General features: G+C 40.9%; 1 protein-coding gene across 7 annotated transcripts; it reads left to right on the forward strand.

The window, feature by feature from the left end:
• Nucleotides 1-3,582: 3,582 nt before the first annotated feature.
• On the forward strand, nt 3,583-33,614 carry LOC100660545 (zinc finger protein 234-like). 7 transcript variants are annotated; one of them, XM_023543121.2, is made up of 5 exons: nt 3,584-3,787; nt 4,667-4,803; nt 15,075-15,153; nt 18,428-18,554; nt 28,119-33,614. In XM_023543121.2, exons 3-5 carry the CDS (start codon nt 15,139-15,141, stop codon nt 30,260-30,262), a joined length of 2,286 nt encoding a protein of 761 aa, XP_023398889.1. In that variant the 5' UTR covers nt 3,584-3,787; nt 4,667-4,803; nt 15,075-15,138; the 3' UTR covers nt 30,263-33,614. The 7 variants fall into 7 exon arrangements, with proteins under 7 accessions (XP_064149842.1, XP_010584732.1, XP_023398889.1 ...); XM_023543120.2 differs by having other exon boundaries at nt 4,693-4,803; XM_064293772.1 differs by lacking the exon at nt 18,428-18,554 and having other exon boundaries at nt 3,583-3,787.
• Nucleotides 33,615-54,294: the final 20,680 nt, after the last annotated feature.

The raw sequence follows: 54,294 nt of genomic DNA on the forward strand, positions 1-54,294 counted from the left end.
ATAATAATAAGACTTAGCTGTGAGTGTCAAGCCCGGGTGAGTGTCAAGCCAGCTTTTGAATGTCAGAGGCTACTTGTTTTTTTTTTTTTTTAATTTTCTCTCTTTTCAATGAAGCAGTATGCAGCCACTGATTGGGAGAAATTAGACTTTCAGTGATTGACATTGGAAAATATCTAGATTATATTGAGTTTAGAAAAAGAGACACACAACATGAGGTTTTTATATGAGTTCATTTTAGAAAAAGAAATCTGTAGATGGAAGATGTGTATGTCTGGAGAGAAAAAGCATCTGGTTAACTTCAAGCAGTATTTAAGTGTGTTGTAGGGGAAAAAATCATCTCTAAGTTTAGTAAAGCAAAAAGAAAGTTTTATTCGGCATATATTCAAAAGGACAAAAGTTGAGAAGCGGACAAAGCATGTTGCCAGAGTTACGTCTGCCTGAGTCTAAGGAAATATTACAGAGTAAGAAAGAATGGGAAAACAGACAAGCATCCTGCCACAGCCATGTCTGCCCAAGTCCAAGGAAGGTTACAGAGTCATCAGTATATATTAACATTACAAATGGGCAAAACCATTGAAAGCTTCACGTTTTCACAGATTGGCTAGAAACTGACACCCTACATTTTGAATTGCCTTTCTTAACAATCATTGGTACAGGTTTCAGTAACAACAGTCAGGAGGGTCTTCATTGGTCCAACAAATTTCTATTCACTAATTTTTTTGTTTTTTTTAAATGTTAATAGAAAAAGATAAGAGTGGAAAGTCTTTTGTGTTCTGGCTTCTGTGAAAGGTTCCCTAAAAGATATTTCTAAGATTATTCTATCTATTGTCTTTATACTTCAGGGCCCAGCTGATGTGTCCTTGTGAGCCCAGCTCCAGCTGGGCCACATTAATTCATTTTAATTTACACATATTATAATTACTAAATAGAATGCAGATATTTTAGCTAAAAAAGTATGAAGGTAAAAAAAAGTTAACACTACAACATCATTCCTCACCTGCAGAATCCTCTCGAGTGTTCTTGCATTAAATCATAGGTTTTTTGGGGGTTCAAGAATGACGCTAACCCCAACGTCTTTAGCAGTTATGTTTGCTTGGAGATGTTAGATAATGTATTAATTTCTCTGAAATTCGGTGTTTTCTCCTCCAACATGGGGGAAGATGGCTTTTCTATGAGGCCTTCAGGTCCTCTCAAATAGTGGTTGTTTTTCCTGGCAAACTTGTAGTATCAAAGGGCATTGGTACCTTCTTCGGTGCTCAGTGCCCCTCCCAAACCACCCTACCTCGCCCATTCTTTAAAGTGTAGCCTCACACTGTCAAAATTTTGCTAACCATTGTTGTGTGGCGTCCAGTTGATTTTCCACTCCTAGCGAACCCATGTGACAGAGTAGAACTGCCTCATAGTGTTTCCTAGGCTGTGACCTTTTTGAGAGCAGATCACAGGTTCTTCTCTGCAGAGCAGAAGGTCAGGGTGGGTTTGAAATGACCATTGCACCCCCAGGACACCTTATACTAATCATTACCTTCCTCTCAGTCTTCTACTGAACCCCTGTTGTTGTTTTTAGGTGTGGAGTAGGTTCTGACTCATAGTGAACCCATGTACAACAGAACGAAACACTGCCTGGTCCTGTGCCATCTTCACAATTGTTGCTAAGCTTGGGCCCATTGTTGCAGCCACTGTGTCAATACATCTTGCTGAGAGTCTTCCTCTTTTTTGCTGACTGTCTACTTTACCAAGCACAATACCCTTCTCCAGAGACTGATTCCTCCTGATAACATGTCCAAAGTATGTGAGACATAGTCTTGCCATCCTTGCTTATAAGGAGCATTCTGGTTGTACTTCTGCCAAGTCAGATTTCTTCATTCTATTGGCAGTCCATGGTATATTCAATAAATTCTTCTCCAACACAATTCAAAGGCATCAGTTCTTCTTTGGTCTTCCTTATTCATTGTCCAGCTTTCGCATGCATATGAGGCGATTGAAAATACCATGGCTTGGGTCAGGCCCACCTTAGTCCTCAAGGTGACATCCTTGCTTTTCAGCACTTTAAAGAGACCTTTTGCAGCCAATACGCCCAGTGCAATGCGTCTTTTCTTTTTTTTTTTTTTGTACAGTCTTAGGAGTTTCATTAAATTCATAATGTTATGTGTCCACCATTCCAGTATCATACAGAATAGTTCCACTGCCCTAAAAATTGCTTATGCTCCATATATTCATTCCTCTCTCTTCCTCCTGAATCCCTGGAAACCACTGATTATTTCACTGTCTCTATAGTTTTGCCTTTTTCAGAATGTCATATAGTTGGAATCATACAGTATGTAGCCTTTTCACACTGGCTTCTTTCACTCAGTAATATGCATCTAAGCTTCCTCTATTTTTCATTTATTCATTTTGTGTGGCTTGAAAGCTCATCTCATTGTACGCCATTGTATGGATGTACCACAGTTTGTTTTTTCATTCTTTTATTGAAGAACATCTTGGTTGCTTCCAATTTTTGGCAACTATAAAGAAAGCTGCTATAAACATTCATGTGCAGATTTTTTTGTGAACATAAGTTTTCATCTGATTTAGGTAAATACCCAGGAGTACGATTTCTGGAACCTAAGTCTATATTTTGCTTTGCAAGAAACTGTCAGACTGTCTTCCAAAGTAGCTGTACCATTTTGCATTCCGACTAGTAAGAATGAAGAGTTTCTGTTACTCCACATGCCCATCAGCATTTGGTGTTGTCAGCATTTTAAATGTTACCATTCTGATAGGCGTGTAGTATCTCAGTGTTCTTTTAATTTGCAATTCCCTAATGGCTACAGGGTCGCTATGAGTCGGAATCGACTCAATGGCAGTGTGTTTAGGTTAAATGGCTTATGATATTGAGCATTTTTTTTTTACATTTTTATATCTTTGGTAAGGTTTCTGTTCAGATATTTTGTCCATTTTATACTGGGTTTTGTGTTTTTTTTTTTTTTTTTTTTTTACTGTTTTAAGAGATCTTTGTATATTTTGGAGGTATTTTAAATAGACAAAGGACAATTTGAAAAGTATGATAAGGTGCTACTTGAGAACCATCTGCTAGCCCAGTGCTTTATATACCCACCCATTCCCGCTGAGTCTATTCCAACTCATAAAAAAAAATAATGACCCTATAATACAGAGTAGAACTGCCTCATAAGGTTTCCAAGGCTGCAATCTTATTGGAAGTAGACTGCTATGCATTTTCCCCACCAAACGGCTGGTGTCTTCTGATTTCTTGACTGCTGCTTCCATGGGTGTTGATTGTAAATCCAAGTAAAATGAAATCTTCACAGCATTCATCTCCTCTTGGTTTATCATGATGTTGCTTACTGGCTCAGTTGTGAGGATTTTTGCTTTCTTTATGTTGAGGTGTAATCCATACTGAAAGCTGTGGCCTTTGATCTTCATCAGCAGGTGTCTCAAGTCCTCTTTGCTTTCAGCAAGCAAGGTTGTCTCATCTGCATAAGGCACGTAGTTACTGATTCTTCTTCCAACCCAGATCCACTACAGCTGGCATTCCCGCGTGATTCCCGGGCACTTCCGCTCGGGCATGCAATTCTGCGGAATTCTGGGAAATGTAGTCCAGAAGCTGTGAGCAATTACGGGCACTTCCGCTCCAGCAGTGTGAGGTTCTTGTTATGTTTTTTTCTGTAGTGGGTATTTCGTCGTCTGTTCCCGGACCATTCCAAACTCTCTGGACCCACGTTTGAGACCAGCAACGAGGAGCACATCGATTTACAGGAGAGAAATCACCATTAAAACGGAGGTTTGAAAGGTGAGGGCGGCGGTTCACTATTCTCACGCGACTTTTCCATTTGGGGCGATTCCGGTTGGTGACCGGCTGGGGTCGTGCCTCGCCTTATTTGAGGGTCTCCTGGGCTCTCAGCTCCGCAGTCCGCTTTCCTCCGTTTGCACACGCGCTGCCAGTTCCTCTCCGTACAGCATTGGGCGTGTTACTTCGTTTCTGTGTGTCTCCGTCGCAGTTACGTAAAAAGGGGATATTAGTAGTTTCTTGAAGGGGCGTGGAGACGCAGTGTTAAACGCTAGGCTGCTAACTGAAAAGAAGGCAGTTCAAACCCACCAGCTGCTCCGCGGGAGAAAAGACCTGGTGCAAATCTATCTGCTGTCGTCAAGATTACAGCCTAGAAAACCCTGTGGGCAGCTCTACTCTGTGTTGTAGACGCTGTGAGTCTGGATCGACTTAAAGGCAAACAACAAGTACTTTCATAACAGAATTGTTTTGAGAATTAAAAAGACGTAGTGTAAATTAAAATCTTAAAACAATTCCTGCACGTGATGAATGGTGATATCTCATTGTTACCCATAAAAACCCCGTTGCAAAGGACGTGCTGATTCCGACTCATGGCGACCTTCTGTTTGTTGGTACTAGTTATTTCATTTCCTGAGAAGCGCTCCTCTAGGGTCCCGGTTAATAATTGGGGAACAGAGGCCCCGATGGACAGAGTGATTAAGTCTGGACAGAGTGATTAAGTCTTCCTTCGCAAACCCCTGTGTAATAAGACATACATAGGTTAACCAAAACCTCGTTGAAAGTTTGTGCAAAGAATTTAAATTCACCAAAAAGTAAATTAGCCTTTGCCCTTGTTTCCTGAGAGGACAATCCTAGGCCTTGAAAATTTCTTGTGCATTTCAGGTGCTTTATTGTTTTAAATCCTCCAGACTGTGCTTGAGGAACTGTGCAAAGGAATGGGGGTTGGCCAGGCCAGAGACCTCTTGGTAAGCTGATACCATCTGTTCTCAGAAAAGGCGTGTGGTTCAAACCAGTTTAAGGTAAACAAAAATATTTTATATTGTATTAACCTGTCGTCTTCTTAAAAACCTATAATCAGTGATAAAACCAAAACCAAACTCTTTGCTATGTAGTTGATTCCGACTTATAGTGACTCTATAGGACAGAGTAGAACTGCCCCATAGGGTTTCCAAAGAGCAGCTGGTGGATTCGAACTGCCGACCTTTTGGTTAGCAGCCCTAGCTCTTAACCACTTGGACACCAGGGCTCCGTAATCAATGATAAATAAAAAAATCAATGATAGTGAGTTGTAAATGTGGAGGTTGGTGTATTGTCGAATGTTTTTATGTGTATATTTTAACCACAATTTAAAAAAAAGAACGTAATTTTAACTGTCCCACTTTGGGCCCTCCTTTTTTTCTTAAACAGAGGAGTCTTCTGTGTGCATAGGGATTAAGTGCTGGAATGAACCCTGTATGTCTTCATTTCTTTGTTCTTTATTTTTTTTAACACGTTGACTCAGAGATGAAGTCAGAGCTCTGACCGCAGTGGCCCTGGCCTTTGTCTTTGAGTCCTGCAGGAAGTGGGATCTTCCTGGATCCCCTCTGACCTCTTTCCTTAGGAAGGAGGGAGTTGCTTCCAGCTGGTCAGAGTGAGGAGAATGAACTGTGGTGTGTAGGGGACAGTGAGCAATCATTGTAATTCACAGCTTCCTTTCTTTCTCCAGCCCCCACTTTTCCAAAAGGACTGCTCAGAGGTGGAGGCAGTGATGCCTTCGCTACTCTGGTGGAGAGCCCTACTTGAGAAGGGCTTAGGGTTCTTCTTCCACAAAGATTTTCACATGTAGAGCGTGTAACATGCACTCTGGCATGGGTTAAAATTTAGTTGTTAAGTTCCATTCTAAGGGTTTTGTATAAATTAGCACTGTCAAAGAGAAATATTGATAACAGACATCCTACTGTGATTTTAATTTTTTTATCCACCAAACCAAACATTCACTGTAAAGATATTCCAAACCAAATTTCATTCTCCCAGTGGCTTTTCTTTTACCCAGAGCTGCTATTATTTTCTTTCCTGTTCTCAACCAGGCTTACTAAGTTTGAATTTCAAAAGGCATGACTGAAGTTGGATGGAACGCCTTGTGACCTGATATCCCTTACTCTCAGTAAAAGGCGAGGCCACGGTTCAGTCAATTATGTTGAGACTGGCCAGTATTTGATGTTCTAGTCTTTTGTCTCCTCTTCTCTTCATAAGCCTCACTATAACTGACTGACTTGGAGGCATCTGCTTTCTCTGGAATCAAACTGGTCTCTGTGCATATAGAAAAACTGCTTTGAGTAAACCTTATATTTCAGTTTCTTTGAGTTTTGATTATTTTTAACACTACATAATTTCACACCATGGCTGTATGAAGTGGTACTGCTTTTTGCTATTTTAAAGGTGAGTCATTTACCCATAGTCATCCAACTAATAGGAAGTGGAGCTGAGATTGGAACCTCAACAGCCTGAGACCAGACCCTGAGCTCATTATCCCTGGGATGTAGTCTCCATGAGCCACAGAGAACTGGCTGGAATCAAGTTGGTTGTACCTTCAAGGCAAGGCTCATGGGCTTGAACTTCTCTGTGAACATTTAAAAATCATTCTCAACTATTTTATTTGATTCCAAAGAATTTTTGTTTTTTTAAGAGGCTTTCCTGCTGTTTTATTAAAGGTCCCTGACAGGTTTACTTTTTCTCCTTCACATCCTACTCTGCGGCCCTGCTTGACCCTCTTTGTGTGAATCCCGAAGAACTGAGCATTGGCATGGGCCATGCGGAGACGGTCAGACATCGTGGAGTCTTTATCTTGCCGCATGATGACTCAGAATGTGTCCTTGTAGACGTTCTGTGTGGGCATTTGCGGCCCCGTCAGCTGAGTGGGAATTTGAGTTCCTGTGTAGAACAGTTTCCCTACTTGGGGAGAGGGGAGGGACTGACAGCTTCCGGGGGAAGAGGATGAGCTTAGAGAGATACTCTTTGAGTTGCTGCATGTTGGGCTGCAGGAACTCCGTGGGCTTGGGATTGTTCCGCCCTCGCGGATCCACAAAGATCCCAGTGTTCTGGGCCACCATCTTGTGGGTGCTGGCCACCCATAGCTCTTCCAAGCTGAAGCCCCGGGCAGCTCAGACTTTGGTGTAATCCCGCATTGTGTGTCACCACACTATGGGTGGGTCGATCGGGATGCAGGGAGCGGAACCGGTGCTGGGGCCTTTTGCTTGTCGGGTTCTTCCGCACTGCAGGTCTTCCGCCCTGGCTGGTTGACCCGTGTGGCAGGTGGTGTGCCGCTGCCCATCCTTCTGGAAGTGGTGCTTCAGGATCACGCTGTTTGGACGGGGCGCCATGGCTGTCTAATATACATCGTGAAGTGGAACAGACTAGTGGAAAAGCTGTTTTGTGTTCTTATGGAACCATATGATTGTGGAGAATTCAGAAAATACAGAAATAAGCAGAGAAAACAATATTTATAGTTACCTATTTTTTTTAGTATGACTGCAGAATATAGAGATAGCAGCTGTAAAACTTGCGATGCATTTCTTTATAGTGGATCTTTGTGAATCTTTGTATATTCATTTATATATAAACATTTCAAAAAATTGATATCATTCTTTACATCATGTCCCCCCCCTTTTTTTTTGTAAAGATGTACCACTTTATATAGACTTCAAAATATAAAAAATTACCCAGGAAGTTCTGAGTCTTCTGCAGCCTGGGGGCCTGTTGCAGGGAGAATGTGCCTAGGAAATAGCAATAACATTATCCCAATTTTTCTGGTGAGATAAGTGATGCCAACCAACATTTGACAATCTGTTGGTCAGAGTGCAGGCAGTACTGAAGTGTGGTATCAAACTTACTGAGAATGTGGGTGTTTCAAGGCAGGGTTCCTCCCAGACCATCCACCACAGGCTAACTCTGGCTTTCTGCCAGGCTGCTCCATCCAGTGTTCTGATTATTTCTTAGGCAGTTGTGGCTGTGCCGCATTATTAGAAGAAGGGCCCCACAGTGGCCTTAATCTCTGTTTCCTGTGAGGGCTTGTTGATTTTTTATTGTTGTTGATTTGTGACTTAGGGGACCCCATGTGTTACCGAGAACTGTTCCAAAGGATTTCTTGGCTGCAATCTTTTTTTTTTTTTCCATCCTCTTATGTTTTATAACTATGGATATTTCCAAATACCCCCAAGAAAAACTACTGCTATTTTTTTAGATATTATCATCATCATCATCATCATCATTATCATTACTATTGTAATTTCTAAGAGTACTTCCTGATTTTTTAATCTCATTTATTTTTTAATAGCAATTTTTTAAATTTGTACTTCAGACGAAGGTTTACAGAACAAACTAGCTTCTCATTGAATGATCACTATGCGTATTGTTTTGTGACACTGGTCGCCAACCCCATGCCACATCAACACTCTCGCCTTCGCCACCTTGGGTTCCCTGTTAGCAGCTTTCCTGTCCACTGCTGCCTCCTTGTCTTGCCCCTGGGCTGGTGCGCCCAGTTAGTCTTGTTTTGTTTTATGGGCTTGTCTTATCTTTGGCTGAACGGTGAGCCCCAGGAGTGACTTCATAACTGAGTTAAAAGGATGTTCGGGGTCCATACTCTTGGCGTTTCTCCAGTCTCCGTCAGACAAGTAAGTCTGTTTTTTTTTTTTTTTTTTTGGTGAGTTTGAATTTTGTCCTACATTGTTCTCTAGCTCTGTCCAGGACCCTCTGCTTTGATCCCTGTCAGAGCGGTCAGTGGTGGTAGCCGAGCACCATCTGGTTGTGCTGGACCCAGTCTGGTGGAGGCTGTGGCAGTTGTGGTCCATTAGTACTTTGCACTAATCTTTCCCTTGTGTCTTTGGTTTTCTTCATTGTCCCTTGCTTCAGACAGGTTGAAACCAGTGGAGAATCTTGGATGGCCGCTCACAAGCTTTTAAGACCCCAGATGCTACTCACCAAAGTAGAATGTAGAACATTTTCTTTATAAACTATGTTATGCTAACTGAGCTATATGTTCCCCAAGACCATGGTCCCCGCAGCCCTCGGCCCAGTAATTCAGCCCCTCGGAGTTTGGATGTGTCTACGCAGCTTCCTTGACCTTGCTTTGGACAAGTTGTGCTGGCTTCCCCAGTATTGTATAGTGTCTTACCCTTCACCAAAGATACCACTAATCTATTGTCTATTTACTGTTTTCCCCCTCTTCATCCCTCCTCTTCCTCGTAACCATCAAAGATTGTTTCTTTTTGTGTGTAAACGTCTTCATGAGTTTCTATAGTAGTGGTCTCATGTAATATATGTCCTTTTGTCATTGACCTATTTCACTCAGCATAATGCCCTCCAGATACATCCATGTTGTGAGATGCTTTGCAGGTTCATCATTCATCTTTATCGCTGAGTAGTACTCATTAACAACCTGCATTATGCAGATGACACAACCTTGCTTGCTGAAAGTGAAAAAGACTTGAAGCACTTACTAAGGAAGATCATTAGTCTTCAGTATGGATTGTACCTCAACATAAAGAAAACAAATCCTCATAACTGGACCAACGAGCAACATCATGATAAACGGAGAAAAGATTGAAGTTGTCAAGGATTTCATTTTACTTGGATCCACAATTAACAGCCACGGAAGCAGCAGTCAAGAAATCAAAAGACGAACTGCATTGGGTAAATCTGCTGCAAAGGAGCTCTTTAAAGTGTTGAAGAGCAAAGATGCACCTGACCCAAGCCATGGCATTTTCAATCGCATCATATGCATGTGAAAGCTGGACAATGAATAAGGAAGACCGAAGAAGAATTGACGCCTTTGAATTGTGTTGCTGAAGAATATTGAATGTACCATGGACTGCCAAAAGAACAAACAAATCTGTCTTAGAAGAAGTACAACCAGAATGCTCCTTAGAAGCAAGGATGGTGAGACTGCACCGTACATACTTTGGACGTGTTGTCAGGAGGGATCAGTCCCTGGAGAAGGACATCATGCTTGGCAGAATACAGGGTCAGCGGAAAAGAGGAAGACCGTCAGCAAGGTGCATTGACACAGTGGCTGCAACAATGAGCTCGAGCATAACGATTGTAAGGATGGTGCAGGACCGAGCAGTGTTTTGTTCTGTTGTACTATGAGTCAGAATCAACTTGACAGCATCTAACGACAACAACAGTACTCCGTTCTGTGTAGGTACCATAGTTTGTTGACCCATTCATCTGTTGATGGGCATCTGGGTTGTTTCCATCTTTTTGCCCTTGTGAACAATGCTGCAGTAAACATGGGTGTGCATGTCTATTCGTGTCATGGCTTTTATTTCTCTAGGTTGTATTCCTAGGAGTGGGATTGCTGAATCATATGGTATTTCTATTTCTAGCTCTCTAAGGAAGTGCCATATCGTTTTCCAAAATGGTTGTACCATTTTGCAGTCCCACCAGCAGGGCGTAAGAGTTCCAATCTCCTGCGGCCTCTCCAATGTTTGTTATTTGCTGTTTTTTTGATTCCTGCTAGTAATGTCAGGTCAAGATGGTATCTCATTGTGGTTTTGATTTGCATTTCTCTAATGACTAGTGATTGCCAGCATTTCCTCATGTGTCTGTTAGCTGCTTGAATGTCTTTGGTAAAGTGTCTGTTCATATCCTTTGCTCATTTTTTAAGTGGATTATTTGTCTGTTGTAGAGGTGTTGGGTTTTCTTGTAGATTTTAGAATTGGATCTTTGTCGGATTTTTCATAGCCAGTTTTTTTTCCCCAGTCTGTAGGTTCTCTTTTTACTCTTTTGGTGAAGTCTTTTGATGAGCATACGTGTTTAATTTTTAGAAGATCCCAGTTATCTAGCTTATCTTCCAGAGTTTGTGTGTTGTTAGTCATGGTTTATATCCTGTTAATGCCGTGTATTAGGGCCGCTAGCATTTTTATGGTCTTTATAGTTTTTCGTTTTATATTTAGGTCTTTGATTCATTTTGAATTAGTTTCTGTGTATGGTGTGAGGTATAGGTCCTGGTTTTTTTTTGCAGGTAGACATCTAGTTTTGCCTGCACTGCACTGTTTGTTAAAACGACTGTCTTTTCCTTATTTGATGTTCTTTGGTCCCTTCTTGAAGATGAGGTGACCGTCGGTGGATGGATTTACATCTGGGTCCTCAATTCTGTTCCATTGTTGTACCAGTGCCAGGCAGTTTTGACTACCGTAGCTGTATGGTAGGTTTTGAGGTCAGATAATGTGAATCCTCCTACTTGATTCTTCTTTTCAGTAATGCTTTACTTATCCGGGGCCTCTTCCCTTTCCCTAAAGTTAATGATTAGTTTTTTATCTCTTTAAATAATGCTGTTGGTATTTGAATTGGGATTGCATTGTATTTGTAGATTGCTTTGTGTAGAATTGACATTTTCACAATGTTAAGTCTACCTATCCATGAGCATGGTATGTTTTTCCATTTTATGTAGTTCTGTTTTCTTACAGTAGTATTTTTTTTTTAATTAGTTTTTATTAAGCTTCAAGTGAACATTTACCATTCCAATCAGTCTGTCACATGTAGGTTTACATACATCTTGCTCCCTTCTCCCACTTGCTCTCCCCCTATTGAGTCAGCCCTTTCAGTCTCTCGTTTCGTGCCAATTTTGCCGTCTTCCCTCTCTATCTTCCCATCCCCCCTCCAGTCAAGAGTTGCCAACACTCTCTCCAGTGTCCACCTAATTTAATTAGCTCACTCTTCATCAGCATCTCCCCCCCCCCCCCCCGCTGACCAGTCCTTTTCATGCCTGATGATTTGTCTTCGGGGATGGTTCCTGTCCTGTGCCATCAGAAGTTCTGGGGAGCATTGTCTCTGGGATTCCTCTAGTCACATTCATATCATTAGGTATGGTCTTTTTATGAGAATTTGGGGTCTGTATCCCATTGGCCTCCTGCTCCCTCAGGAGTTGACAGCAGTATTTTGTAGTTTCCTTTGTATAGGTCTTTTGCATCCCTCGTTAGATTTATTCCTAAGTATTTTATTTTTTTTAGGGGCTATTATAAATGGTATTGTTTTCCTGATTTTATGGTTCTCTTTATCGGTGTATAGGAATCCAGCTGATTTTTGTATGTTTATCTTGTATCCTGCTACTCTGCTGAATCTTTCTGTTAGTTCCAGTGGTTTTTTTGTGGAGTTTTTTGGGTTTTTTATGTATACTATCATATCATCCTCAAATAGGGACAGTGTTACTTCTTCCTTACCAACTCAAATGCCCTTTATTTCTTTTTCTTGCCTTATTGTTCTAGCTAGGACTTCTAGCTCAGTGTTAAATAGGAGTGGTGATAAAGGGCATCCTTGTCATGTTCCTGTTCTCAAGGAGAATGTTTTCAGCCTCTCTCCATTAAGAATGATGTTGGCTGTTGGTTTAGTATAGGTGCCTTTTATTATGTAGAGGAATTTCCCTTCTTTACCCATTTTATTGAGAGTTTCTATCAGGATTGGGTGTTAGACCTCCTGATTTTTTTAATGTTTTATTTTTATATAATTTCAAACCATTGGGAAAGTTGCAAAAAGAGTATAAGGACCTCTCATATACTCTATGCCCAGATTCACCAGTTGTTTACACTTCTTTGCTTTGTTGATAACCATCAGCCAAGTGCCATCAGGAGTATTCCTGGAATCAAAGACAGGTTGTTTATCTTAACTGCAGCAAGGAAGCCCACACATAGCAGGGAATGGTGGGATGCTATTGTAAGAGACAACTAAGGGGGCTGGTTGTAAGGTTTTAGCAGGATATATTTTTGGTAGCTGCACAACGAAATGACATACTACACAGTCGTGTGCCATTCCCCTGATTTGTTGTGGATCTGACAGTGTTTTCATTGGCGGATTTTCAGAAGCAAATCACCAGGCCTTTACATTTAGTCAGTCTTAGTCTAGAAGGTCTGCTGAAACCAGTTCAGCGTCATAGGTTGGTAGTTGTATGTGAGGCGTATTTCGTGGAAATCAAACCCAGGTCTTCTGCATGGAAAGCAAGTGTTCGACTGTTAAACGACCAGTTTGTCACAGCATAATATACTAGATGCTTTAAAATGTTATAATAGATAAAAGTAGTTAATAGTGTTATTGCTTAGATATTAGTCATACTGTTACCTAATCCACAATCCATATTTAAATTTGTTCTTTTATCCCCAAATAAGTCTTTTATAAAGGTTTTTCTCCCTGTTTAGGGCGTAATTTATGCATTACCTTTAGTTGTCATGTTTCTGTAAGCTTTCATCTAGAACGATTTTTTTTTTTTCTTGTTGTTTTTTAAAAAGTATGGGCAAGTATTTTAGAGAAAGGCCTTCTTTTGGGAATTATATGGCATTTATCATGTTTCAGTTCAGATGATGCCTTATTGGCAGTGATACAAAAGAAGTGGTGCAGTGTCTTTTCAGTGAAACACGTCAAGAGGCAAGGGATGTGAGTTTGTCCTGATATTGGTGATCTCGGTTTTGTTCACTTGGCTTAAGGTGATGTCGGTCAGAATTCTGTACTGAAAAGTTACTATTTTATCTTTCGTAGATAATTAATTTTGGGGAGATACATTTATTATTGGGAATGCTACTGTAAAAACCAGCTTCCTCAACCCTATTTATAATTAATTCAAATGTACATTTTATATCAGTGTGGACTCAGAACCCACTCTTATTTTCAGTTTTGGGCTTTTATGATTAATGGTGCTATTAATATACACATGCAAGTCCTTTATATGGACAAGTCTTTAAATAGACATGTGTTTTCAGGCTCGCTGGGTAGATACCTAGGCAGGGAATTGCTAGGTTGAGTGGTAGTTTCAAGTTTAACTTCTTGAGAAACTGCCTGTCTTAGTCATCTAGTGCCACTCTAACAGAAATACCACACGTGGATGGCTTTAACAAAGAGAAATTTTCTCACACTCTAGTAGGCTGGAAGTCCAAGTTCAGGGTATCAGCACCAGGGGAAGACTTTCTGTCTCTGTCGGCTCTGGAGGAAGGTCTTTGTCATTAATCTTCCCCTGGACTAGGAGCTTCTCTGCACAGCAACCCTGGGTCCAAAGGATGCGCACTGCTCCCGGCACTGCTTTCTTGATGATATGAGGTCCCCAACTCTCTGCTTGCTTCTCTGTCTTTTTATCTCTTGTAAGATAAAAGGTGGTGCGGGCCACATCCCAGGGAAACTCCCTTTACATTGGATCCACAATGTGACCTGAGCAAGGGTGTTATGTCCCACCCTAATCCTCTTTAACCACAGGCAGAGATTATGATTTATAACTCATAGGAAAAATCACAAAATGGAGGACAACTACACAATACTGGGAATCATGGCCTAACCAAATTGACACATATTTGGGGGGACACGATTCAGTCCATGACACTGCCAAACTGTTTTCCAGACTGGCTTCATCAAACTGTTTCTTTCCAGAATCTTGTGTTTTTAATAAAAACTAATGTGTTTTATTTTTCTCCACACATGTTGATGTATTTTATTCCTTCATGTTTTAATTAGTTTTATCAAAGAAATGCATAATCTTAGTTGAGAACTTTCAGGGATACTATAAGATTTGCCAGCATTAGTGTTGCGGGTTTTTAGGTGTTTTAAAGGGTCTTTTTTAGGACCTTTTTGCATAATGCAAAAAATTCAAACCTTTTAGAAAGTAATTGTCTATGCCAGTTTATGTGTTATTATTAAGAACAGTGTTACAGAACACAGGCCTGTTTAACAGAGTTTTCAGAGGACAAATGGGACCTTCAGTTAGCAGCAGTCACATCAGAAGCCCATGTATCTGACCACGTTCCTTTGGTAGAAGTTAAATCTCTAAGGATAGCTGCCTACTATAGAATATCATGTGATTTTTTTTTATACCTGCGAAGAAGTAAGAACCCAGACTTCTAAGAGTTTTTCCCCTTGCAGCAATCCTGTCAGTGGGGACTCTTTTACTTCCTGTTTTACAAATGACAGAATTGAGGCAAGGAGTTGGTACTAATTTGCTCAAGATGACACAGCTAGGGCGGAGTCCTATCAGGATTTCAACTCACATATATGTATTGACCCCAGAGCTGACTCTTATTCAGTGTATTGTCTCAAATGCTACCTTGAGGGCCACAAGGCAGCTGCTGAGGGGGCCACTGTGTAGCTGTGCAGTGTTTACTGAACCCAGACTGAAAGAGGTCTAGGGCGTTTCATGTCCACATCGTGGTTTGTACATCAGGCCGTGTGCAGCTGCAGTCACCCAGATGAGAGGGCCGCTTGGCTAATTCACAGTGAGAATCCATGAAGGTGAGTGACATCCCTGACCACCTTTTTTTATGTCTTCCTTCTCCTTCCCTAGTTCGGCATTCCCAGGACTCTGTGTATTTCAGGACTCTGTATGTCACCAGAAGTAGGAAGAAAAAATGAGCACGTTCATGGTGAGTGCTGCTTACCTTTTTGCTGTTAAAATTCTTCTCATTATGCAGATTGCACTCTTTGCTTTCTTATTCTTGTAAAACTTCATAGAGAACAATAGACATTTGCATACCTTTTGTTTGCCAGGTGCTTGCTTTATATCTTTGGCTTACCTTCTATTTGTTTTTCCATTATCTTATTTTTTTTTTTTTTCTCAAAAATGAGAATAAAAAAAGGATCAGGAATGAGCAGTTCTCACACTTTAGTACTCCCTTACTCACTAATTAGCTGTTTTTATTTTCTCATACTTCTACATGTACTTTTATGTGTTTATATTCACTATATGCATTTAATTTTAACTTGTCCATTTTTCATTTACTTTTTAAAACAATCATTGTTTTTGAGATTAGTTACATTATTTTCCAATTAAATTGTACTTTTGTATTTCTTTCTTTCTTTTTTTACATCCCAAAACTAGAAGGGGCTTACAGACCATTTTCCTTCAAACCCCTCCTACTTTTTTTTTATTATTATACTTAAATGAAGGTTTACAGAGCAAATTAGTTTCTCATTAAACAGTTAATATACATACTGTTTTGTGACATTGATTGCCAATCCCATGACATGTCAACACTTTCCCCTTCTCCAATTTGGGTTCTCCATTACCAGCTTTCTTGTTGCCTCTTGCCTCCTCCTCCTTGCTCCTGGGCTGGTGTGCCCATTTAGTCTTGTTTTTTTGTAAGGGCTTGTCTAAGGGCGGTCTTTTTGTTCTGCAAGTTAGAATTTTGTTCTGCATTTTCCCCCAGCTCTGTCCAGGACCCTCTATTGAGAATCTCTGTCAGAGCAGTTGGTGGTGGTAGCCAGGCACCATCTAGTTGTGCTGGACTCAGTCTGGTGGAGGCTTGTGGTACTGTGGTCCATTAGTCCTTTGGACTTACCTTTCCCTTTTGTTTTTGGGTTTTCTCATTCTCCCTTGCTCCAGACGGGGTGAGACCAGTGGAGTATCTTAGATGGCTACTCAAAAGCTTTTAAGACCCTAGACACTATTCACCAAAGTAGAATGTAGAATATTTTCATTATACACTATGTTATGCCAATTGAGTTATGTGTTCCTCCAGATGAACCCTCAGCCCAGTAATTCCATCCCTCAAGGAGTCTGGGTGTGTCTATGGCACTTCCATGACCTTGCCTTGCCTTGGCCAAGTGGTACTGGCTTCCTCAGTATTGTGTACTGTCTTTTCCTTCACCAAAGTTAACACTTATCTACTGTGTAGTTGGTGATTTCCTCTCCCCTCCCTCATAACCATCAGAAGTCATTTCTTTCTGTGTAAACCTTTTCTTGAGTTTTTATAATAGTGGTCTCATACAATATATGTCCTTTTATGATTGACTTGTGTCACTCAGCATAACGCCCTCTGGAGTCATCCATGTTGTGAGATGTTTCACGGATCCATCATTTTCTTGATTTTCGCGTAGTATTCCATTGTGTACATGTACCAGAATTTGTTCTTCATTCATCTTTTAATGGGCACATAGGCTGTTGCCATTTTTTTGCTTTTGCAAACAGTGCTGCAGTAAATGTAGATGTATACATGTCTATCCATGTGATGGCTTTTATTTCTGTAGGACATATTCCTAGGAGTGGGATTGCTGGATTGTGTGGTATTTCTGTTTCTATTTTAAGATAGCACCACCTCACAGAATACATCACAGAACTCAAGAAACACTAACAACAACAACAACAAAAAAACCAAACCTGTTACCATCGAGTCAATTCCAGTTCATAGTAACCCTATAGGACGGAGTAGAACTGCCCCATATGGTTTCCAAGCAGTGGCTGGTGGATTTGAATGGCTAACCTTTTGGTTAGCAGCCGTTGCTGTTACCCACTGTGACTCCAGAGCTCAATACTTACTGTACCAGTTCTATTATGGCAAAAAGTTCTAAGTCAAAACCAGTCAAAGATAGAAAGTTGTAGGGTAAGGTTAGGAACTGCCCCAGTCAGGAAGCTTCCGTCATCCTCAAGGACAGTTCACACGCCTGACACATCAGTATGTAACAATACAAAGAATATTGTCAACCAGGGAATGTCACTTGTGTTTCACGTTCATAACGTTGTGATTTCATTACACAGTCATGACTGATTGAATGGAGACCACATGATTGAACTCAAAATCAAGTCATGCCCACATCCTAGAAGTTGGGCCGGTGCCATGTGAGTCAAAGCTCCAAACATCTGATCACATAGTGGTGGTATTTCTCATGTGGCCAGCACCAATCCTTAGTCATCTTGTTAGCATAAACTACCAGTGTGGTCCGGGGAGGCCATCAGGAATAACAAATACTCTACAGTAACTGAGGAAATTCCTAGGGTTTAGAGGCTACCTCCCAAGAACCAGGGACAGAGGCCAACCAAAGACTTGGTTTCACACCTGGATTTCACACCTTGAATACTATGCAGCCATAAAATAGGTTGAAATAGGTGACAATTATAGTAATAATTAATTCTAATGGTAATAGCTATTCTTTACTAAGCACTTATTCTGTGCCACATAGTTACAAGTCGTGTGTGTGTCTGTGTGTATACAGATGCGTATATGTGTTTTCTCGTTTATCCTTGAAAGAAACTTGTACAAACCATTGAACTATGATATAAGGAGGAAACTAAGACGTGTAAGGGCACTTGTCCGAGATCACCTGGCTATCAAAGGACAGATTATTGGAATATGTACTCAGGCATAGTAACTACCACTCAGTGCAATGAATGTTGAGATTCATGGATGTGGCATGTGTCTTGCGAGTTAAGAGGATGTACTACATTAAAAAAAAAAAAAAAGTTTTTTTTTTTTTTTTTTTTAAACTACATGTCTGTCCAAGACAGGATACCAAAACCATATTCGTTGTTGAAACATTAAAGAAAAGTGCTACCAGAGGCAGTGTGTGTGGTAGGAGAATGGTGGGTGGTATCAAATTGTATTGAAAATAAAGTAACCATCTTTTCTGAGGCAGTTGGTGATATGAATCAGAAGGTAAACCGTGTTTGTCTTAGAAGGCAACATTTCGAGTTTTAGGGGTTTTACTCTGAGGGCACAAAGTAAAAATACAGTCTCATTCACTGCCCCACTGTAGGTGAAGCTAAGGAAGGTCTAAGGCATTGGGAGGGTAGAAGGAGAAGGATTGGGAAATCTAGACAATGACTCGTGTTCCTCCAAATCTGGAACAACTTCCCCTCATTCTCCCAGACTTTTTAAGTGGGCAGTATTCTTAGACTAGGTATGCTTGTGCTTGATATTGTAGGAATTGGTAACATTCGAGGACGTGGCTGTGGTCTTCACTGAGGAGGAGCTGGGGCTGTTGAACCCTGCCCAAAAGAAGATGTATCAAGATGTGATGGTTGAGACCTTCAGGAACCTGGTGTCAGTGGGTGAGGACAGCCTCTCTCTGGAGGATCTTTATCTTTTCAGATTTTCAAGATTTGGAATGGTCTTAGAATGGTCACCTGAGTTAGGGTAACTGACTCTACTACCTACAATTTTTTATGAAATAAAACACAGTAGGAAGTATCAGCGTTCCTTAGGAAGGAAGGAGCACATTGCAGCACAGACTTCAGCGGATTGCACCTGTGGTGTGAGAGCCAGTAGGAGGAGATTTAATGGAAGCAGACATTGGTTTAGAAGTAGGTCAACCTATATTTTAGTAATACATATTTATGCATTTGCGTCTGGGTCTTTTAATAAATGACATTTCTTCAAATATGTCATCTTAGAAAAAATGTTGGAAAAACACTCCTTTTGATTATTTCATGAGAATGCAGTAGGAATGCAGATTTCCAGTAAATTGTAGTATGTTTATCTTAAAAAGGTGACTTTGATTGTACACAGGCCTCCAATCTTTAAACATGATATGGCACTTCCAACCAAAATCAAATCCATTGTCTTTGAGTTGATTTTGACTCATAGCGATCCTATAGGACAAAGTAGAACTGCCCCCCAGGGTTTCCAAGGCTGTAATCTTTTTGAAAGCAGAGACTGTCACATCTTTCTCCCGCGGAGTGGCTGGTGGGTTTGATCTGCCAACCTTTCAGATAGCAGCTGAGCATTTAAACCACTGCACCTCCAGGGCTGCTATATGGCACTTAAAAAGACGGGAAAATGCTTGCAACGATGAGGACAGCAACCTCAAGACCCGGGAATTCAGATCAGAACCAGTCATTGGTAATCCTTGTAGGTGTTTGTGCATGTATTTTACTTTCTGTCACCCTACTTGCTGTCATCCTTATGCAAATTGCCAAATCTTTCTCCTGGATTGTTGCAGCCACCCTTGTACTGATTGTCCTAATTGGGCCCTATAAAAATGGCACAGAGGCGGTGTCTGAATCTCTTCTAACTTCACAAGGGGGGAGGGGATTTAAGATCAATATCCCGAGGCTGATTCTTGTGAGGCAGGGTCAGGCATGCCTCCTCTCTCTCTGCCATCTTCACCAACCCTGACACCAACTGTCCCTCCCATGGCACTTGCTACTTCTCTGCTGGGTTCAATAATTCATTGCAGTGGCCACACAGAACTCACAGGCTGTACTCGTGACAATGGAGTTTATTAAGAAAGTAATAGGTTGCAATTCAGGCTCGGGAACACTCGAGGATACAGTTCTTCTATCAGGACAGCCTCTTGCCAGCTGTGCTTGTAGGCACGCCTCTCTCTGGCCCTAGACCTCTACACAAAGACACTCAGCTTTCTTGCTCTGGGAGCCAGGAAACCCACTGCTTTGTCTCCTGCTTCCAGGTGTCTGTTGCTGGGTCTCTGCCATTGCTTCTCTCTCTCTGTTTCTCTCTGTCTCCTGGTTCTAGGAGCTTCTCAGTGCAGGTGTCCCAGGTCCAAAGGACACGCAGGCCCCTGGCTCTTCGTCCTTGGTGGTGGTATTCTCTCTCTCCCGCCTCTTGGGTGGCTCATTTCAAGCCCAGTGAGATGGCAAAACTGACCAATTCTTTCAGTGGGCCACAATTACCCTATCACACAGTCCTGCCCAATCACTTGCGTGGGAGTTACAAGACCATGGCTAGAAATGCCTTGTTAAGTAATTCATTACACCACATGCCCTTTCTCTCCTAAATTCTGTTCGCCATGTAGCCAGTGAAGTGATCTGTGGGAAATGAAGTCAAATGAAGTCATTCCTCTACTTAAAACACTTGGTGGTCTTATGTTTCTTAGAGTGGTTTACAGAGTCCTACATATTCTAGTCTTCAGGTGCTACTTCTTCTGTGAATACACTATCTTATCTTTTTCTCTTGGTCAGTGTGTACCTGCTATTTGCCCTCCTTGTTTCTCAGATGTTGTATTAGTCTTTTATTGATGCAGACTTGGTGGCCTAAAATCAAAATGTCAGCTGGGCTGCCTTGTTGTCTGGAGAATGTAGGGAAAATTCATTTGCTTGCCTTTTTAAGCTTCTAGGAGCTGCCAAGTTCTTTGCCTCGTGGGCCTAGCCCTCCAATGCAAGGCCAGCAACATTGCATCATTCTGAACATCCTTCTATGGTCACTTTTTCTGCTGACTCTCCTGCCTTGCTCTTCCACTTCTAAGGACCCCTTTGCATATATTGAGCCTGCCACATATGGTAGGGTAATCTTCCTGTTTTAAGGTTAGCTGGTTAGCACCTTAACTTCCATCTACCACCTCAATTTCCATTTGCCATGTAACCTAACATATTCTCAGTTGTGGGAATTAAGATTTGGAAATCTTTGTGGGACCATTATAATTCCTATTGGATGCTTTTGCCTCAGACCCCTTTACTTGCTGTCTCTATGTCTGAAATTCTTCTTCACCTGAAATCTTCCTGACCCCCTTTCTCAGTTCATTCAGATCTCTGCTCTGGTTTATTTCTTTTTTCTTACTGTGCATTAGGTGAAAGTTTCCAGAGCAAAGGAGATTCCCATTTGATAGTTTATACGTAAAATGTTTCATGTCCTTGGCTTCATTCTCCACAATGTGTCTGCATTCTCTCCATTTCTGCCCTGGCTTCCCAGTTTCCTTTTGACCTGATTTTCTACCCCTTTCTGCCTTGTCATCTTTGGTTTTAGGCATGCCCTTTGGATCTTCTATAATTGGTTGTTCTAAAGAGCATGTTACTCTTTATTTATTTTATGGGCTTGTCTGTTGTTTGGCTGGAAGTTCGTCTCTGAGATTGGGTTCAGTTTCAGGTCAGAAGGGTGTCTTAGGGCTGTAGTTGTGGTAGTTCTTCCAGTCTCTATCAGACCAGTAACTCTGATCTTTTTTTTTTTTTAATTTGATGTTTTGCTCTACATTTTTCCCCTTTTCTGTCCGAGACCCTCTGTTGTGTTCCTACTCAGAGAGGTTGGTAGTGGTAGCCACGCACCATGTAGTTCTGGTCTCAGGGTCATGTAGGCTGTGGGTCATGTGGTCCATTAATCCTTTGGACTGTTTGCGCCCTTGGGTCTTTGGTTTTCTTCATTCTCCTTTGCTCCAGAAGGGGGGATACCAATCTTTGTATCTTAGATGTCCACTAAAAAGCTTTTAATACCTCAGATGCTACTTACATAGTAGGATGTAGAACGTTGTGTTTATGAACTGTGTTGTGCCAATTGATGTAGGTGTCCCCTAAGTCTATGGTCTTTTGTCTTCGATCCCAGGAACTTCACCCCATGAGGTATTTGGTTATGTCTAAGAGGTTTCCCTGACTGTGCCCCTTCTGTTCTGTGTTGTCTATATTAATATTTGAGAAACATCTACAGTCATGTCTGTTGAAACATCCATCACCAAGCATGTGTCTGCCGCGGGTGTGCTCCCTGCCTCAGAACGCTTTATTCGCTGTTTCTGCCTGGAATACTCTTTCACCTGAAATCTTCCCAGCCCCCTTCCTTACTTCCTTCAGTTCTCTGCTCTGTTTCAATATCAGGCAAGAAATCTTGTCCTTCCACACTGTAAAAGTGGTGTGGCAGGGACATCTGATATCCTCTAATTCCACAAGGAGGAAGGAGAATCAAGATCAATAGCCCAAGGCTGATTTCCATGAGGCAGAGGTCAAACATGCCTCCACCCTCCAACCTTTTTACCAATTCTAACACCAGCCATCCCTCTCACCACACAATCTACTTCTCTGCTGGTTTGATAATTCGTTACAGTGGCCACATAGAACTCATAGACAATACTCATGATTATGGGATTTATTAGGAAAGTGACAGGTTACAATTCAGGTTCAGGAACACTCAGCAAACAATTCTTCAATCAGGACATCCTTTTCTTGTCTGTGCCTGCAGGCACATCTCTCTCTAGCCCCTCTGGCCTTTGCCCTGCTTGTTAACATAGCTTTTTTAGCTCCACTGATAAGTGCCCTGAAGCACCCCAATCCATCAGTAAGCCTTATCCCAAAGGTGCTCAGCTCTAGCTTTGTGAGTCGGCAAACATAGCTCCACCAGGTACCTGGAAGCACCCTACATCACCAGTAAGCCATCTGCCTGAAGGCACTCAGCTTTCTTGCTCTGTGGGCCTGGAATCCCACCGCAGCATTTCTTGCTGGTCTCCTGGTTCTGGTCCCACTGTTTCTCTGGTGCCGCTTTTCCCTGTCTTTGGTGTTACAGCTCTCTCTCGGTCTCCTAGTTCTAGATGCTTCTTCAGCACAGGGATCCCAGCGCCAAAGGATATGCTCCATTCCTGGCTCTTCTTTCTTGATGATGGTGAGATCCTCCCCTTCTGCCTCTGGAATGGCTTGCTTTAAGCCTAGCAGGATGGCAAAACTGACCAATTCCCTTGTTAGGGTTCCATATACCTTACTTGCATGGTCCCATGTTCACAAGGGTGCCATGCACCTTATTTACATTTTTAGGAAGCTATCCAGTTTCCTTGATGGGCCACAAGGCCTCATTTACATAGACCCATCCAGTCTTTCGGTGGGAGATAGAAGAGTATGGCCAGAAGAGCCCTGTTAAGTAATGTACTGCACTGCAGACTCTATTTAAAATACCTTCCACTCTTTACTCCCCTTGCCTTGGCCTATTTTGTCACATCTTTTTTTTTTTTATCTGCTTAATACCTGTCACACTTACTGTAATGTTATCTCCAAGAATGGAAGATTCTTGTCCATTTTGTTATTGCTGGCTTGTCAGGGTCTAGAATTGTCCTCGTATATGGCAGGTATCTGTATATATTTGTTGACTTTAGGAATTGAGTTAATATACGTAGGGACCTCTCTGTCTTCCTGATTCATGGAGACAGCTAACAGGTGACGCACAAGCCAGAGTGAGTGAGGCCGTTGCAGAAGAATTTGTCTGCTCATGGAAGCCTGGCTGCATTCTGCGTTCTTAGATGCCCTTGTGGTGAGTGTGCGTGTGTGTGTGCTTGCACTGGACCCACATCCTAGGAAAACACTTAAGCATTGTGTTTGTGACTGTGCTGAGTAATATACTTTCCCTGTGGCTTTCTTGGAGCCTTCCATAGGGGAGTATATTCATTTCTAGAACAAAATACTACACTTTATGTTACGATTCTGACATCTGCTTCTGAGACAGGCCCTCCAAGAACAACAACAACAAAAAATCTTTTTTTTGAAGTCTTAGAAAATAACCAGGCAAGCTTAATTTCCCTTGAAAGTCTTGACAGCTTTGGCCCATTCATTCTTAGATAGTGCACATCCACGTCATTACCCGAGTTTCCTGTTCCTTTGTGCCAGAGGGGGCCGATTTAGGCAAGGGGAACATGAGTTAGCTGTGGGTTGCCTGTATTTCTGATTATTTCAGTGTTCCATTTGAATTTTTTGCTTAGTTAAGGACGTACCAACTTCTGTTCCAGTGTTTTTGAGCATAAGCTGTAGTAAAAAAGGTGTCTGTTAGTGGGAACATTTCATGTTTGTGCAGATTTATATATGAACTCACAAAGCATTTCCTATACTGACATTCTTGTTATTATTTTTTGCTTGGGAGAATGCTCTGACATTTTCAGTTCTTTTTTTTTTTTTAATGCTTATTATAAGCTTTTAAATGTATTTCACAACTCACTAATGGGCTGTAGTCTTCAATTGGAAAACCTGTTGTGTGCAGTTTGTCTACATCCACAGATTTTCAATAGTGTTTTCAAAGAGACGTCCCAAAAGTCTCAGAAGGAACCTGTGCATAGGTCCTTGTGCTTTCTATTCACTGATTTTTGCTACCTTTGAGTTTCACCTCAGCAGCATCACTCTTGGTGGACCCTGTCTGTGGAACAGCCTTCGGTTTCCCACAAAACTGCAGTCCTACTTTACAGAACTTACTTGGAAACACTTTTTTGTTTCTGTACTTAAACATTCACAAAAATGTGAAATGGATTTATTTATTCATTCAACATGCACTTTTTGAGCACCAACTATTGCCATGCACCCTTCTAGATACTAGTTATAAAGCAGGAAATAGTGTAAATGCTTATCCTTATTGATACTGCATTGTAGTCAGAAAGACATACAATAAGCAAAAATGACCTAGATAGCATATCATATGGTAATAAGTACCGTATAGAGTATGGAGTCAAGGGGGACGGAAATTGCCAAAGGTGAATTGGCCACAGACAGGGTTTATTATTTTACCTTGGACTTATTGATGGACGGACAATTGAGCACAGACCTCAGAGAAGTAAGAAACCATCCATGGAAGTATCTTATCTCAGTAGAGTTCCAGGCTGAAGGTAACTCCCCTTATAAGACTGGCTTTCAGAAAATTTCATTTCACTGTGCCTTGTTCTTTCCTTTCTCCCCAGCTCTGTCTGCGTTGTCAAAGATTAGCTTGTACTGGCTCATTTTTTTCCCTGAAGATTCTAAAGTTCTGAATTACTGTCAGGTTTCAGAAAAGTGTATGTCATTACCTCAACTTTTTTCCCCCTTTGTCCTCATGGAGAAATCTTCTCAGCAGGAGCTAAAGGAGCACTCTCTGCTTATATGCTGCATTTTAGTCAGTAAGGGGTAGTGTGCTCTTCTCCCAAATCTGCAAGTCATTAAAACCATTTGAGGGACTTTCAGATCTTTAGGCGTTGGAGTAATTTTCTAATAAAATAATCCAAGACAGAGTTCTATACAAACTGATTAAATGTCTGCTAAAACAAATGAGCATTTATCCATCCACGTATGAGCAGCTGATATTTGACAAAGGACCAGTGTCAGTCAATTGGGGAAATAATAGTCTTTTTAACAAATGGTGCTGGCATACCTGGATATCCATTTGCAAAAGAATGAAACAGGACCCATACCTCACACCATGCACAAAAACTAACTCCAAGTGGATCAAAGACCTAAACATAAAGACTAAAACGATAAAAATCTTGGAAGAAAAAATAGGATCTACCCTAGGAGCCCTAATACAGGGCATAAACAGAATACAAAACATTACCAAAAATGATGAAGAGAAACCCGATAACTGGGAGCTCCTAAAAATCAAACACCTATGCTCATCTAAAGACTTCACCAAAAGAGTAAAAAGACCACCTATAGACTGGGAAAGAATATTCAGCTATGACATCTCAGACCAGCGCCTGATCTCTAAAATCTACATGATTCTGTCAAAACTCAACCACAAAAAGACAAACAACCCAATCAAGAAGTGGGCAAAGGATATGAACACACATTTCACTAAAGAAGATATTCAGGCAGCCAACAGATACATGAGAAAATGCTCTCGATCATTAGTCATTAGAGAAATGCAAATTAAAACTACGATGAGATTCCATCTGACACCAACTAGACTGGCATTAATTCAAAAATCACAAAATAATAAATGTTGGAGAGGCTGCGGAGAGACTGGAACTCTCATACACTGCTGGTGGGATTGTAAAATGGTACAACCACTGTGGAAATCCATCTGGCGTTATCTTAAACAGTTAGAAATAGAACTACCATACAAACCAGAAATCCCACTCCTCGGAATATACCCTAAAAATACAAGACCCTTCACACAAACAGATATATGCACACCCATGTTTATTGCAGCTCTGTTTACAATAGCAAAAAGCTGGAAGCAACCAAGATGTCCATCAACGGACGAATGGGTAAATAAATTGTGGTATATTCACACAATGGAATACTACGCATCGATAAAGAACAGTGACGAATCTCTGAAACATTTCATAACATGGAGGAATCTGGAAGGCATTATGCTGAGCGAAATGAGTCAGTTGCAAAAGGACAAATATTGTATAAGACCACTATTATAAGATCTTGAGGAATAGAAAAAATGGAAAAGAACACATACTTTTGTGGTTACAAAGGGGGGAGGGAGGGAGGGAGGGAGGGAGAGGGCTTTTTATTGATCAATCTGTAGATGGGAACTGCTTTGGGTGAAGGGAAAGACAACACTCAAAACAAGGAAGGTCAGCCTAATTGGACAGGATTAAAAGTAAAGAGGTTTCCGAGATAAAATGAAAGCTTCAAAGGATAGCGAAGCAGGGGCTGGGGTCTGGGGAACTTGGTTTGAGAGGACTTCTAAATCAATGGGCAAAATAATTCTATTATGAAAACACTCTGCATCCCACTTTGAATTGTGGCACCTGGGGTCCTAAATGCCAACAAGCAGCCATCTAAAATACATTAATTGGTCTCAACCCACCGGGAGCAAAGGCAAAGGAAGAACACCAAGGTCACACGACAACTAAGAACCCAAGAGACAGAAAGGGCCACTTGAACCAGAGACCTACAATATCCTGAGACCAGAAGAACAAGTTGGTGCCCGGCCACAATCGATGTCTGCCCTGTCAGGGAGCACAAGAGACAACTCCTGAGGGAGCAGGAGACCAATGGGATACAGACCCCAAATTCTCATTAAAAGACCACATCTAATGGTATGATTGCGACTAGAGGAATCCCAGAGACAATGCTCCCCAGAACTTCTGATGGCACAGGACAGGAACCAACCCCGAAGACAAATCATCAGGCATGAAAAGGACTGGTCAGTGGGGGGGAGAGAGATACTGATGAAGAGCGAGCTAATTAAATCAGGTGGACACGGGAGAGTGTGTTGGCAACTCTTGACTGGAGGGGGGATGGGAAGATAGAGAGAGATGGAAGAAGGTAAAATTGGCACGAAACGAGAGACTGTAAGGGCTGACTCAATAGGGGGAGAGCAAGTGGGAGAAGGGAGTAAGATGTATGTAAACCTACATGTGACAGACTGATTGGAATGGTAAATGTTCACTTGAAGCTTAATAAAAATTTAAAAAAAAAAAAAAAAACAAATGAGCATTTAATCAGCTATTCCTATAGGGAGAAAGGTGACATTTTCCTCTGTAAAAATTTACTTTGAAAACCCATTGCCGTCAAGTCAATTCTAACTCATAGTGACCCAATATGACAGGGTAGAACTGCTCCATAGTGATTCCAAGGCTGTAAATCTTTATGGAAGCAGGCTGCCACATCTTTCTCTTGCAGAGCAGCTGGTGGATTCAAGCCACCAACATTTCAGTTACCAGCTGAGTGCTTAACAACTGCATCACTAGGGCCCTTCCATTAAATGAGAACTTTACTGAAAAAATGATCTGAAAACATGCAAACTTTTGATTGTGTTACCGCTTTTCCTTAATGTTTTTATATATTCATTTCTTTAAATTTTAATGTAGTCAATATATACACAGTGAAACGTACATCTTGTTGATACCTTTTTATTTTCGACATGATTTTTCTAACTGCATTATTTACTATCCAAGATTTTACACTAAATGAAATTTAATATAAGTAGCAACAGGTTAACAATTTGTATATTACCAAGTTTTAATTGCTAAATAGTAGCTCACATAGTTGGCTTGATGATGTCTAATGGGTGTTCTTACAGCTTAGTGATTTGGAGGCTAGTGCATCTACTCTTGATTTTGACGACGTGTAAACCAGAGAACATGATATGCAGTGGAAAAGATCAGCTGAACCTTCTCTGGATTCAGCAATGTCTCATCTCCTATCTAAGTGTGAAGTTTTGAAAGCTCTCCAGAAATCTTTCACCTGTCTAAATCTCTGAATTCTCTGTCTTTACAGGAGGCAAGAACCCAAGGCAGATGGATATTGTCCCACAAGCAGGAGCACACAAGGAACTTTCTAGCTTGCATATCTGGCAGCAAATTGCCAGTGACTTAACCAGGTGTCAAGAGTCTGTGATCAATAGGTCTCAGTTCTACAAACAAGGTGATTCACCCTCTTCAATTGCAGGAGGACTATCTGTTATTCACACAGGAGAGAAAACTTTCCAGGGTAACGAGTGTACAAAAACCTTCAGTGATGTTCCCAGCTTTGATCTTCATCAGCATTCACACTCAGAAAAGAAGTCTTTCACTTGTAGTGTGTGTGGTAAAAGCTTCCGTTATATCTTAGGTCTTCGTAATCATCAGAGAGTTCACATGGGAAAGAACCGCTATAAGCGTGATGAGCGTGGTAAGGAAGTTAGTCAGAACTCACATCTCCAAAATCGTCTGAATGTCCACACTGTAGAGAAACCACACAAATGTGAGGAATGCGGGAAACGCTTCAAGCATAGAGCAACACTTAAAGTTCATTACGAAGGCCACACAGGAGTGGAATCTTATAATAGTGAGGAATGTGGGAGGGATTTTATGTATCCTTCGCGTTTTCAGGAACATCAAAGAATCCACACTGGGGAGCAGTCATTCAAATGTGATACATGTGGTCAGAAATTTCATCGTAGAGCTGCACTTAATACTCATTGCATGGTCCATATGGGAGAGAAACCTTACAAATGTGAAGAGTGTGGGAAGGGCTTCAGTCATAGAGCAGATTTTCAAATTCATTATAGAATCCACACAGGAGAGAAACCCTATAATTGTGAGGAGTATGGGGAGGGTTTCAGGGCCACTTCACAACTTCTGGCCCGTCAGAGAGTCCATAGTGGAGAAAAGCCATTCAGATGTGAAGAGTGTGGGAAGTACTTCAGTCGTAGATCAAATCTTCAGCTTCATCATAGAATCCACACAGGAGAGAAACCCTATAATTGTGAGGAGTATGGGAAGCGTGTCAGGCAGGCTACGCATCTTTTTACCCATCAGAGAGTCCACAAAAGAGAAAAACCGTTCAAATGTGAAGAATGTGGGAGAGGCTTCAGTACTAGACTAAATCTCCAAATTCATTGTAGAATGCACGCAGGAGAGAAACCCTATAAATGTGAGGTGTGTGGGAAGGCCTTCAGACATGTCTCACAATTTTTGCCCCATCAAAGAGTCCACAGTGGAGAAAAACCTTTCAAATGTGAAGAGTGTGAGAAGAGCTTCGGTCAGATTTCGCACCTTATAGCCCATCAAAGAGTCCATAGTGAAGAAAAACCATACAAATGTGAAGAGTGCGGGAGGGGCTTCAAGTGGAGCGTGAATCTTAACACACATATGAGGGTCCACACAGGAGAGAAACCATATAAGTGTGCGCAGTGTGGGAAGTCCTTCAGTCAGTCCTCGAGTCTTCATTGTCATGAGCGTGTCCACACTGGAGAGAAACCGTACAAATGTGATGTATGTGATAAAGGCTTCAGTCAGTCTTCACACCTGCACTCTCACCAGAGAATTCACACTGGGGAGAAACCATACAAATGTGAAGAGTGTGGAAAAAGCTTCAGTCGTAGACCAGATTTTCAAGTTCATTATCGAATCCACACAGGAGAGAAACCTTATAATTGTGAAGAGTGTGGGAAGGCTTTCAGGGCTGTGTCACTATTTCTGTCCCATCAGAGAGTTCACAGTGGAGAAAAACCATTCAAATGTGAAGAGTGTGGGAAATACTTCAGAAGTAGATCAATTCTTCGACATCATCATAGAATCCACACAGGAGAGAAGCCCTATAATTGTGAGGAGTGTGGGAAGCACTTCAGGCAGGTTGTGCATCTTTTGAAGCATCACAGTGTCCACAGTAGAGAAAAACCGTTCAAATGTGAAGAGTGTGGGAAGGGCCTCCGTCATAGAGAACATCTTCAACTTCATCGTAGAATCCACACGGGAGAGAAACCCTATAATTGTAAGGAGTGTGGGAAGGATTTCAGGTTCGCTTCACAACGTCTGGCCCATCAGAGTGTCCACAGTGGAGAAAAACCATTCAAATGTGAAGAGTGTGGGAAGTACTTAAGTAGTAAATCAAATCTTCAACGTCATCATAGAATCCACAAAGGAGAGAAACGTTATTAATTGTGAGGAGTGTGGAAAACAGGCAGGCTGCACATCTTTTTGAACCATCCCAGTGCCCACAGTAGAGAAAAACTATTCAAATGTGGAGAGTCTGGGAAGGGTTTCTGTACTAGACTAAATCTCTAAGTTCACTGTAGAATCCACACAGGGGAGAAACCTTACAAATGTGAAGTGCGTAGGAAGGCCTTCAGTAATTCTTCACAAGTTTTGTCCCATCAAAAGAGTCGCAGTTGAGAAAAACCCATCAAATGTGAAAAGTATGGGAAGAGCTTCAGGTATAGTGAGAATCTTAACATGCATTGGAGGGTCCACACAGGAGAGGAAACAGTGTAAGTGTGGAAAGTGTGGGAAGTACTTCAGTCTCAAGTCTTCAGCATCATGATCGTGTCCACACTGGAGAGAAACTGTACAAATGTGATGTATGTGGGAATGTCTTCAGTCGATCTTCACAGCTACAGTCTCACCAGAGAATTCACACTGGGGAGAAACCTTAGTAGTGTGAGGTTTGTGGTAAGAGTTTCAGTTGTAGATCAAATCTTTTAAATTAGAAAATCCATGCTGGTGATCAGTTTTCTGAATGTGATGATAGTGGTAAGACCATCAAAGAATCCTCAAAGGAACGAATTCTACAAAATGAAGGTTTAAAAAAAACTATGTGCAACCTGAATTCTTGTAACCGTTAGGTCTCAGAGGTGAAAACATTTGTTTTATTAAAGACTGACTTTCAGCAAAGCACACATGGGAGAACCTTTATAAATGGTGCAGTAAGGGCTTCAGTCAGAACTTAGGAATTTATGAGCTATCACTCAAGAGATAGGCCTTGAGAATAATAAGAGTTTGATGTGATGTTTAACAAAAATATAATGATGTGCATACCGAAATTAACATCCACTAGAATGTAAGGTCCATGAGTGCAGGAACAGTGCTGCAGAGTTTGTAGGTATACTCAATGGTTATTGGTTAAATGAATCAAAAAGAGACAATGTACAATATTTGAAAATTTTATCCAGAAAGGATACCGGTAAAAATGAATGTTCAAAGGAACAAACATCTCGTAAGGCTTTAGCTTCCATAGATTTCTCTGTTGGATCTGAGCAAAGTAAATTGAAAACCTTCTGGAAAGGATTTACCATTCTAGATGCTGTTAAGAACCTTCATGGTTCATAGGAGGAGGTCAAAATATCAACAGTAAGAGGAGTTTGGGAGAAGTTGATTCCCACCCTCACAGATTACTTTGGTGGCTTCAAGACTTCAGGGGAGGAAGCAGCTGCAGTTGTGGAAATAGCAAGAAAGCTAGAATTAGAAGTGCATCCTGATGATCTGACTGCATTGCTGCAGTCTCCTGATCAGACTTAATGAGTGAGGAGCTGCTTATGGAGGAGCAGAGACAGTGGTTTCTTCAGATGGAATCTACTCCTGGTGAAGATGGTGTGAACATTGTTGAAACAAAGGATTTATAATATTACATAAACTTAGGTGATAAAGCAGCAGCAAGTTTTGAGAGGGTTGCCTCCAATTTTGAAAGAAGCTCTAGTTTGGGTAAAATGATATCTAAACAGCATCACATGCGATGGAGAAATCTTGTGAAAGGAAGAGTCAATCAATGCGGCAAACTTCATTGTTGTCTTATTTTATGAAATTATCAAAGCCATCCTAACTTTCAGTAACCATCGCCCTAATCAGTCTGCAGCCATCAACATTGAGGCATAAACCTTCCACCGGCAAAAAGATGATGACTCAATGAAGGTTGCGGTGACGGTTAGCATTTTTTAGCAATAAAGTGTTTTCTAATTGAAATACGCACTTTTTTTAAGACATAATGCTATTGCACACTTAATTGACTTCCGTATAGCATAAGCATAACTTTTATATGCACTGTGAAACCAAAAAATTTGTGAGACTCACTTTATTATGATACTTTATTGCGGTGATCCGGAACTGAACCCACAGGATCTCCAGGGTGTACCTGTATCTAGGAGAATCTGCATATTGGGCTGGAGAGTCATTCTTCCAAAAAGTCAAAATTCTTTTGAAAGAACTTGGAGCAATCTACTTTTTGTTTTATAATATGTGTTAGATTAAAACATCAGATCTGAAGTTGGGCTAATAACATATGGGGATTTCATAGTGTAACATGTATGGCTTATTTAAACGTGACATTAAAGTTAATGATGGCATTCAGTACAAGACTATAATTTGATACAGAAAGTGTTAATGGATCTGAATTTTCATGCCCAGATTGTGGATGGGATGACAGATCCAACATTCATTTAAATTACTGGCACTAGCTACTGATAGGGCTAATTTAACAAATGCATTTCTTCATATACATCAGAAGAAATTTCTGTACATAGAAGTATAAAATTTAAATGAGCCTTCATGTTGAATAAAACTAAGGAAAAAGACTATAACGATACTAAGAATAGCTACACTTACAAAGCAGTTTACAAAATTCAGTCAGATAAATGGGGGGAGTATCTTGTTCTGTGATCTTGGGATCAGCTGTCTACCTCAAATGTCATCCACATCTGACAAGTAGGGCATTTTAAAGTGATTTTTAGTTCTCTGGAAGGCTGACTAGTCCAAAGAAGTGTTCTAGCCTTTTTAGCTGTTACAAATAGGGATCAAAGTTTAATTCCTGGTTTGAAAGCACATGGATTGGTGAGGAGACCTAGTTATGGCCCTTTCCATTGAGGTTCTAGTGAGTTCTTTAATTGATGTCTTTTAGTACACGTATTCTCCTGGGTCAGTGTTAAGCAGATTTTTAGATTTTAATTTCTGTTTATCAAATGCTTCTTTAACTTGTGAAAATTATCCTATAGAGCATTAGATTAAGGATTGGCAATATCTTTGTAACTGAGGTTGAACAAAGTTAGAGTCAGTATAAGTAACATACAAGAAATCATGGGTCTTCTGGTAATAATTTCTGAAATAGTTGATTCTTACATTTAAAAGGGAAAGAAAAATGGTTTCTTATACTGAAAAATAGAACATTATATATCAGCCATATTCTCATATAAGCCTTATAGTAATTGTTTTAGTTTACTCAGTCCTGTGTAGTTAATTTTGATTCCATGTAATTCTGGATTAGTAGCAGTTTGAAAACTCCATCAGTTTCTACATAAGAGTTTGAGAAATCTTGATTTGGTCTATTAGTATTCACATTTTGAATGTTATAGTCCTTTTTAAAGCCTTGTTACACTAATTAAATAACCCATCCTTTTTAGTATACTTTCTAAATAGACTAATCTATATCAAATTTTTCTCAGTGTAGCTACTGAGAGCCCAACTCAACCCAGATGAAAGAACTAGTTTTTCTTGAAAGAGAAAAAAAAAAAAAAAAAAAAAACCCTGAGGTTTAGGACAGCCTTATGAAAAATAGCAACAGCCAGCTATGGCCTTTAACCTGATACAAGATAGAATCTTAGACACAATGCTCTAGACCACATGCAAGCTGTCAGGATAAAACAGAGAAACCACATAAACTCAGCTGTCTGTGAAGCCAGCTTAAACACCAGACTTAACACAATATCACACAAGACAAAAACATGGGGAGCCTAGTTTCTTAAAAAGCGTAGAGCCATTCTTGGATGAGGTCAACTCAATTTAATAAAAAAGCAGGTCCTAGATAAACTTACTAACTTGCCAGAGTGTCATATGGAGGGGTATCAAACCCTATGACAAAACCTGAGCATCAAACCAAAGTTCCTTAGGGGAAAGAAACCATTAATGGGAATGCATTTTCCTAAAATGGAAGTAAAAAGAGTAGAGGGAAGCTATTTTCTCAAAATGATCATCACTGAAATTCTAAATTATTCAAATATATTCAGCTTACAGTGTTTTTGAACATGAACCGCAAAACAAGGGCCTGTTGGGTGGAAATCATTTATCAAGGATGTTAAGAATAGGTTGAAATTTTTGGACTCCCAGAGTGAAATAAAATTCTCAACAGGGAATCTGCTGCAGGGTTTGGTCAGTGCTTTGTTTCACAGTGTGCCTTCATTGCATGAGTTTTCTTGTGGCTGTTGGGCAGCCTAGTGCTCTGAGCCAACTCCTGTCTCAGCCTGTCCTTTCATGGGTGTCATTGCTGGCAAGGGCCCTCATGGCTTTGAAAGTGCTCAAACTTGTGCCCACATTTTTCAAGGCCTAAAACCTCTAAAAAAAAAAAAAAAAATTTTTTTTTTTTTTTTTTTTTAAACCTCTAGCATTCCTTTATAACAACCATATAAAACCTGGTTTCATTCCTTTTGTCAAAATCTCACAGTTGGTATTTTAGGACAGCAAGAAAGTTCACACAGAGTATTATTAGAGGAATAGGGGGCTAAGGAAGAGTGCAAAGGGGAAGATGGAGTAGAAGCAGGGTTTTTTTTTTTAATTTTTAATTTTTATTGTGCTTTAAGTGAAAGTTTACAAATCAAGTCAGTCTCACACAAAAACTTACATACACCTTACTATATACTCCCAATTGCTCTCCCCCCAATGAGACAGCGCACTCCCTCCCTCCATTCTCTCTTTTCGTGTCCATTCTGCCCATTTCTAACCCCCTCTACCATCTCATCCCTCTTCCAGAAAGGAGATGCCAACATAGTCTCAAGTGTCCCCGTAATCCAAGAAGCTCACTCCTTACCAGCATCCCTCTCCATCCCATTGTTCAGTCCAATCCCTGTCTGAAGAGCTGGCTTTGGGAATGGTTCCTGTCCTGGGCCAACAGAAGGTCTGGGGGCCATGACCACCAGGGCCCTTCTAGTCTCAGACCCTTAAGTCTGGTCCTTTTATGAGAATTTGGGGTCTGCATTCCACTGCTCTCCTGAGGAGCAGCGTTTTGACATTGTAGCTCCTTATTCTGTTTGTTTAATTTGGAAACAGTATCATGCAGAGCAATAATTTTACTGTCTTGGTGTCTCAGAGGCTTCTAGGTACCAATCAAAACAGGCATTCCACTGCGGTTGTTTAATCTGGGAACCCTTATTTTCTAACCTACTGCACAGAAAAACCAAAGTTTGAGAGAACCCCAAAGTGGCCACTAATTCTCCAAACTATCTTTAGTGAGGTCATGCCAACCAGACAAGGACACACACACACAGTGAGATCATGCCAACCAGACAAGAACACACATTAAAAGACCAATGTGCTTGTTCATGAAGTGGAAAGGAGTCCCAGAGGGTGGCTCAAATATGCTCCTAAGTTTTGGTATTTCTCATATTTCTGAAAGACAGTAAAAACTTACTGGCAAGAACAAAAAACAAATTCCACAATCAAACTTAAAGAGCTACAAACATAAAAGAGTGGAGCTTGGATTCAAGGGGCTGATTACCTTGGCATGACTCCTGAGAACCTGCAGGGATGGCAAGTCCAAACCACTTGGCTGGTACCCAAGCATGAATTCTTGACACCTCAGGGGTTGTTGAAGGCAATGCACCTTCCAAATCCCATTTCCGACACCAAATATGTCAAAGAAGAAAACCTCATACTCTATTAGGAGTGAAAACAGCGAGCTTTTTTGAGGAATGGAAACTCGAGTCAGGGCAGCCCAAAGCAAAAGTACAAAGTGCTTCGCTGGGCAGAAGAAGAGGTGGGGTTTTTATATCCAAATTGCAACATAACCAAAATCACTAACATCATGCTCTTCCTTTCAATTAATCTATTTTCTAACATACATTTTCTGAGAGTAGTCTCTGCAATTATTGAAAACATTTCCATCATATACTTCCTGGACCATTCTTGGTACATTTTTTCTGAGAGCAACCGTTTCTCCTCTGCCTCTTGCCTTGCTTACCCAAGAGTATGTTGGATTAAACCCTTGCAGAGAGCTTGATCTGAATGCCTCTGCCATTAAGATTTGCGCGCACATTACCTGTCAGAAATGCTTTGTCTGTTAGTCTATTCAGATTCATGGCAACCTTCTCGCTCTTCTTGTTAGATGCCCTCAAGTCAGTTCCAACTCATAGTGACCCTATGTACAACCAAAGGAAACACTGGTCCTGTGGCATCCTCATAATTATTGTTATGCTTGAGCCCATTGTTGTAGCCACTGTGTCAATCCATCTCATTGAGGGTCTTCTTTTTTGCTGACCCTCTGCTTTTCCAAGTATGATGTCCTTCTCTAGGGACTGATCCCTCCTGATAACATGTCCAAAGTATGTGAACCATCTTGCCATCTTTGCTTCTAAGGAGCATCCTGGTTGTACTTCTAGACGGATTTGTTCTTAGTATTATTTATCTAAAGTGCTCAGTTCCTGACGGCAATTCTTAATACACTCACCCCTCATTTATCAACATAAGTTCCAAAGACCAGGTTGTTATTCAGAAATCAGCACCACGTGAGAGTCGGGGCTGTGCCCTGTCTTTGGTACCTGTGTTCCCTCCTGCTTGTCACTTAATGTGTGTTGAGCCCCTCAGCACACCTCAGGATGCATGTAGTGTGGATGGGTCCCCTTTCCCACCAAGCCTTCCCCACCACAGTGGGGTCTGTGGGTGTTGGGGGGGATGCAGTTTGTGGTTGAGGGTTGTCTGCCACCTCTGGGAGGTCTCACCATCACTAGGCCACACTCCAGGTCTGCACAGAGACCCCTGCTCCTCACCTCTCCCCTTTCCTGCTTGCCAACCCTGGAGATGGGTCTCAGTGACAGCTCCCAGGCTTGTGGACAAGTCAGGCCAGGCTACCTGGGCCCAGCAGGGGCTGCAGAGGTCGCAGAAAGGCCTCTTAGGAAGAAGAGACTTCCAAGTCCCTTGCCCATTTCCTTCAGCCCTGGCTACCACCGACGACTCCTTGTGGGCTGGCCACTCCTACCTCCTGCATGTTGCCTTTCTACACAGCACTTAAACACCCATGGAAGCCGCAGTCAAGAAATCAAATGACATACTTTATTAGGCAAATCTGCAAAAGACCTCTTTAAAGTGTTAAAGATGTCGCTTTGAGGACTAAAGTGTGCCTGACCAAGCTGTGGCATTTTCAGTCACCTCACATGCATGCAAAAGCTGGGCAGTGAATAAGGAAGACCAAAGAAGAATGGATGCCCTTGAATTATGGTGCTGGTGAAGAATATTAAATATACCATGGATGGCCAGAAGAATGAATAAATCTGTCTTTGAAGAGGTACAGCCAGAATACTCAGAAGCAAGGATGGCAAGACTTTGTCTCAGGTACTTTGGACATGTTATCAGGAGGGACCAATCTCTGGATAAGGGCATCATGCTTGGTAGACAGTGAAAAATAGGAAGACCCTCAATAAAGTGGGTTGACAAAGTGCAACAACTGTGAGGATGGCACAGGACTGGGATGTGTTTCATTCTGTTGTACATAAGGTTGATATGAGTTGGAACCAACTCATTGGCACCTAACAAGAGCAACAACAACTTCCCTAATAAACCACTTAACTGTGAGTATGGCTCTTGAGTTCTCTGAGATGCTGCAGCCAATTACTGAACCCAAAGATAGGAGGGAGAGTACTGAGGGGAGGGGGATGATTTGATGTTAAAGATGATGGAGTGGTACAGCAGTTTGGAAAAGTTGGACATTTGGAACATCTTTAACCCCCACCTCATAGGAACCAGCTTTATGTTGATCTGTGCAAAATAAATTACTCATTTATTTGGTGTCAGAAGTGGAATGGGGTTTGTTGTTATGGCCCAGACTCACTGGAATATGTGGTTTTTGAAAAAATGGATGAACGGGACCATGAGAAACCTTTGGTTTCTGGATGGGATAAAAAACAAAACAAAACCCATGTTATTGGCCTGACTGAGACTAGAAGGACCCCAGAGGTCATGGTCCCCAGACCTTCTATTAGCCCAAAACAGGAACCATTCCCAAAGCCAACTCTTCAGACAGGGATTGGACTGGACTATAAGATAAAAAATGATACTGGTGAGGAGTGAGCTTCTTGGATCTAGTAGACACATGAGACTATGTGGGCAGCTCCTTTCTGGAGGGGAGATGAGAAGGCAGAGGGGGACAGAAGGTGGCTGAATGGACATGGAATTAGAGGGTGGAGAAAAGGAGAGTGCTGTCACATTAGGGGGAGAGCAACTAAGAGTATATAGCAAGGTGTATGTAAATTTTTGTATGATTGATTTGATTTGTAAACTTTCACTTAAAGCACAATAAAAATTAAAAAAAAAAAACATGAATTGAGGCAGCGGTTATGTTGCAATCAGTTACCAAAGGCAAAAGCTGTTCATGGGAATTAGGAGTGCTGCATCTAACTCCTAAGGAACTGGCTAGTTGGATGCATAGGGAAATACAGAGTGATAAGAAAAGTGTGAAACATACAATTCCTTGGTTTCTGTTATCAGTAGAGCTGCAATGGCAGGGAAAGAGAATGTAGGGTGGGTTGTAGCACTGAACCAAGCCCAGTTTCAGTCCTGTCAGGGCTATGACCACTAGTCTCAGGGCCGACCTGGAAAAGAAGAACTGTCAGAACAACAGAAAGTATCTTTACAACTGCTGTTCACCAAGAAGTAGTCTGGGAAGGGAATGGGCAAAACCAAGAATAAGTTGCTGTCACTACCTACCAAGTTTAAGCAAGATGCTCAAAGTTTGGTTGGTCTATTTGTGTTTATGAGAATGCATATTCCACTTCTGGGAATATTGGTGACTCCAATCCATAAAATCACACAAAGAAAACTGCATTCAAATGAGGCCAGAGCAACAGCAGGCTATGTCTGAATTACAGAAAGTAGTTTCACTCTTGCTGCCTTTAGGCGTTTATGATCCCCCTTCAGACGTTAAATTTTGGGAGTGTCTGCCAGATGTGCTTATGCAGACTGGAGCTAATGGCAAAAACCTGAGAATGCCATCTTACTGCTACCAGTGGGATTCTGGACTACAAAGTTTCCAGATGCTGCAGCATGATACACGCCATTCGAAAGGCAATTACTCACCTGCTGTTGGACGTTGACCGAGATTGTTTCAATGATAGAAGGACATAAAATCATCATGAGGCCTGAAATACCCATCATGTCTTGGGTGATGTCAAAGAAGCACTGGAATAAGGAAGGCGGTGCCAAAATAGTTCCATAATGAAATGGTTCATATAAGAACAAGCTCCTGGGGGAATGCAGGGAGGCACTCACTGTATCCAAGAGCAGGTAGCCTCTTTCCCCATAGGTCCTACCCCAGAACCACCTAAGGAGCTTCCAGAGCCTATTGCCACATGGACAGTGCCCTGTGAACAACTTTCTGCTAACTAGTACAAGGTTGCTTGGTTCATAGATGGCAGTTCCAGGTTGTATGGACGACATTTGATGTGGAAAGATGCTGCATTAGGACCAGCAAATGGAAGGGCCCGGACTGAATAAGGTTAAGAACAGATGAGCTCAATGGGCTGAGCTGCATGCTGTCTTCCCAGCTGTGATGGAAGAATTGGGCAATGATGAGAGCCCATATATTTGAATTTTTACCGATTCATGGTCAGTGGCCAGTGCCCAGGCTATATGGTCAAGCAAATCAGTGATCAAAAATTGAACTATTAAGGGGACACCTGTGAGGGCATGAACCTATGGAAAGCACTCTTAGAATGTAGAGGGTACATTAGAGTAGGACATATTGATGCCCATCAGAACCCCCTTACTGGATTGGAGAGCAATTGGAATCAGCAAATGGACTTGTTGGTAAGCTTACTTGAAGTGGCCAATTGCGTCCATGAAATGAGCAGACCTGGGGGGAGCTGCACCAATGCACAGATGGGCTGAATCTAGACACATTCTTCTTGCACCGTCTGACACACAACACACCAATAAGGGCTGCTCTGTCTTCCAGCAGGAAAGACAGATGTTGCAGGGCAGATTCCCTGGGGGAAGGCCCTGCACATAGATTATATTGGACCAGTGGCACCAGGTGGCTACAAATTGGTCCTCACAGGAATACTTATTGTGGACTGGGATTTGCATATCCTGTGACAGATGTAAATACCAAAATCAACATTAAGAGATTGGAACAAAGGATACTGTGCCAATTTGGGCCACCGAGTTATATTTCATCAGCCTAAGGAACACACTTCACAGCCCACAGGGTGAAGCAATGGGCCAAGAAACACCATATTAAATGGACATTCTATGTTGCATACCCCCCTATGTAGCCCTACCCAACATGAATGGGAGGGGACTGGTCTTGCTACCAGCAACCGGTACTGGCACAGCAGCAGAACGTGATGACCCTTCCCAAGGTAGAAACATTTAGGTAAAAACAAATGACAAACAGAAGGAAGTTGAAATAACAGCGGGAGGTAAAGGAATGAATAAATGGGTTATGCAGCAAGGGAAATCTAACATTATCTGATACCTTGAGAGAGACTGAGAGCAAGGGAAAATCTCTCAGTTAAATTTTATCAGAGACTGGAGAGGGTGAAGGCAACATGACTTTTTAGAACCTGACCAGTTCAGATAGATACCTGCATAAGACCTGATTGACCGGCACCTGAGTAACCTCACCCTTAGGACTCTTTGTCCTACTGAAGGACTAACAAATTAATGTTTTGGACTGGTAAAATGATTAGGAGGGGGAAGTTATCCCCAAAGAATGAAAGAACCATGACTAGAAAAGCCAGGGGGTAGCATTCAGTGTGATGGATCACTTTTATATGGCCTTTCTCACCATGGTTTTGTAATTCCCACCAAATTACTGGGTGGACTATGCCTATGAGGTGCTTGTGGCCCACCAAGGAGACTGGATAGCTTGCTAATAACGTAAATGAGGTGCATAGCATCATTATGCATGTGAGGCCGTGAAAATAAGGTGTATGAAACCCTAATGAGGAGACTGGTCAGTTTTGCCATCCTGTTAGATGTAAAGGAAACCAGGGAGAGAGGGCCAGAGGAGCTGTGACATGGAAGACAGTGAGGGACGGTGGCACGAGATGGCAGGAATCAGCAGACTGGCTCGAGATGGCTGAGGTAGGGCTTGCCAACCCATGGAGCTAAGAGGTGTGACACTTGTCCAAGAAGGCCCTCAGCAAGGCCCCATGGCAGAGGTTGAGAAGAAGATGTCCTGATCGAGGAACTGCATCCTGAGTTTTCTTGTTACTTACAAGTTGATCTCAATACCTAGCTGTACCCCATTACTTCCCTAATAAACCATTTGACTGAAAGTACCAAATCCAAAGACAAGCAGGAGAGTACTAAGGGGAGGAGTAGTAGCTGATGTTAGAGACAATGGACTGGGGTACAGCAGTTTGGAAACGTTGTACATTGGGGATACCTTTAACCTCTGACTCACAGGAAGCAGCTTTGTACTGATCCTTGTAATAGAATTTATTCATTTAATTACCAAAATGATAGAAATATTTTCAACCTGTTCAGCCATCTTATGTAGAGTCAGGAATACTTACACCCTCTTGAAAGCTGAGTGAAGAAGGAAGAAAGTCTGCCATTGTATAATCACAATTTCAAACATGCTTGTTTTCGGATATTTTAATTTTCCCTTGACATTTATATTAAATAAATAAAAATTTTGTATTAAATTATATAAATAAATAGGAGAGTAAGATCTACAGAAATTGATACTCTGCACTTAAAAAAATTCTGTTTTATTTATTTTTTATTAACTTTTATTGAGCTTCAAGTGAACGTTCACAAATCAAGTCAGACTGTCACGTATAAGTTTATATACATCTTACTCCGTACTCCCACTTGCTCTCCCCCTAATGAGTCAACCCTTCCAGTCTCTCCTTTCGTGACCATTTTGCCAGCTTCCAACTCTCTCTATCCTCCTATCCCCCCTCCAGACAGGAGATGTCAACACACTTTCAAGTGTCCACCTGATATAATTAGCTCACTCTTCATCAGCATCTCTCTCCTACCCACTGTCCAGTCCCTTTCATGCCTGATGAGTTGTCTTCGGGGATGGTTCCTGTCCTGTGCCAACAGAAGGTTTGGGGACCATGACCGCCGGGATTCCTCTAGTCTCAGTCAGACCATTAAGTATGGTCTTTTTATGAGAATTTGGGGTCTGCATCCCACTGATCTCCTGCTCCCTCAGGGGTTCTCTGTTGCGCTCCCTGTCAGGGCAGTCATCGATTGTGGCCGGGCACCAACTAGTTCTTCTGGTCTCAGGATGATGTAGGTCTCTGGTTCATGTGGCCCTTTCTGTCTCTTGGGCTCTTAGTTGTCATGTGACCTTGGTGTTCTTCATTCTCCTTTGCTCCAGGTGGGTTGAGACCAATTGATGCATCTTAGATGGCCGCTTGTTAGCATTTAAGACGCCAGACGCCACATTTCAAAGTGGGATGCAGAATGTTTTCATAATAGAATTATTTTGCCAATTGACTTAGAAGTCTCCTTAAACCATGGTCCCCAAACCCCCGCCCTTGCTCCCCTGACCTTTGAAGCATTCATTTTATCCCGGAAACTTCTTTGCTTTTGGTCCAGTCCAATTGGGCTGACCTTCCATGTATTGAGTGTTGTCCTTCCCTTCACCTAAAGCAGTTCTTATCTACTAATTAATCAGTAAAAAACCCTCTCCCACCCTTCCTCCCTCCCCCCCTCATAACCACAAAAGTATGTGTTCTTCTCAGTTTATACTATTTCTCAAGATCTTATAATAGTGGTCTTATACAATATTTGTCCTTTTGCCTCTGACTAATTTCGCTCAGCATAATGCCTTCCAGGTTCCTCCATGTTATGAAATGTTTCACAGATTCGTCACTGTTCTTTATCGATGCGTAGTATTCCATTGTGTGAATATATCACAATTTATTTAACCATTCATCCGTTGATGGACACCTTGTTTGCTTCCAGCTTTTTGCTATTGTAAACAGAGCTGCAATAAACATGGGTGTGCATATATCTGTGTGAAGGCTCTTATTTCTCTAGGGTATATTCTGAGGAGTGGGATTTCTGGGTTGTATGGTAGTTCTATTTCTAACTGTTTAAGATAACGCCAGATAGATTTCCAAAGTGGTTGTACCATTTTACATTCCCACCAGCAGTGTATAAGAGTTCCAATCTCTCCGCAGCCTCTCCAACATTTATTATTTTGTTTTTTGGATTAATGCCAGCCTTGTTGGAGTGAGATGGAATCTCATCGTGGTTTTAATTTGCATTTCTCTAATGGCTAATGATCGAGAACATTTTCTCATGTATCTGTTAGCTGCCTGAATATCTTCTTTAGTGAAGTGTGTGTTCATATCCTTTGCCCACTTCTTGATTGGGTTGTTTGTCTTTTTGTGGTTGAGTTTTGACAGAATCATATAGATTTTAGAGATCAGGCGCTGGTTGGAGATGTCATAGCTGAAAATTCTTTCCCAGTCTGTAGGTGGTCTTTTTACTCTTTTGGTGAAGTCTTTAGATGAGCATAGGTGTTTGATTTTTAGGAGCTCCCAGTTATCTGGTTTCTCTTTGTCATTTTTGGTAATGTTTTGTATTCTGTTTATGCCTTGTATTAGGGCTTCTAAGGTTGTCCCTATTTTTTCTTCCATGATCTTTATCGTTTTAGTCTTTATGTTTAGGTCTTTGATCCACTTGGAGTTAGTTTTTGTGCTTGGTGTGAGGTATGGGTCCTGTTTCATTCTTTTGCAAATGGATATCCAGTTATGCCAGCACCATTTGTTAAAAAAACTATCTTTTCCCCAATTAACTGACACTGGGCCTTTGTCAAATATCAGCTGCTCATATGTGGATGGATTTATATCTGGGTTCTCAATTCTGTTCCGCTGGTCTATGTGCCTGTTGTTGTACCAATACCAGGCTGTTTTGACTACTGTGGCTGTATAATAGGTTCTGAAATCAGGTGGAGTGAGGCCTCCCACTTTCTTCTTCTTTTTCAGTAATGCTTTGCTTATCCAGGGCTTCTTTCCCTTCCATATGAAGTTGGTGATTTGTTTCTCTATCACCTTAAAAAATGACATTGGAATTTGGATCGGAAGTGCATTGTATGTATAGATGGCTTTTGGTAGAATAGACAGTTTTACTATGTTAAGTCTTCCTATCCGTGAGCAAGGTATGTTTTTCCACTTAAGTATGTCCTTTTGAATTTCTTGTAGTAGAGCTTTGTAGTTTTCTTTGTATAGGTCTTTTACATCCTTGGTAAGATTTATTCCTAAGTATTTTATCTTCTTGGGGGCTGCTGTGAATGGTATTGATTTGGTGATTTCCTCTTCGATGTTCTTTTTGTTGATGTAGAGGAATCCAAGTGATTTTTGTATGTTTATCTTATAAGCTGAGACTCTGCCAAACTCTTCTATTAGTTTCAGTAGTTTTCTGGAGGATTCCTGAGGGTTTTCTGTGTATAAGATGATGTCATCTGCAAATAGAGATAATTTTACTTCCTCCTTGCCAATCCAGATGCCCTTTATTTCTTTGTCTAGCCTAATTGCTCTGGCTAGGACTTCTAGCACAATGTTGAATAAGAGTGGTGATAAAGGGCATCCTTGTCTGGTTCCCGTTCTCAAGGGAAATGCTTTCAGGTTCTCTCCATTTAGAGTGATCTTGGCTGTTGGCTTTGCATAGATGCCCTTTATTATGTTGAGGAATTTTCCTTCAATTCCTATTTTGGTGAGAGTTTTTATCATAAATGGGTGTTGGACTTTGTCAAATGCCTTTTCTGCATCAATTGATAAGATCATGTGGTTTTTGTCTTTTGTTTTATTCATGTGGTGGATTACATTAATGGTTTTTCTAATATTAAACCAGCCTTGCATACCTGGTATAAATCCCACTTGATCGTGGTGAATTATTTTTTTGATATATTGTTGAATTCTATTGGCTAGAATTTTGTTGAGGATTTTTGCATCTATGTTCATGAGGGACATAGGTCTGTAATTTTCTTTTTTTGTGATGTCTTTACCTGGTTTTGGTATCAGGGAGATGGTGGCTTCATAAAATGAGTTGCGTAGTATTCCGTCATTTTCTATGCTTTAAAATACCTTTAGTAGTAGTGGTGTTAACTCTTCTCTGAAAGTTTGGTAGAACTCTGCAGTGAAGCCATCCGGGGCAGGGCTTTTTTTTGTTGGGAGTTTTTTGATTACCGTTTCAATCTCTGTTTTTGTTATGGGTCTATTTAGTTGTTTTACTTCTGATTGTGTTAGTTTAGGTAGGTAGTGTTTTTCCAGGAATTCATCCATTTCTTCTAGGTTTACAAATTTGTTAGAATACAATTTTTTCGTAATAATCTGATATGATTCTTTTAATTTCAGTTGGGTCTGTTGTGATGTGGCCCTTCTCGTTTCTTATTCGGGTTATTTGTTTCCTTTCCTGTATTTCTTCAGTCAGTCTAGCCAATGGTTTATCAATTTTGTTAATTTTTTTGAAGAACCAGCTTTTGGCTTTGTTAATTCTTTCAATTGTTTTTCTGTTCTCTAATTCATTTAGTTCAGCTCTAATTTTTATTATTTGTTTTCTTCTGGTGCCTGATGGATTCTTTTGTTGCTCACTTTCTATTTGTTCAAGTTGTCGGGACAGTTCTCTGATTTTGGCTCTTTCTTCTTTTTGTGTGTGTGCATTTATCGATATAAATTGGCCTCTGAGCACTGCTTTTGCTGTGTCCCAGAGGTTTTGATAGGAAGTATTTTTATTCTCGTTGCATTGTATGAATTTCCTTATTCCCTCGTTGATGTCTTCTATAACCTAGTCTTTTTTCAGGAGGGTATTGTTCAGTTTCCAAGTATTTGATTTCTTTTCCCTAGTTTTTCTGTTATTGATTTCTAGTTTTATTGCCTTGTGGTCTGAGAAGATGCTTTGTAATACCTGTTTTATTTTTGATGAAAATATACACAGCAAATACCACTCCTATTCAACAGTTTCTGGGCATAATGATTATTGACATTAGTTACATTCTTAAAATTGTGTCAACATTCTCCTTGTTTTTATTCTAGCAGTTCACTCTCATGGACTTAAACTCCCAGTCCTCCAACCTTTTCCTGTCTGCTTGGCAATAGCTGCTGTCTGTTTGGTCTTATGTAGATAATTTTTTAAAATAATGCAATACGAGGTGGGGTCAAGATGGCTAACTAGTCAGAAGCTTCCGCTGAACCCTCTTGCAACAACGACCCCCAAAAACAAGTGAATAAATTACATATATGACCATCTACGAACCCTGACCATCAAACGCAGAATTAAGGAATTGGTCTGAGTGATGGGGGAGTGAGAGACGGTGCAGAAGCAGTGACAAGTTGCTGAACCTGATTCCTTGGCACCATTCTTTGGCATGAATGCCACAGGGCTGATGGTAGTTTCCTGAGACATGGCAGCTTTAGTGAAAGAAGATGAGCAAAGTGGCATGCTCCTGATCCTGTGGCATGTCGACAGTAGGGCTGGCCGTGACGTTTAGGAAGCAGCTGCTTCAATGAAAGAAGGCAAACCAAGTGCCGGCACCCAACCCCGTGGTGTTGCGCCCACAGGTCTGGCTGTGGAGTTTAGGGCAAAGGTGCTTCAGCAAAAGAAGGAAGCGTGGGAAACAGCCCTAACCCCCTGGGGCAATCACGGCGGGGACCCAGCCAGGGCACACAGGCTACACATGCCTCTGAAATCTGTGATAAAACAGTGCTTCCGACGCAAGATAAGTGATTTTGTCTAATTTACCACATGGATCTAATAGCTCCTTCTTCTCAAAGTAATCTCTCCTATCTATCTGATCCCTCCCCTCTCTGTCCCAGTGGCCTTCATTAACAGTTGATTCCCCTGGGCCTGAGATAGAACCTGCTGTGCCCTCTCTGAGCCATTCTTCTGGCCTGGGAGAAGGAGAAAATTAACAAGGTGGGGGGAAATGCTTTCCTGACTTCCCTAATCTGGAAGCTCAGAGCAGAGCCAGCTCCAGCCCAGGCATAAGCAATCCACAGACTTTAGCTTTCACCCCTACATGGAACCAGATAGCTATTATAATGCAAGCGCAAATCTGTTAGAGGCCTGACTATAATTGTTTCAGCAGTGCAGTAGAGAGGCAGGTTTTGGAGGTCTGATACTACTCTGCCTATTAAACAGAGCCCTCACATACACACAGCAGGGACCTGAGGGCTGGAGGCTCCATGCATGCCACCTAGCCACCAGCAAAAGGGGCCTGAGGATAGTGGTGCCTACCAGTCTTTACGGGTATAAGCATTGGGTGCCTAAGGTACACCTGCAGAGGCCGCCTACCAGAGCGCTGCAGAGAACAGAGATGATATCTCCTCACTGACACTTGGGGGAAGGCTGTCAGCACAATGCCTTCCTCAGAGTGTGACCCTCTGCTGCTACCAGAAACGAGTGCATACAACCATCACCACTACTCCTCTAAGATAGTAGGTGAGAGCCTACATCACACACTAGCTGACCGAATATCAGGATACCAGAGCTGAATCTATACAAGTATAGTAAATGGACTCCTGGCTCATATACCTGGTAACAGGTCTAGCCATCTGGTAACAGGACATTAGTGCTTAAAAAGCTCCAATAATCAAGTTAGCTCACTCGAGTACCCTATTTGGGTATATTGAAACAAAACAAAGCAAGAAGCTAGGACACAGTGGGCAAACAAAATCAATTATTACAATAATTTATAGATGGCTCAGAGACAGCAGTCGATATCAAATCACTTAAAGAAGCAGGCGATGATTGCTTCAACAAACTCCCAAAACAGAGAAACAAGGACTATCCCAGATGAAGATGTACTCCTGGAATTGCCAGATGTAGAATACAAAAGATTAATATACAGAACTCTTCAAGACATCAGGAATGAGATCAGGCAATATACAGAAAAAGCCAAGGAACACACAGATAAAGCAGTTGAAGAAATTAAAAAGATTATTCGAGAACATAATGAAAAATTTAATAAGCTGCAAGAATACATAGAGAGACAGCATTCAGAAATTCAAAAGATTAACAATAAAATTACAGAATTAGGCAACTCAACAGAAAGTCAGAGGAGCAGAATTGAGGGACTGGAATGCAGAACTGGGGAGACGGAGGATAAAGCACTTGGCACCAATATATTTGAAGAAAATTCAGATAAAAGAATTTAAAAAAATGAAGAAACCCTAAGAATCATGTGGGACTCTATCAAGAAGAATAACTTGCAAGTGATTGGAATACCATAACAGGGAGGGAAAACAAAAAATACAGAGAGAATTGTTGAAAATTTGTTGGTAGAAAACTTCCCTGACAATGTGAAAGATGAAAGGGTATCTATCCAAGATGCTCATCAAACCCCGTACAAGGTAGATCCCAAAAGAAAGTCACCAAGACATATTATGATCAAACTTGCCAAAAGCAAAGATAAAGAGAAAATATTCAGAGCAGCCAGGGATAAGTGAAAAGTCACCTACAAAGGAGAATCAATAAGAATAAGTTCGGACTGCTCAGTAGAAACCATGCAGGCAAGAAGGCAATGGGATGACATATATGGAGCATTGAAGGAGAAAAATTGCCAGCCAAGAATCATATATCCAGCAAAACTGTCTCTCAAATATGAAGGTGAAATTAAGACTTTTACAGATAACACAGGCTTAGGGAATTTGCAAAAACCAAAACTACAAGAAATACTAAATGGATTTCTCTGGTTAGAAAATCAATAATATCAGATATCAACACAACACTAGAACACAGAACAGAGCATGAAGATATCAACTCAGATAGGGAAATCACAAAAATAAAATAAGATTTTAAAAAATACTCAAAACAGGGAATCAGTGATGTCATTATGTAAAAAATGACAACATTAAATCAATAAAGAGGGACCAAGTAAAGGAAGCATAGATTTTCCATATGGAGAGGAAATCAAGGCGATATAGGGAGATACAAGTTAGGTTTATACTTAGAAAAATAGGGGTAAATATTAAGGTAACCACAAAGAAGACTAAAAATCCCACACTTCAAAGTAAAAACCAAGATACACATAAAGACTCAGCAAAAATAAATCGAACTACAATGAAAAAGAGGAACACACAATTTACAAAGGAAAACATAGCACAAAAAAGTGGAAAAATTAAACTGTCAACAACGCACAAAAAAAGGGATCAAAATGACAGCACAAAACATACCTATCTATAATCACAGTGAATGTAAATGGACTAAATGCACCAATAAAAAGACAGAGAGTTACAGAATGAATAAAAAAACAAGATCCAGGTTTATGCTGCCTACAAGAGACACACCTTAGACTTAGAGACACAAACTAAAATTCAAAGGATGGAAAAAAATATATCAAGCAAAAAACGATAAAAAAAGAGCAGAAGTGGCAGTATTAATTTCTGACAAGACAGATTTTCAAGTTAAATGCACCACAAAGGATAAGGAAAGACACTATGTAATGATTAAAGGGACAATATACCAGGAGGATATAGCCATATTAAATATTTATGCACCCAGTGACAGGGCCTCAAGATACATAAAACGAACCCTAACAGCAATGAAAAGAGAGATAGACAGCTCCACAATTATAGTAGGAGACTTCAACACACCACTTTTGGTGAAGGACAGGATATCCAGAAAGAAGCTCAATAAAGATGGGGAAGATCTAAATGCCACAATCAACAAATTGACCTCATAGACATATACAGAACACTCCACCCAACAGCTGCAAAGTGTACTTTTTTTTCTAGTGCACATGGAACATTCTCTAGAATAGGCCACATATTAGGTCATAAAGCAAGCCTTTGCAGAATCTAAAACATCGAAATACTACAAAGCATATTCTCTGACCATAAGGCCATAAAAGTAGAAATCAACAACAGAAAAATCAGGGAAAAGAAATCAAATATTTGGAAACTGAACAATACCCTGCTCGAAAAAGACTGGGTTATAGAAGACATTAAGGAAGGAATAAAGAAATTTATAGAATCCAATGAGAATGAAAACACTTCCTATCAGAACCTTTGGGACACAGCAAAAACAGTGCTCAGAGGTCAATTTATATCAATAAATGCACACATCCAAAAAGAAGAAAGGGCCAAAATCAAAGAACTATCCCTACAACTTGAACAAATAGAAAGAGAGCATCAAAAGAAACCTTCAGTTACCAGAAGAAAGCAAATAATACAAATTAGAGCAGAATTAAATGAATTAGAAAACAGAAAAACAATTGAAAGAATTAACAAGACCAAAGGCTGGTTCTTTGAAAAAATTAACAAAATCAATAAACCATTGGCCAAACTGACAAAAGAAGAACAGTAGAGGAAGCAAATAATCTGAATAAGAAATGAGATGGGTGCTATTACAACAGACCCAACTGAAATCAGAATAATCATATCAGATTACTATGAAAAATTGTACACTAACAAATTTGAAAACCTAGGAGAGATGGACGAATTCCTAGAAACACGCTACCTACCTAAACTAACACAAACAGAGGTAGAACAACTAAATAGACCCATAACAAAAGAAGAGATTTGAAAGGTAATCAAAAAACTCCCCCCCTCCCAAAAAAAAAAAAAAAAAAAACCCTGGCTCTGACGGCTTCACTACAGAGTTCTACCAAACTTTCAGAGAAGAGTTAACACCACTGCTACTAAAGGTATTTCAGAGCACAGAAAAGGATGGAATACCCCCAAACTCATTCTATGAAGCCAGCATATCCCTGATACCAAAACCAGGAAAAGACACCACAGATGAAGACAATTACAAACCTATATCCCTCATGAACTTAGATCCAAAAGTCCTCAACAAAATTCTAGCCAGTAGAATTCAACAACATATCAAAAAAATAATGCACCATGACCACGTGGGATTCATACCAGGTATGCAGGGATGGCTCAACATTAGGGAAATGATGTAATCTATCCTATAAATAAAACAAAAGACAAGAACCACATGATTTTATCAGATGATGCAGAAAAGGCATTTGACAAAGTTCAACACCCATTCATGATGAAAAAAACTCTCAGCAAAATAGGAATAGAAGGAAAATTCCTCAACATAATAAAGGGCATTTATACAAAGCCAACAGCCAACATCATCCTAAATGGAGAGATTCAGAAAGCACTCCCCTTGAGAACAGGAACTGGACAAGGATGCCCTTTATCACCGCTCTTATTCAACATTGTCCTGGAGGTCCTAGCCAGAGCAATTAGACTAGGTAAAGAAATAAAGGGCATCTAGATTGGTAAGGAAGAAGTAAAAGTATCCCTATTTGCAGGTGATATGATCTTACACACAGAAAACCCTAAAGAATCCTCAAGAAGCTACTGAAACTAATAGAAGAGTTCATCAGAGTATCAGCATAGAAGATAAACATACAAAAAATCAGTTGGATTCCCCTACTAATCACCAAATCAATACCATTTACAGTCGCCCCCAAGAAAATAAAATACTTAGGAATAAACCTTACCAGAGTCATAAAAGACCTATACAAGGAAAACTACAAGGCACTACTGCAAGAAACCAAAAGAGACCTACGTAAGTGGAAAAACATACCTTTGCTCATGGATAGGAAGACTTAACATTGTAAAAATGTCTGTGCTACCAAAAGCGATATATAGATAAAATGCAATTCCGATCCAAGTTCCAATGATATTTTTTAATGAGATGGAGAAACAAATCACCAAGTTCATATGGAAGGGAAAGAGGCCCTGGATAAGTAAAGCATTACTGAAAAAGAACAAAACGGGAGGCCTCACTCTACCTGATTTTAGAGCCTATTATACCGCCACAGTAGTGAAAACAGTCTGGTACTGGTACAACAACAGATACATAGACCAATGAAACAGATTTGAGAATCCAGACATAAATCCATCCACATATGAGCAGCTGATATTTGACAAAGGCCCAAAGTTAGTTAAATGGGGGAAAAAACAGCCTTTTTACCAAATGGCACTGGCATAACTGGATATCCGTCTGGAAAAAAATGAAACAAGACACATACCTCACACCATGCACAAAAACTAACTCAAAATGGATTAAAAACCCAAGTGTAAAATCTAAAATGATAAAGATTATGGAAGAAAAAATAGGAACAACACCAGAAGCTCCAACACATGACATAAACAGTATACGAAACATTACTAACAATGCAGAAGAGAAACCAGAAAACTGGGAGCTCCTAAAAATTAAACACCTATGCTCATCCAAAGACTTCACCAAAAGAGTGAAAAGACTACCTACAGACTGGGAAATAGTTTTTAGCTATGACATTTCTGATCAGCACCTGCTCTCTAAAATCTACATGATACTGCAAAAACTCAACTACCAAAAGACAAATAACTCAATTAAGAAATGGGCAAAAGATATGAACAGGCACTTCACTAAAGAAGACATTCAGGTAGCTAACAGATACATGAGGAAATGCTCATGATCATTAGCCATTAGAGAAATACAAATCACAGCCACCATGAGATTTCATCTCACTCCAACAAGGCTGGCATTAATCCAAAAAACACAAAATTATTAACGTTGGAGAGGTGGTGGAGAGACTGAAACACTTATAGACTGCTGCTGGGAATGTAAAATAGTACAACCACTTTGGAAATCAATTTGATGCTTCCTTAAAAGCTAGAAACAGAACTACCATATGATTCAGCAATCCCACTCCTTGGAATATATTCTAGAGAAATAAGAGCCTTTACACAAACAGATATATGCACAGCCATATTCATTGCAGCCCTGTTTATAATAGCAAAAAGATGGAAGCAACCAAGGTGCCCACCAATGGATGAATGGATAAATAAATTACAGTATATTCACACAACAGAATACTATGCATCGATAAAGAACAATGATGAATCCATGAAACACTTCATAACATGGAGGAATTTGGAAGGCATTATGCTGAGTGAAGTTAGTCAGTGGCAAAAGGACAAATATTGTATAAGACCACTATTACAAACAGGAGAAATAGTTTAAACATAGAAGAAAATATTCTTTGATGGTTATGATGGGGGAAGGGAGGGAGGGGGGTTTCACTAATTAGATAGTAGGTAAGTTTTGTTTTAGGTGAAGGGAAAGACAACACACAATACAGGAGAGGACAGCACAACTGGACTAAACCAAAAGCAAAGAAGTTTCCTGAATAAACTGAATGCTTCGAAGGCCGGTGTAGCAGGATCGGGGGTTTGGGGACCATGGTTTCAGGGGACATCCAAGTCAATTGGCATAATAAAATCTATTAAGAAAACATTCTGCATCCAGCTTTGGAGAGTGGGTTCTGGGGTCTTAAACATTAGCAAGCGGCCATCTAAGATGCATCAATTGGTCTCAACCCACCTGGAGCAAGGGGGAATGAAGAACACCAAAGACACAAGGTAATTATGAGCCCAAGAGGTCAGAAGGGCCACATAAACTAGAGACTACATCAGCCGGAGACCAGACGAACTAGATGGTGCCCGGCCACAACCAATGACTGCCCTGACAGGGAACACAACAGAGAACCCTGATGGAGCAGGAGAGCAGTGGGAGGCAGACCACAAATTCTCATCTAAAGACCAGACTTAATGGTCAGACTGAGACTAGAAGGACCCATGAGGTCATGGCCCCCAGACCTTGTGTTAATCCAAGACAGGAACCATTCCCAAAGCCAACTCTTCAGACAGGGACTGGACTGGACTATGAGATAGAAAATGATACTGGTGACAAACGAGCTTCTTGGATCAAGTGTACACATGAGACTATGTTGGCATCTCCTGTCAGAAGGGGAAATGAGAGGGCAGAGGGGGCCAGAAGCTGGCCAAATGGATATGACAAGAGAGAGTGGATGGAAGGAGTGTGCTGTCTCATTAGGGGGAGAGCAATTAGGAGTATATAGCAAGATGCATATAAATTTTTGTATAGAGAGACTGACTTGATTTGTGAACTTTCACTTAAAGGACAATAAAAATTAATTAAAGAAAACAGAATGCAGTACTTAAGGGTGATAATCTTTACTTTTCGAGCTAAACTGTTATTTGGTCTAAAGCTGACTTCAGGGGATAGTATCATTTCAAGATTTGAAGAGTAACTTAAGGCAATAGTCTCAGGGACTCCTCTACCCTTAACAGGTCCAGTAAGTCTGGATTCATTAAGAATTTGAAGTGCTACTGTACATTTTTCTCCTTTTTGGTCAGGACCCATCTGTTGTGTCCCTGATCAGAGCATTCAGTAGTGGTAGCCAGGCACCATCTAGTTCTTCTGGTTTTAATATAGAGAAGACAGTGGTT

The sequence above is a fragment of the Loxodonta africana genome, chromosome 11 (assembly GCF_030014295.1).
Source record: "Loxodonta africana isolate mLoxAfr1 chromosome 11, mLoxAfr1.hap2, whole genome shotgun sequence".
Taxonomy (NCBI): domain Eukaryota; kingdom Metazoa; phylum Chordata; class Mammalia; order Proboscidea; family Elephantidae; genus Loxodonta; species Loxodonta africana.

Coding starts and splice junctions, on each gene's coding strand:
- LOC100660545 (XM_023543121.2), top strand. Junction 18,555..28,118: donor CAGGAACCTGGTGTCAGTGG/GTGAGGACAGCC, acceptor CTGTCTTTACAG/GAGGCAAGAACCCAAGGCAG.